Source organism: Curcuma longa, chromosome 4 (genome assembly GCF_044706935.1).
Source record: "Curcuma longa cultivar G26 ecotype Majalengka, Jawa Barat chromosome 4, ITB_CL_G26_1.1, whole genome shotgun sequence".
Lineage (NCBI taxonomy): Eukaryota > Viridiplantae > Streptophyta > Magnoliopsida > Zingiberales > Zingiberaceae > Curcuma > Curcuma longa.
Genome location: NC_133864.1, coordinates 22,615,118 through 22,667,270, shown reverse-complemented (window position 1 = coordinate 22,667,270; position 52,153 = coordinate 22,615,118). Strand labels below are relative to the sequence as shown.

At 37.5% G+C, this 52,153-nt stretch overlaps 2 protein-coding genes across 2 annotated transcripts; both read right to left on the bottom strand.

The window, feature by feature from the left end:
* Window positions 1-25,304: 25,304 nt before the first annotated feature.
* LOC141826036 (uncharacterized) lies at window positions 25,305-25,976 on the bottom strand. Its single transcript, XM_074713291.1, has one exon. It carries the CDS (start codon window positions 25,974-25,976, stop codon window positions 25,305-25,307), a length of 672 nt encoding a protein of 223 aa, XP_074569392.1.
* A 1,661-nt stretch (window positions 25,977-27,637) lies between these two features.
* On the bottom strand, window positions 27,638-41,792 carry LOC141826082 (uncharacterized). The gene is made up of 4 exons (XM_074713337.1): window positions 40,460-41,792; window positions 31,519-31,730; window positions 29,265-29,488; window positions 27,638-28,480 (listed from the first exon to the last, which is right to left on the bottom strand). The coding sequence occupies exons 1-4, from the start codon at window positions 41,790-41,792 to the stop codon at window positions 27,691-27,693; spliced, it is 2,559 nt and encodes an 852-aa protein (XP_074569438.1). The 3' UTR covers window positions 27,638-27,690.
* Between the last annotated feature and the right edge of the window lie 10,361 nt (window positions 41,793-52,153).

Below are 52,153 nucleotides of genomic sequence, written 5' to 3'. Positions count from 1 at the left end.
CCCTCAGCCCAAACTAATTTGATCCAATCTTGATCCTGCGATCATCATATTTTTGTCATCTCCTAGCACCTGGAACCCTTCCGGGCTCCTAGATGGCTGACATGACGATAGCTGGTGAGGTGTATTTGATTAATATCTAATCATGACTTATCCATCCATAGGCGCTTGGATTGCTTCTGGGCGCCTGGAGTGTGAGGTGTTTTGGCTAATCCCCATTTGCCACCTCATTTGCTTCATCGATCTGAATTAAATTATCCGAGAGCCCAAACCCAATAGAGGTGCCTAGACCATCCGAGCACTTGGATTCAATAATAGGGGTGTCGGGTGTCTGGTTTTCCTCCAACCCCATTTTCCTGCATCAAAGAGTTAGTACAATATAAATACATTGCAGGAAGTTATGTTAAGATAGTTTTACAACCGTCTGGTCTTAACTTTTGAGTTTCTAGTGAAATCCTAGGTCAGACCGACCCCTACTATTCCCTTATATAGGAACGCGTCTTCACCTACTCCTCTCAGGAGATTTTACCTGTTTGCTAAACATCTAGTCCTCTAGGCCTATTTGGACTTTCTACTAAGCATCTAAGCCTTTGACCCCTAGTCTCTGGTCTGACTCGATCTTATTCCTCCAGACCCCAACGAATTCCTCCATCAGGTGTCCTTGATCTACCAAGACTTCTGCTCAGTTCTTTGGGCTAGGACTTCCTTACCAAGCCTCCAACTAGGACTTTCCTTGCCTAGCCTCCAGCTAGGATTTTTTCTTACCTAGCCTCTTGCTAGTACTTGTCTTGTCTGTACTCTAATTAGGACTTTCTTTACCTAGCCTCCAACTAGAACTTGTCTATTGTGCTACCTGTACACTTAGATCAGTTGATTAGTTCACAAATAATACTTAACTTTAGACCTTTGCCAACATCAAAATATAGATTCAATTTTGGTGCTCCCTGCACCAACTGGTAAGAGTTTTTATGTTCATGAATGCAATCCAACCTACCTATTCTGACATCCAATAGATATTATCCTTAAGTCCTAAGGCATTCAGAACATGATCATCCATATATCCAGTATTAACTCTTCTACATAGCTTGTAAGAAATCCTACGTGATAAATAATAAAATTCAAAGAGGAAATAGGATCCCAATGAGCGATCCATGCGAAAGAAAACTCGTATGAAGTTTGATTTATCTATCTAATAGATCTATACCTTTAAAGCGTGTCCTTCGCTTACTCGCTTGTCCTCGGGTCACCGAATCTCTTTCACGTTTAAGCATCTGTGCCTCTATGCATATCCACACGAACACAATCTCAAGCTTCGAAGAAGAATCACCTTTGTGGTGCTAGCCACATAAAGAGATTCGGCCAAAACAAGGAGGAGGAAGAAAAGGGGTATTTGGCCAAGAGAAGATAGCTCAAAATGCCTTATGCACCTTTGAAAATCTTTTTATATTCATCTCATCTCTTTAGCTTCCCCATATTAAAACTAATTAAAACTCAAATAGTGTACATGTTTCTCATGTTAGCTCTTCATCTTTTCTTCATCCAATGAAGAGAAAAACCCTTAGTCTTCCTCTATTATTAATACATTAAATATTTTAATAAATCAATATCTCATTCAAATTTAGTTGAGTCTAATCTAAATGAGTCTAACTCAAATTATACTCAATCCCATAATCCAATTGGATTCACTTGAGTCTAACTCAATTAATCTAATTCGGATCATGTTTTAGTCAAACTAAAATCAATCAATCTCCGAAGCATCATGTCTTTTGTGTGTGACCCAATAGTGTTGGGATCGATGCGTTCGCTAGAGGGGGTGAATAGCGATTTTTGAGTTTTCCTGCGAAATTGTTAGCGAAAGCAAAAATAAAAGCAAAGAAAAAGAACAGTCGCTAACCCGTTCAATTTACTTGATATCCACCTCTACGATGTGACTAATCCAAGGATCCACACACACAAACGACCGTTTCCACTATGAAAAACCTCCTTTTTGAAGCACGCTTCAAAGGTGGAGAAAACCCTCACAAACTGATCTCTTCCTTTCACAAGATTGATTAGTGAAGTATGGAGAAAGATGAAAGCTTTTATAATCTCAGAAATTTTTCAGAAAGATGATAAAAAGAACTGTTAATTTCTTCGGCGTCGTTTGCTATTTTTATATTTTTTTCGTACATCAGTCGACTACTCCAAGGGCCAGTCGACTGATGGGTTTCAACGACTCTTTAATCTGTATTTAATCAGTCAGCTGTCACTCCAACGGTCATCTAGCAGTCGACTGCACCATGAGCAGTCGACTGCTCCACTTGACTCTCTCTGATGAACTCTGTGTGTGCTTCTGATCAACCACCAGTCGACTGCACCAACAGTGCCAGTCGACTGATCAAGCTGAAACTCTCCTTTCAGCTTCTTTTTCAGCCCTTAGCCTTGACGCAAACCTTCAAACGTCTTCCACAAGCCTCGTGCCCTTCCTTGCACTAGCTTGAGACGACTTTCTCTTCTTTCAGCTTCTTTCGTTAGCCTAAACCTTCAAAAGTCTTCCACAAGCCTCGTGCCCTTCCTTGCACTAGCTTGAGAAGTTTCCCTCAGCTTCGTCATGACTTCTTCCTTTGCCAAGAGGTCACGCCTCCGGGACTTCATCCTTTGTCAAGTCTTCTAACCTGGACTTTCCTGTGGACTCAAACCACACAAGTTAAATCACCAACATTGCCTAACTTAAACTCATTTTAGTCAAACATTAAAATTCAAATCACTTGGGGCAAGATTGCAACAATAAATAAGTTCTTATAACATTGGTAATGTGTCTAAACCGCTTTAGATACATAAACAATGAGCGACATCTAATAATGCATCATTGCTACCCAAGTGACGAGAAAGTCGAGATCCAATCTAACCTTTTCGTGACTACTATAACGTATGATCATGTCCTTCTATCCTTGATATCTAGATTGATCAATGAGACATAAACCATGTCATCCTCGATATCAATCTTTGTATTTCTTGATCCCCGAATAGACTCACTCAAGCAAATGAGCTCAATATCTCATATTTACTCTTTGAGCATGATCATGTATTTAGTAGTCCTACTCGATCAAAGGGGCCCATAAATATCACTCCCGTCATATGGGAGGAATAGATCCCATCTACATCACTCACATCACTCTACATAATTCGTTGCATACCCAGTGATCGCCTTTATAGTACATCCTATTATGGGTGACGTTTAACGATACCAAAGTACACAATTCCTTATGTAGGGAACCGTAGTGACTTCAAGTCTAATGATTATTCATACTAATAGTCATATGAGAAAGTTTATGACACTCATATAACGATCTATAAAACTTTCTCATGACAAGTCAATTCAGTATATATTCTCTAATATATACCCATGTGTCAACGTGATATTACATATCCATGACTTGTGAGATTAAGTCATCAATTGACCTACATGCTAGTCTCAATGCATTAATATTATCTTTGAATATTAATACTTAACTAGGAATAGTTAAGAGTAGTGTTCTCTACATCATCTCACTTTCAATTCAACTAGTCTCAATAATGTATTCTTCATAATGCAAGTTCCTAAGGCTCTTGATTCCATGTTCTACCACATCACATACTTCACATCGTCTCTGCCGCTTCTGCTAATCCAATTTTCCTTTGCCCTTATCTGCAGTATAAGGAAAATGAAACTATAAGCATAAAGCTTAGCAAGTATCATCCTACTTACAAAATAATACATATTTTAAAATCATGCTTTTGAAAACACATGTAAGAAATCATATAATCTAGACAGATATCATGGCATACTCATCATAATAAGCAAATGAACTAAATTCATAAACTGCTAACTGATTTCACATGGCACTATAGAAATCTAACTGAACTAAGCATGATCTTAAAAATTGATTTCACTTAAAATTAATAATGAACTTTTGAAACTTATACATATAGTAAGTGAAAATACTACTCATACTGCTGTGGGCCCGGCATTGTGCTAACTATATGCGCATCCCTAAATAGATCCGAGGTAGCTAATCCCGAAACAATTAGGGTACTACTAGGCGATCTAGGGCCTAGGAGCGATCTAGGAGCCCACCCATGGACGAACTAGAGTCCAAGCACATGTCATAAAAAGTAAAATACTTTCTTACTAATTCTTTTCTTTAACCTTGCATCTACTAGGCGATCTAGAGCCTAGGGGCGATCTAGGAGCCCACCCAATGGATGAACTAGGGTCCATAATCACTGAGGCAAGGTACTCTACTTTCATAAACATGTTAAACATGATAAAACTTATACTAGAGATTCTTAACATTTTCTCAAGCACCTTACGTGCCAAAAACTCTCTTCTTTCTTTAAGGACACACCCTAGGCACTTGACAGTGCGTCTAAACCCCAAACTAGAGGGGAAGCATGTCTAAGCCCATCTAGTGGTGTCCTTAAAACCTGTAAGAGAAGTTAATTACAACATACATGCATAAACTTGTGATTAACTAAAACTAGGGATCTTATGCATACGAACGGAGCTACTTATACTGCAGGTGAGGGGTACTTACATCCTGCGCTAAGTTTCCTTGCGATTCTTCAGTTAGGGTTTCGGAGAAGAAGATCTTCTCGACGATCTTCCTTCGTCTACGCGTTCTTCTTGTACTTACTAAGGAGAGAAAACTCTAGGTTGAGGACTCCGGTTCCCCTCTCTTGGCCGACCACCACAAGGAAGAAGAGGGAAGGAGAAAACTCGGAGAGGGAAGCCGCCCAAAGAAAAAAGGAAGATAAAAATAGGTTTCTCTCTCTAACTTTCCCTTTTATACTAAATCATCTCTTCATGTCTAACTTGACGTCTAACTCGTATAATTACAATTGTTTTCCGCTCTATGATAGGAAACCCCTACTGGGGCCATGGCTAGCACAACACACTTAGGACTTATAATTGTTTAGAGGTTCTAGGTTCAAACCTTATCCATGACATTTTTTTTCTACTTTTGCTAATCCAAAAATTTCAGAAAAATATTCTAAAATTCTAGAAAAATCATAGAATATTTCTAAAATTATTTTTAAGAATTTTCGAGCGTTACAACCCACTTACACCCTATGAGTTTGATCCCCTCAGGTGGATCAACCAAAGTTCATACTTGGTTAGTATATATGGATTCCATTTCGGACCTCATGGCCTCTAGCCATTTCTCAGAATTTAGGCTTATCACAGTTTCCTGGTAGGATGTAGGCTAGTTCAAATCAATAAGCATAATATCATTATGGCCAGACAAGAAAAATGAATGTCTCTCAGGCTAGCAACATATCCTATCAGATCTGAAGAGGTTGGTCTACTTGAAGAAGTTATTGCTCTACAACTTCTTATGCAACAAACTCATGATCCACAACACTTTGTGGTGCCTGTTTAATTTCCATTGAGGCCTCAGTGCTATTTTCTGTATCTAGAACTTCTTCAAGATGAATTTTACTCCTATTGGTTCTTTTAAAAATAAACTTTTTTTTAGAAAAATATCATTTCTAGCGACAAATATTTTACCTTATGTGAGATTATAGAAGTAATATCCCTTTGTTTCCTTGGTATATCCTATAAAATAGTACTTATCTAATTTGGGGCTTAGTTTGTTTGAGACTTGATATCGAACGTAAGTCTCACTATCTCAAATCTTCAAAAAAGACATATTGAGACTCTTCCCAGTCCATATCATATATGGTGTCTTTATGATGGCTTTTGATGGAACTCGATTAAGTGTGAAAATAGTCATCTCTAGAGCGAATTACCAGAAGAAAGTAGGAAGATCTGTCTGACTCATCATATATCGTACAATATCCAATATAGTATGATTCCTCCTCTCAGATACATCATTCCACTATGATGTTTCAGGTGGAGTGAGTTGGGATATGATCCCACACTCAGTTAGATGGTCACTAAACTCTTGGCTAAGGTATTCACCACCTCGATCTGATCGAAGTATCTTAATACTCTTGTCCAGTTGATTTTGTACTTCAGTCTTGAATTTTTTAAACTTTTCAAAGGATTCCGACTTGTGTTTCATGAGATACTGTAACGCCCGAAAAATCTCAAAAAAATAAAATTTTAGAAATATTCTATGATTTTTCTGAAATTTTAGAATATTTTTCTGGAATTTTTAGATTAGCGGAAGTAGCAAAAACAAATAAGAGCGTAAAATGTCCTAGGCAAGATTTGAACCCGTGACCTATTAGAATCTACAACCCTTAAAGGGTTTCCAATAACCAAGGGGCCCCAACAGGGGTGTGCTACAAGATAATGGGAGGAATTTTATTTATAGGCGAGTTAGGTTTACAAATCACTTAAAATAAATAGGAAGTAAAAATGTCCAAGGCGGGATTTCTCAAAAATAATTTTAGAAATATTCTATAATTTTTCTGGAATTTTTGGATTAGCGAAAGTAGCAAAAATAAATAGGAAAAAAGTGTCCGAGGCGGGATTTGAACCCACGACCTATAGGAATTTACAACTCTTAAGATAATTCCAATGACCAAGGGGGCCCAGCAGTTTGTTTCAAAAAAAAAGAATTGAATTTTATTTATCAGCGAGTTAGGTCTAAGAATCACTTAATATAAATAAGAGGCTTAAGAGAGGATTTTGATTATTTCAAAAATCCTTTCCACACCTCTCGCTCAGAACGCCGTCGCCCCTCTTTTCTCCTCCCTCTTGGTGCTCCAAACCTAAAAAACGAGGATTCCGTCCCCTAGGATCACAAGGAAGGTTTCCGAAGAACTTCTTCTACAAGGACGCTCCTCTCTACGAGAAGAACGCGTAGACATAGAAAGATCGCCGAGAAGATCTTCTTCTCTAATGGAAGAATTGTAAGAAAATTAGCGCAGGAGGTAAGTACCTCACTACAAAAAAATAGGTATTTTGCGATAAATTTTTGGGACGAATAAATTTCATCGCAAATCAGCAACGAAATTTGGGATAAATCCATATTTCATCGCTAATCTGCAATAAATTTTGCGACGAAACAAATATTAGTCGCTAATTTAGCAACTCAATAAATTCGTTGCTGAGTTCGTTGTAAAAAAATAAATCGTCGCTAAATTTGTCACAAATTGGCGACGAACAAGATTTTCGTCGCCAATTTGGCGATGAAAACCCAAATTCGTCACCAAATTGGAGACGAATTTAGCAACGATTTATTTTTTGTCGCAAAAAACCTTACAGTTTTAATTATCCCATACTAACTTGGCGACGAATAGGCAAATTCGTCGTCAATTTGGCGACGAATATTCTGTTCGTCGCCATTTGGCGACGAACTGTGTTTTGTCGCAAAAAACCCTACAGCCGAATAATTTTTCCCTTATTCCACGCTAAGTTGGCGACGAACATCGTATTCGTCGCCAATTGGCGACAAATATGTAAATTCGTCGCCAATTGGCGACGAACTGTGTTTTGTTGCAAAAACCCTACAGCCGAACAATTTTTCCCTAATTCCACGTTAAATTGGCGACGAATATGCCGTTCGTCGCCAATTCGGCGATGAATTCTACGACGAATATGTTTTCGTCGTAAAAAACTTAATTAAACCCTAGATTCGAACTTTCGTTCAATTCAAAAATCTTCATTAGTTATTTACCAGAAATAAAAACTAATCAGTTAAATTATATTCGGCCATTCAGATCGTCGAGCAACCACAGTCGCAAAAGAAGAAAAACCCACATAAGTGGGGAAATTTAAAAATTAAAAAAAAATCAAATGGTCGAATTAAACAAGCACGTGAAAGGGGATGGGCCCTTGGATGGGACAAATTAAGAGCAATAATTTAATTCTCTATGATATGTCTCCACTGATATGTTGGATACATTATTAGTTTCCAGCCACTTGTTCACCGATAGATTCCCCTTCAAACGAGGCTCCTTGATTATCGAGAGAAGTGCAACAGCAGCAGAGGATAGAGACATGCCCACTACGAATGCACTCAAATTTGCATCTGCGAATTTCATCCCCTTGCTTATAGAGAAAAGCACAGATGAGACTACTAACTATTTACACGGTTCGTTGTCCTTTAAAATCTCACCATGGAAATATGACCTCCATGGGGATTGATGGATCGACTGATTCCCTTGAACCCAAAGGAATGTTCCACTCTCCTCTCCTCCACACAAGAAAGTACAGTAGGAAGAAGAAGGGAAAAGAAAAATGCGAAAGCTGCTACTTGATATGCTTGAAATCAACGCCGACTGCCTTCCTCGGAGCTGGACTTGGCGAGGATCGACCACATCACCTGCACGTCATGGTACGAGCAGGCCATCACCTCGCCATGCAGCGCCGTCGTATGCCTCTCATGCAGGCCATCGCAATACTGACTGACGCCTGGCTGAGGCTTCTTCTCGTCTCGCGGCGGATTGATCAGTGTGCAAGCCTTCCTGAAGGGGGTGGTGATGGTGCGCACCCAGGAGCCCATCGAAGCTGATCGATGCCTCTTCTTCGACTGAAATCTTGAATGATGCTGATGCTGACTTCTTCTGTGGGATATTTATAGAGCAGGCGAGAGGGAGGACTGGATAGATTCAGCAAGGAAGCTCACATGGATCATGTTATCTCTTTTAGTCAGAAATTAAACCCTGCAGTAAAAAGGGTGCCTAATGCATGCACCTGCATGCTCTGAGTTCTTTCCACGACTGAACTGTAACAGGGCTCTAAGCTTGGGAAGCTGCAATGGCATAAACTAATGTTTGGTCAGTTTTTGAAGTACTGGGATGTCATTGATTTCAGACCACAAATCATTGATAATAGTTTATCATTGCGGTTGTAAGGGCACATGTTGCTTGCATGTGAATGGCCACCGTCCCCACCTTGTGGAAATAAGTGCACATAGAGAAAATATCCTTGACTTTTCTAATTTGATATGGATTTGAATGTTACAAATATTGATAGAAAAGAAGGCTTCCTGCCTTGTGTAGGGTACACTAGGTTGGTTATGGTGGGCATGGCATTTACTGGTAAGAGTTGATCGGAAAGGGTGCATGTGAGGGGGATAATAAATAGGTTTTATCAGGCATGAGAAAAATATGGTTCGGTGGACCTACTTAGTGGTCAAGGGAAACCTCAGGAACAATATAGAAGTGTGAAAAGGCTCATAAATAAATTTATTCTCTTCAATAAAAAAATGAAATTCATCATTTTGACAATTTTATACAATTAATTTTACGACCATCTATAAAGAGATAAATCAAAAAACTATAGTTAACCACTACGCTGAGGGCATTGTCTCAGTTTCATCAAAATTCGACTTTTATCCACTTCAGTAAGTCTGCGCCACAGTAACCAACTCAACCATATCCCAAGGATAATAATTTTATTCTCAACATATATATTTGTGTCCTATTGGTATGTACGTACTACAATATAGATTTCTAGAGGACAAGTCTATCATCAAATATTGAAGAACTTAATAAAAAAAGATATATTGAATAAAAATTAATTATTAGATTAGAATTTTTTTATAATATATCAATTGACAGTTTCTTTATTAATCTGTTAATTGATCAAACACCTTAACATCTCTATAAATTATATTTTTTATGGATAAATTATTAATCAAGAAGTTTTATTTCTTTACATCTTTTTTCTTCTTTAGTTCGGTTACCCTTCTCTAACATGGTATTAGAGCTACTATTTTTCTAATTATTTTTTTTCATCGTTCCATAGTAGTTTTTCTTCTATCATTGCTACAAGTGCACATATTATTTCTTCTCTTCCCTTATCGTCATTTTTCTTCTTATTCTCTTTTTTCTTTTATTTTTTCCTTTTACTTTTATTTTCAATGTCGAATACTCGTAATAGATGTCAAATTTGTCTCATAATTGGGCATATTGGTACTCAATGTCCTAAACGATTTGACACAAATTTTGTCGGTGGTTCACTACAAGAAAAATAGTCATAGACATCAGTTTTCCACCGGTGTCTATGAGAAAATCAACCGCTGTCTATGAAGGCGCTGTAAAAGGTCTGATATTTTAGACATCGATTTGTAATTGGTGTAGTATCAATTAACAACATCGGTTTTCGAATCGGTTATTTACTGATGTAGTATCACTCAACGACATCGATTTTGAAACGGTGTAAAACCGATGTAATATCTGTTTAACACCAATTTTAGCAATGGTTTTCGACCGATGTAATATCATTTAACGACAACACTTCCAAACCTATGTCATTGATGCTAAAACTATTGTAATAACACTTAACGACAACGCTTCCAAACCGATGTCATTGAATCTGAAACTGTTGTAATAACACTTATTTTTTTATGTTGTTTGTAAATTATGATCGAGCAAGAGTGACATCAATCTAATTCCCAATAGTACAAAATTATCATAATATTATAAATTCACCCAACAAATCATAAATAGAAAAGCACCGATGTATTTAATCACCTCAATATTTATAAATAACCAAAAGTAACCAACACAATTATTCTTCTTGCAACATATTACACATTCCATGAAAAAAGCTAATAGAGATACACATCAAGTCAATATCCACAAATTACATTCCCGTTGAAAAAATATACGAATGAGTTAGTTGTCAAATTAAATATGCAAAATGGAAGATATTGTATTATTACCATTGATGGAAGTGATTCCTTGTCGCCAACTCAAAAATTTTCAATTATATCTTTCATATATCGCATGATATAAAAACCACATTGCTCCGCATCCAGTTGTCGAGGAGCCTATGTTAGAAAAGAAATATTTAAATAACTCCTTCGAGGATAGTGAAACAGTTGCTAATCACAAGGACATACCTTGACAACTTCCCATGTTAGTTGTTTTTTCCCTTTCCTTCCCGCCTCCGCATTATACAATTTCAAGGCCCTTCATGCATATAAGAGTTTATTGTATTGCCACATCAAAATAAAATCATGTTTCAACAAAGGTAAGAAAATAACCTAAAAAACTTACATGTTGACCACATATTTCCAATCTTGATCATGAATGCAGTGTCTAAGCTAGAGGATCCAACAAATAAACAATCTCCTTTTCAACATTGAAGATAGTCAAAATCCAGTGAAAACTACTCAAAAAGATATAATTAGTGCATGCAATCAGACAAGTTCTCAAAACATGCAAGTGAGAGTGATATATAATGTTATTCTTACTCACCCAATATTGCATCGCACAACCACCAATTGGCCAGTTGAGGTACCAATTAGCCTACTGGTTAAGTAAGAAGTCCTTTTATTCAACTGTTCTTGGATGAAATCTTTATTCTGATTTCTTGATGGCACATACTCCACAGGCACTGGATCCACCAATCTGAAATCCTGCAGCAACATCTTTTCCTGCATCTTTCTATATAGATGTCTACAATTGGAAATTAACCCAAAAAATTAGGAAATCTAAATTAATGAAACACATAAATAAAGTCCAATATAATCGAAAGCATACCACATATACACAACTATGCAAGTGTCTATAATTGGCATCAATTCACAAAAAGGAATTATGTCATCGCAGTTAACATGGACTGTACGCCCCATGCCAAATACACCAGGGTCTAATTCCAAAATCACATGGATGATCCCTCAACTTTCACCTGGAACGTCAACTATGCATTGAAGAAGGTAACGGCAGAGCACGGAAATAATGGAGCTGGAATATCATCACGATCGTCAGATAGAGAAACCATGGGTATGCCTCAGCTTCCACCTGTAGCACCATTGCTTATTCAGGTGGATTAATTCGAGAAATAAAAGAAAGAAATGCTATCATTTATGAACTAAGGGTATGCCTAATAAAATTCCCTTGCAATGCAATTTAATGACCATCAAACAAGGTATATTGATGAGTGTATTTTGACAGCTATTGCGATGAGATTCATCTAAGTATTGTTTCAAATTAGGAGTACCTATATATAAGCCTCTGATGATCTGATGTGGCTTCATCAACTGAAGGAATTTCGCCATTAATTCTAGGAACATACTGAAAAGGCCAGGCTTCAATAAATATGAACGTTCATAACAAGTAAAAGACGAAAATGACAAGTCTTTTCCATGTAACAAGTGCTTGATTTCTTTGATGGAAAAATAACAAAATCTTAACAAATAACGAACAAAATCAATGAGTGGCAATCACTAGTGGTTTACTAGTGTCTTCATTCACAATCAACCGAGGATAGTGCACTGACTCAAATTTCAAATGCCATAGTGGCTAAACGATTGTAACTAAATATTAAGCAAATGCTATCTGAAGATCTTCGATTGAAAACTCATGTCAAACATTATTTTCACTGAAATTATGTTCAAGCATCATCTTAGTTGTTAATCGCTGTTTGTGTTTATTATTTAATAGACTACAAATTGAAAATTGATTTCTGCAATTGCATTTGTGAAATCACACCCTTGAATTCAGCAAGGATAAAAACAAACAATCATATGGTGCAGACTAGTGATTGTTATTCTAGGATTGATGCTTCTACAAATTTACTTAATAAATTATGTAACTTACAGGAATTGAGATCATTTGGTTCAACCTTTTACCAACTTCACCATCAATCTCCAAGTATTCATCAATTAATTCTAATGTCCATCGCTCCTCTTCATTAGAGTTCTCTCCAGGACTAGATCAATGAGTGGCACAGTAAACTTGATTTGTTCTTAGACGTGCTCGGCAGATGCTAAAGCCATCATCAATTCTCAGTTTCACTCAATTAAAAAACCTCAAACACACAAGTAGACACATCATCTTACCTCGGCTGCCGCTGCAAAGAATAGGCGCTGCGATTGACGGCCAGGCGGGTGGGCGGGTAGCGAACTCTGAAGGAGACCTCGGCAGCTGGGCGAGCACGGAGGAGTGACGGCCGACCGAGCGAGCACTGTTTGTCGGTCGGTGAGCGCGGAATCTCACGAAACCGCGTCGGCGAGCGAGCTGGGCGAGAGATCTAGGGCACTGATGAGTTGGGCGACAAGCGAGCTGGGCGGCGAGAGAGCTGTGTTGGTGCAAGATGCACTAAGATCTTGCCTAGAGTTTCGATGTTTGACAATACACCTAGGTCTGGTCAGTTTGACCAAGGGTTGATCCAAACAGGACTTGATGTTTGGATGTGTGGAAGTGAGTGAGAAAGATCTAGTCGGTTAGACTAGACAATGACTTGATGTTTGGATGTGTGGAAGTGAGTGAGAAAGATCTAGTCGGTTAGACTAGACAATGGAAGTCCTGGTGAGTGAAGCTGGGCAAGAGAAAGTCCTAGTTGTAGGCTAGGCAAAGGGAAAGTCCTGGTTTGGAGGATCAGGCAGAAGTCTTGGCAGAGTCAACGTGCACCAGGCAAGATCCGGACTTGGGTAGTTGCGGATGAAATGGACTTGGTCAGGAGGACCAAGTTGCAGAGAAGAATGGACTGATCAGGAGGATCAGTTGCGTTCAAGTCCTGGGGGGCAACGACAGAGCCGAGCACAAGTCCAACAAGTCTGGGTGACTTGGTTGGCACAAATTCTCCAGAATGGAGTGGGTTAGACTAACCCAGGATTTCGGGAGAAATCCGAAGTTAGACTCACAAGGTAAAGTTAGGTTTGCTTCTTTGTATACATGCTATGCTAACTTTTGTGCAGGAAGAAAAACAAATCAAAACAGGCCGAAAATTCAGATATTCGGGTCTGGAGTCGACTCAGATAGGTTCTGGAGTCGACTCCAGCCCAATCAGCACAGAACCGGAAGTCAGCGCGTCAAAAGTCGCCGCCAGCGAAGCTGGAGTCGACTCAGACGGCGATCTGAGTCGACCCAGGTCAAGGTTTTATCGTCTTCGCCGCCACCGCGACTGGAGTCGACTCAGAGCCAAGCCGGAGTCGACTCAGGAAGGATAAGCAGCGAAGCCGATAGAGTTTTATCCGCCACATCAGCTGGAGTCGACTCAGATAGGGTCTGGAGTCGACTCAGGCGGCCTATAAAAGCAGCCTTCGAGCAGCAGCCAAAATGCAACGATTCTAACATCCGTCATCCTACGAAAGCTGCCACCGAACGCGAACGAGACCAGGCACGTGCTACCGGGGAAGATCCAGGAGGAGTACGCGGTGCTCGGACTTCCGGATCGGCGGCAAACTGTTTGGTCTTTAATTTCTTACTTAGTCTTTCAATTATCAGTTATTTGTATTGCATGTTTGAACTGTAAGACGGGTTGCTCCGCCTCCGAACACGGTTCGGAAAGGAGACCACTAGTGGACGGACGCCTTCCGACTTAGGCCTTGGACGTACTAACCCTGGGGGGTTAGGAACCAAGTAAATCCCGCGTGTTCCCCTGCTTTGTTATTTAATATTTCCGCTGCTAAGTTTTTACAGTTAATCGAACGATTTCCGAAAAAGCGAAACGCGCTATTCACCCCCCCCTCTAGCGCGTACACGATCCTATGAAATAAACATTGGTTTCATGGCCAAGGCTTAATCACGTCACCACCACACACATCTCCACAGCCCTGTCCTGCTGCCTCCCATCTGCTCAGTACCTGTTAACTGGATCTGCAATATAAGGAAAGCATCTATAAGCATAAAGCTTAGTAAGTTCCTTTCCTACTCACAAAATCCATCGTTACATAACATCATAACATTAAAGCATAAAAGCATATTTCCTAAACATGCATCTTCAATCATTGGTTATTCACATCATATCATAAACATGAAATTCATTTCCTTTTTGAAAATATCTTAAACATAATAATCATCATCATCTTTGGGGATCCCTGGCTTGTACCCATTCATTTCTTTTGCGCGCATACATACCAAGTAGTACGAGGTAGCTAATCCCGACTACACGGTTACTAGGTCTTCTCAGATGTCCTTCAACCTAGGGGCAACTTTTGGAGCCCATCCCTGGAATCCCTTTCGGGTTCCGGTACAAGCCATTCATTCAAAGTAAAATACTTTTTATACTTTTTTTTTTTTTCATCATAACATGAATGTTCCATAACATCTTTCTTTCATTCATAGTGAACATTCACATCATACATTACATGAATTCGACATAAGGGATTATGAAACATCATATGTCTAATCATATTTTAAACCTTAACTTAGGTTTGGTTGTACTTCCTTCATAGGGGTTAGCTTCATTAAGCTTCATTCATCATAATTGACCAAACCAGAGGACTTATATCCCTGTAATCAATCACATGATCGATTGCTAGGCTTTAAATCGATCCACGGGTCCATTCTGTTCAAATTTATCGTCACAGTAGCCTCTGTAATCGATCAACCGATCGATTACAGAGGGTTAATCGATCAGGGGATCGATTCCCTCCTTATGGTGTCACAGTAGGCTTGGTAATCGATCAACCGATCGATTACAGCCTCGTAATCGATCAGATGATCGATTACCGACCCTTAATCGATCGGTGGATCGATCAAAAATCGCAGATTCCGTTCCTCTTTAAAGCGTGTAATCGATCAACCGATCGATTACACTCTCTGGTAATCGACCAACAGGTCGATTACCAGTGTTTCTGTTCTCGGTTAAGTTCTGTCTAACGAACAATTAAAACAATACAAACCCTATCTTAATTCTTTTGTTCTTGACGAATCCTAACATGAAAATTTCTAGGTTTTTACCACTTGGAATACATGGCATACATGAATGACACGAATTACATGACGGCTTTTGTTCTTAATGCCTGTTACAACCTAAATTAACCCTATACTGTAAAACTGGAAAACTGCATATCGAAATGACAACTAGTTAACCTACAATCATGCTGTAAACTTTAAATTATCATGCTCATCATTCAAACATTCCGAAGCAACTATTATATTGCAGGGAGGGGATACTTACCTAGTTCTCGAGTTCCTACGGTTTATACCAATCGACAAGGCCTCTCCTTTCTTCCTTCCTTGCAACGGGGACCTTCGGCACCTTCGGACAGGGCAGAGAACAGATCGGCGGCCAAAGGAGAAGAGAGCAGTGACGAAGGAAAAAAAAACTATTCTGTGCGAGGGGAAGGGTTTATAAAGAGGAGCGGGCGGTTATGATCGAGGCCACAACTCCCACGTCCTAGACCCACTACTGCCTCTCCGTTTGGTTTAATGAGAAATCCATAAATCCTCAGATTTAACAAGCATTGCCCTCATTCTTTTAACAAGAATCGCTTACTATCTCATATGGTTAGCTTGGCTTGCTACATATTGGAGGTCCAAGGGTCAATCCTTGGCCCCTCCACATTTCTTTTCTTTTTCTTTATTTTTATAGCAAAGCCCTTAAGCGTTAACCCATTAAAGCAACATTCTTAAAACATAATTATTCATTTCTTTTTATTATCATCAATCTATCATATACATAACTATTTATCTCGACTCCAGCGGACCTGGAGTCGACTCAGATCGACGAATTTTGCCGATCTGACGGTTTAATCATTTTTAATGTTAGTTTAATTTAGTTAATCGATTAGTTAATTAATTAATTTTAAAAAAATTATTTTAATTAATTTTTAAAGTTATTTAATTTTAAAAAATTATTTTAATTAATTTTAAAGTTATTTAATTTTAAAAAATTGTTTTAATTAATTTTAAAGTTATTTTAATTTTGAAAATTATTTTAATTAATTTTAAAGTTATTTTAATTTTGAAAAATTTTTTATTAATTTTAAAGTTATTTTAATTTTGAAAATTATTTTAATTAATTTTAAAGTTATTTAATTTTAAAAATTGTTTTAATTAATTTTAAAGTTAGTTAATTTTGAAAAATGTTTTAATTAATTTTAAAGTTATTTTAATTTTGAAAAATGTTTTAATTAATTTTAAAGTTATTTTAATTTTGAAAAATTGGTTTATTAATTTTTAAAGTTATTTTAATTTTGAAAATTATTTTAATTAATTTTAAAGTTATTTTAATTTTGAAAATTGTTTGTTGGGTTAATTTCAAAATATTTATTACCTATTCATCTCACTCGGTCTAAGTGGTCAATCAGTTAACCTATGAGTTGAGTGTGAGATGATTTCAATTTTATCTTTGTTTATTGTGAGAAGGTATCTATACTTGATCAACTTTGAGTTAGATTCAGGTTTAACCTTCAATCAATTAAGTACACATTTCAAGAACTGATTTCCAGGCCGTGGCGAGGCACAGAGGCCTTCTTGGTTATCGGAACAACGACCACTTTCTAAGACAAAATCAATTCAAGAAATTATGGACTTAACCAATTTATTGATAAACCTTGGTCTAACTAGTCTAGGATGTGGCGAGGTAGCTTCGGTCAGTTCGGTTCGACTCCGTGAATCAAGTCAGGTACTCCTTACCCTTCTTGACCACTTAATCTAGCCTCCCTGACATACTATCATCTCGCCCCACCCTGGTACTAGGTTGGCAAAGTTGATCAGGTAGTTGGTCCTTAACCTAACCTAATTTCTAATGCAGAAAAATAAATCTAAGTTATACAGGAAATCAAGCAATGTGATTTGGTTCCCCCGGGATCGTGCCCCTTGATTGGTCGAACCAAGTGGACCTGATCCTTGGGAATCAAAAATTGGTTCGGTCCGACTGGGTTAACCAGTCGGGACTTCGTAACCCACGCTCGGACTCGTGATCGATTTCTAAAAGGTACATTGTTATTTAATTTTAAATTTTTATTATTTAATTTATTAAAATTATTCAATGTTTGATAATTAAAAGGTACATTGTTATAATTAATTTTATTATTTAATTTCAAATTTTTATTATTTATTTTGTAAGAATTATTCAATGTATCATAATTAAAAGGTACATTGTTATAATTAATTTTATTATTTAATTTCAAATTTTTATTATTTATTTTATTTGGGTTATTTAATATTTCATAATTAAATGGTACATTATTATAATTAATTTTATTATTTAATTTTGAATTTTTATTATTTATTTTGTTTGGATTATTTAATATTTCATAATTAAATGGTACAGAATTATAATTAATTTTATTATTTAATTTTAAATTTTTTTTAATTTTAGGATTTATCTTATTAGAATTTGAATTTTTCTTATTAGCAAGATTATCTTGAATTTTTAATTTTGAATTATCAATAATAGAATTGGTTACAATTGAATTAGTTAAATTATTATTTAATTCAGATTTATTAATTACTTTATCTAAATTAGATGAATTTTCCTTATTTTTAGATCTAAGTTTGAATTTTTTAATTTATTGAATTTAGAATTATTCAAATTTAAATTATTTGAATCTTCAACCGAATTGTTCTGAGTCGGTGGCTCAGGGTTGACTTTCTCCTTGAGAAGTACTAACTCCTCTTGGAGCGATTCAACCAAGGCATCGGACTTAGCTAGTTTCTTACTTAAGCTAAGAATTATCGAAAATAACCTTTCTTGACTTACAGTGGAGTTCGGACCTTCGGAAATGGATACGGATCTATGGCTTTCGTCGTCCGAGTCGTAGTCGCTTTGGTTTGGTTCGTTCTGAGCCGGAAGAGCGAGGAAACTCGTCGTTGGTTCTTCGTCTTCTTTTGTCTCGGAGTCCGATGATTCTTATTGTTTTATCGGACTGTAAGACGGGTTTCTCCGCCTCCGAACGACGTTCGGAAAGGAGACCACTAGTGGACGGGCGCCTCCCGAATTAGGCCTTGGACGTACTAACCCTGGGGGGTTAGGAACCAAGTAAAAATCCACGTGTCCCCTGTGTATGTTTTCTAATATTCCGCTGCTGAGTTTTTGATAGAAACGAACGATTTTGAAAAAGCGACACGCGCTATTCACCCCCCCCCCTCTAGCGCGTACAAGATCCTACAATTGGTATCAGAGCCGGTGCGCTCTTGATTGGACTAACCGCCAAGGGAGCAAGACGGCAAAGATGGAGGGGGAGAAAGGTATGTTTTTAAAAGTTCATTTTAAATATCATATAATATGTTTTAAGTGCAGGGAGAGAGGGCACTACAAAAATAAGTGTCCTACTCGTAAGACTCGGACGGCACCACCGGCGGCAAAGGAGCAACCGATGCCAGGAGCCCGGAGAAACAAGGACCACATCAAATGCTTCAAGTGCCAGAAACACGGCCACTACAAGAACCGGTGCCCGGAGAGGAAGACGACGAAAAAGTCAGAATTAGGGGAAGCGATTCCGGTAAGTCAGTTAAATTATGAAAATACCCCTAGGTTGCATGCCCATGCTAGATCTACTTTTTCTGCAAATTTAGATAATTTTTCTGTAAATTTAGAAAATTTAGAAAAAGTTAATTTGAACAAATCAAATTTAGATAAATTTAAAAATTTAGATAAGTTAAAAAATTCTAATTTAGAAAATTTAGATAATTTGACAAATTCAAATTTGAACCATTCAAATTTGAAAAAGTCAAACTTGGATAAATTAGAAAATTTAAATTTAGATAAAAATTTGACTAATTCAAATTTGAACAATTCAAATTTGAAAAATTCAAACCTAGATAAGATAGATTTATCTAATTCAAATTTGAAAAAGTCAAATTTGGAAAAATTAGAAAATTTAAATAATTTGACTAAATCAAATTTGAATAATTCAAATTTGAAAAAGTCAGATCTAGAAATATTAGATAATAATTTAAATAATTCAAATTGGAAATTCTAAATTAAATAAATTAAAAAATTCAAATGTAGATCCTAAAAATAAGGAAAATTCATCTAATCTTAATAAATTAATTAAAAATTCTGAATTAAATAATAATTTAACTAATTCAAATCTAACCAATTCAAATATTAAAAATTCAAATGCAATTAATCTAAATTTACCTCAAATAAATAAAAACTTAGACCAAGTCTTTAACTCATTCAACCAAGATAAGGATTTAGTTAATGATTCAACTTTAAATAATTTAATAATTTTGAAAATTAATTCAATCAAACAAGATAAAATTAATAATCATCAAGATAAATTGAACAATTCAATTTTACCAAATAATTCAAAATTAAAAATTCAAGATAATTCTAATAATAAGAAAAATACAAACTTCAATAAGATAACTTCTAAAATAAATAATAACAAAATTAATTATAATTGTGTATCTTTTAATTATGAACATTGAATAACTCCACTGTAAGTCAAGAAAGGTTATTTTCAATAATAATTAGCTTAAGTAAGAAACTAGCTAAGTCCGATGACTTGGCTGAATCGCTCCAAGAGAAGTTAGGACTTCTCAAGGAGAAAGTCAACAAAAAAATTAAATTAAATTAAATTAAATTAAAATTAAAATTAAAAATTAAATTAAAATTAAATTAAAATTAAATTAAAATTAAATTAAATTAAAATTAAAAAAATTAAATTAAATTAAATTAAAATTAAATTAAATTAAATTAAATTAAATTAAATTAAAATTAAATTAAATTAAAATTAAATTAAAAAATTAAAAATTAAAATTAAAATTAAATTAAATTAAAAAAAATTAAATTAAATTAAATTAAATTAAAATTAAAAAATTAAATTAAAATTAAATTAAAATTAAAAAAAAATTTAAAAAAAAGCTAAATGAACCTAATTAATAATAAATTACCTTTAATTATAAAACTAAATTAAAATATTACCAAATGAAACAATAAAAATAAAACTCAAAGTGTGTCAAAGTGGGTTGACACATTCGCGGGTCCACACGAAATGTATCAAATCAAGAATTTGATACATTCTTAGAAATTAAAAATTATTGCGTGAATTGCTTGACTCATGCATACTTGCCATGACATGCATCTGCTTTATTTTAAATGCATATAACATGTCATGTCATCATGTTTACTTAACGCTTAATCTAGAACGGTTAGTTAAGGACACATGAATGGTTGATACTTGCCAACATAGTACCAGGGTGGGGCGAGATGATAGTACGTTAGGGAAGCTTGGTCTGGGTAGTCAAGTGGGGTAAGGAGTACCTTGCTTGGTCTGCTTAGTCAAGTGGAACTGACCGAAGCTACCTCGCCACATCCTAGACTAGTTAGACCAAGGTTTCTCAAGAAATTGGTTAAGGTCATAATTTCTTGAATCAGTTTTGTCTTAGAACGTGGTCGTTGTTCCGATACCCAAGAAGGCCACTGTGCCTCGCCACTGCCTGGAAACTGATTTTTGAAATGTGGACTTAATTGATTGACGGTTAAACCTGAATCTAACTCAAGGTCAAACATTTCATTAGAACTTAACTTAAAATTAATAAAGATAAAATTGACAACTCATCTCACATAACCCATAAGGTTACCCATGTATGCCATGTATTGCAACACTTAGTATGGGTGAGATGATAAGGACAATTAAAGTACAATGTTTTGAAAAATATTTTCAAAAATTATTATAAATATTTTTATAAAAACTATTTTTGAAAATTTGATATTTACATGAGATTCATGCTTGCTGAGTGTATCTATACTATAATCTTTCAAAACATTATATATTTGAAAATTGGTTGACCAACACTTAGACACAAACCTCTAGGTCAACACTAAGTCAAAACCCTAAGACACATAGGCAGAAAATCCTTGTGGTCAACAAGGATGTCCTAAGAGAGTGTCTAGTTCAGGGGGAGGTCATTCTTGAAAGATCTTATTTTTAAGACCTCTTAAAACTAAATATGAAAAAAAACTTTAAAAATTATTTTTGAAAAATCTTATTTTGAAAAATACTTTATAAATTGTTCTTTTAACTTGGAACAACCCCTAAGACACATAGGGAGATTGCTTGTAGTCAACAAGGAGCCCTAAGGGAGTGTCAGATTTAGGGGGAGTCCAAACTTAAAAGTTCAATTAAAAATTATATTTTAAAAATCTTAAGTTATTTGCTCTGGCTGATTTAAATTAACCTCTAAGACACTTAGGGAGTTTGCCTTGTGGTTAACAAGGAGCCCTATGGAAGTGTCAGATTTAGGGGGAGGTCCAAATCGAAAGAGTAAAATTAATTTAAAATTATTTTTCCTAAAATTATTTTTAAAATTATTATACATTATCTTTTTATTTTGGGTCAAACCCTAAGACACACAGGGAAGTTGCTTTGTGGTTAACAAAGAACCCTGAGGACGTGTCTGGTTCAGGGGGAGACTCTGAATTAAAAGGATAATAACTAGTTTTTCAAAAACCTACCTATTTTGAAAACACTCTTACAAAATTATTTGAAAATATCTTGAAAAATAATATTTCAAAAATTATTATTATACATTATTCTTTTGATTTAGGATCAAACCCTAAGACACACGGGGGAGTTTGCTTTGTGGTTAACAAAGGGCCCTGAGGACGTGTCTAGTTAAGGGGGAGATTCTAATTTAAAAAGGATAATAAATAGTTTTTCAAAAACTATCTATTTTAAAAATACTTTTAATGAAAATTATTTCAAAATTATTTCAAAAATTATTATCCATTATTCTTTTAATTTGAGTCAAACCCTTAGACACACAGGGAGATTGCTTTGTGGTCAACAAAGAGCCCTGAGGATGTGTCAGGTTAAGGGGGAGATTCTGACTAAAAGAATAATAACTAGTTTTTCAAAAATACCTATTTTGCAAAATACTTTTGAAAACTAATTTGAAAAATACCTTCAAAATCTATTTTGAAAATCAAAAATTATTTTAAAAAATTTATGTTTGCATAAAAAACTATTTTTTGAAAAATTAATTTAAAAACTTATAAAAATATTTATTTTAAAATAATTTTTTAAAATCTACTATGGTCTTTCAAGAATTGTCAAGACTTAGTTGTGACCATAGGGATACCATTATTGTTGGTGCAAGAGAGAATGGACTTATAAATGTTAAATCTTTTTGATGTGTGAAAAGGGGGAGAAGGGACCTTAAGTTAATAATATAGATTTCTCCCAGATAATTAAACCCTGACCTATATTAACTTAAGAAATTGTCAAACATCAAAAAGGGGGAGATTGTTGGTGCAAGATGCACTAAGATCTTGCCTAGAGTTTCGATGTTTGACAATACACCTAAGTCTGGTCAGTTTGACCAAGGGTTGACCCAAACAGGATCTGATGTTTGGATGTGTGGAAGTGAGTGAAGTCTAGTCAGATGACTAGCGAGAAGACCTAGTCGGTTAGACTAGGCAGTGGAAGTCCTAATCTGGAAGATTGGGCAAGGGAAGTCCTGGTGAGTGAAGCTGGGCAAGGGAAAGTCCTAGTTGTAGGCTAGGCAAAGGGAAGTCCTGGTTTGGAGGATCAGGCGGAAGTCTTGGCAGAGTCGAAGCACTAGGTGAAGTCTGGGCTGGTCTGGAGGACCGAGTCGCAGCAGAAGTCTGGGCTGGTCTGGGTGACCGAGTCGCAGCAGAAGTCTGGGCTGGTCTGGGTGACCGAGTCGCAGCAGAAGTCTGGGTTGGTTAGAGAGAACCGAACCGCAGCACAAATCCTAGGGGCTGAGGACAGAGCCGAGCAAAAGTCCAACAAGTCTGGAGGACTTGGTTGGCATAAATTCTCCTGAGTGGAGTGGGTAAGGGCGCGTTCCCGGAGTGGAACAGGAGGCGTCAGACTAACCTAGGATTTCGGTAGAAATCCGAAGTTAGACCCACAAGGTAAGGCTTAGGATTGTTTGTATACTTGCATGTTTGTCTTGCAGGAACCAGGAGATGGAAGCAAGATGGAGAAAACATAAGTGAAGCAAACAAAGTAAAGCCAAACCAACCAGTCCAGAGGATCCAGTCGACTGGGACTGGAACTGGAACCCAGTCGACTGAAGGGCCAGTCGACTGAAGGGTAAACAGTCGACTGTGGATAAACGAGCGGAAAGAAGTTCTATCTGCCACGTCGGCTGGAGTCGACTCAGATGGGGAGTTGAGTCGACTCAGGACCAGTATAAAAGAAGGTGAACGTGCACAATCAAATTCATTCATTCCAAAAAGTTCCCCTCTCAACCAGTGGTGCTATTTCTGAACGCGAACGGGGCCAACACTTGCAACCGGGGAAGATCCAGGAGGAGTGCGCGGCGCTCAGGACTTCCAGATCGGCGACCAAGAGTTTGATTCTTTTTATTGTCTTACTTTCTGTTTGTTATTTTATTATTATTATTTTATCGGACTGTAAGACGGGTTTCTCCGCCTCCGAACGACGTTCGGAAAGGAGACCACTAGTGGACGGGCGCCTCCCGAATTAGGCCTTGGACGTACTAACCCTGGGGGGTTAGGAACCAAGTAAAAATCCATGAGTCCCCTGCATATTATTTCTAATATCCGCTGCTGAGTATTTTGATAGAAAAACGAACGATTTCAAAAAAGCGACGACGCGCTATTCACCCCCCCTCTAGCGCGTACACGATCCTACAAATACTCACATTTAGATGACCTATCATCATGATTCATGTATCTTGTTTACTCATTTAGTGAATGATGAGATATATATGTGCCAAGTAGGAGAATGTTAGAAAGATTTTATTTTAATTATAAATTTTACCTTATTAAGTGACACATATTTATCAAGATTTTAATTATGTAATAAAAAGAGTTTTGATCATAGATTTTATCTTATTAGTAACACATATTTGTTAATATTTTAATTATGCATGATCTTTTATCTTAATTAAGTGATCATATATTATAAAATTTAAATGTGCATAATTAATCAAAATTTTACCTTAATATGCATATTATATCTTTTATTGAGTGCATGATTATTAATCCCAGTGAAGCCGAGACAATATCCATATCATATCTTTTATTGAGTGCATGATTATTTTTTTGTCATATTTGTCATCATCTTTAGATTGACTTAATGATGGTAATGAGTCTCTTATAAATAGTGGCCTTTAGGATCCCTAAACATATACACATTCAAGAATAATAATACCATCTGTAAAAGAGATTTAGAGTGTTTAGAAGATTTTAAAGCATTAAATAACAACAAAGTGGTGTTCAAGGTGTTCCTTAAAATATCAATGGTTGGAGGTATAACCTTGATGGTGATATACCGAGCATTGATAGGATGCTCATCAAGATCCAAACACATGTGTTTCAATTTGTGAGCACCTAAGATGTACATGCTTTCATGAACTAGTAACATTTATCTTATCCAAAATAAATAAATAAATAAAGTGAGAAAGAAGAGCAAGAAATGAGCTAGATTCAGTTGTTCCTACTCCCTCCCTTGAACAGCAATTAAATGATGTCACCTATTAATTCCATGATTAATTATATAATTAACTATTAATCTTTTCCCTAAACTTTTAGATTAATTAAGAGATTACACAAGGCCCATTGGCATCGCCAAAAACAAACCTGAATATAACATATCAAAGTATTTTTACAGGGATTTGTATCTTCCAAATCTTGTAAAAAGAAAAGCAAAAAAAAAATATTCATCAAATAGAATAAGATGATCCAAACCAGAAGTTTGCATAAACCAACTGGATACCACAAAATCGATGTAGAGCAAACACTAAGTGAAGCTGTAAATGGAGGAACGACTGTAGAAAGAGCTGGTGAGATCTCCATTGGCGGCTCTCTTCTTCCTGGAGAAGATTTCACCTACCAGTGGCACAATGGGCTTCTTCTTCTTCCGCAGCTTAATCTGTCTCCTCCTGCCAAACTGGTCTTCCATCTCGGCAATGCTTAAGGCTTCGCGCAAACTCGGTAAATACTCGAACCTTTCTTCTAAATTTGCTGCTCTGAGCTCTTGCCACTGGTCTACTGACAGAGCACTCTCTGTGGCTTCTAATTTGGAGCTTCTGTTTTGTAGTTGGCAACTGAGATTGGCAATTGCTTTGCTTGTTTCAGACTCCCTCTCCTTCATATGAATCAGCTCCCGCTTTATCTCCTCGACTTCGGCCTCCAATTTTCGCAGAAAGCCAAAGGCAGTCGTCTCCGAAGAACGGCAGGAATTCGGGGAGGAGGAAACACTGGAGTGGATTGGCTTTGAATGAATTGGTCTGGGAATGGAGTCCACTTTGGGCCTAATGTTGGCCTTATGAGAAGAAGCATTGCCGGTGAGAAAGTGTTGTTGTTGTTTGCCGAAGACAGCAACGGCCTCCTTGACCGATCGGAAGGGGCGAGCGGTGTCCACCTCCCCTTGCACCTTTGGAAGAGAGGATGCATGGCCATGGCCTTCCATTGTGTCTGCCATGAAATGAAGGTAGTTGTAGGAAGGCAGTGCACGCATGTGGTAGATATATACACAAGAAGCTTCTTACAAGAGTGATGATGATAATGTGCTTGATTGCTTTGCTTCTACTTCATTGTTGTAGCTGTAACATGCTGCCTCCATTGCAAGGGAAAGGTGATCTTTCCAACCTCCATGAGAATGAAGAGAAGCTTGTGGAGAAAGGACCTCTTTAGTGGGGTCCTGTTGTTGAAGAGCATGAGTAAGATAAAAATGTCTTTGAAATCAAACTGTGTTGCACTCTGAATTTATCCTATAGCTAAATCAGAAGAGAAGATCGTCAACTTCCTAATCTGATTAGTCAGTCTACTTTGATATGATTAGTCCAACGAAACCTAAATACCTGAATTATATTAAAAAAAACATGAGCCAAGATCAATCAAGGTTCATTTTCTTGCCGGATTAGATAACAAACTTGAAGTAGATGATCTTCCCAAATAACAAAATTTTAAGTAGATGATCTTCTAAAGAGCTATAGTTCATGTTTTGTAAAAAAAAAAAATTGTTCCAGACCCGAACAATACGATTTTAGTATCTTTTTATATATTTTTTAAAATATAATGTATATTAATTATTATTATTTTTGGTTAAGATTTGATTTCTATAAATACTCATTATTGATTTTATATTAAACATCACTCAATAATAAATTTTATGTTAATTAATAATACTAATAGTTAATTTAGATGATTATACATAATAAGAATTTAATAATTATATAATTTTTAAACTATTTAAATAGTAAATTATATGTATAAATGGTATAACAATTAACTATAATAATTTTTAAAATTATTTAAGCAATAAATTATAAATAATTAATAATTAACTAATAGATGTATACATGAATTATATATAACAATTATATTAATATGACATTCTTACATTATTAATAACTGTTTCAATTTTCCTTGGTTTCAGTCCTTTTAGTTAAGACTTGTAGATATGATTGAGTTGGAAGAGAGAGTTTCTTGTATAAACACTTCCAACTGAGTTCATGGTCAGAAGTACTCAACTTTATGTTATATTCAAAAGCAGGATCCGATCGAGTGTTCCCTTCCTTATGTCAAGTCTTTTTTCCTGTGTTTTATTCGCTATAAGGACAAAGGGGACTTCAAACTAACTCATAAGCAAGAGATAGATAACAGGATAACAAAGTAGACAGATAAATAACAAATGAAGGAGGGATTGGAGATGGAACAAAATGGTAAGGAGGTAGCCAAATTATCCAGTTGCAGCTTAAGCTGCAAATGCACAAGTCAAAAGTGTTACCATAAGGCGTTCATACAACGCGGCTACATGATACAGATTCATTTGATCCAGCAGGATCAATCACTCAAATAATTTTTTTAAAAAAATATTACAAATGCATTAACATCTGCAACATCGAATGCAAAATATTTGGAAAGAAAAATATTCTATGCTATTGGAAATGTTTTTCAATAGAGAATTAATCTTTACCAAGAGACAAGGAACTTCGATGTATAATGACACACAACCTGAACTGCCCGGCTATTTATGGTTGTCCATTATGTCTTCAGATACCATACAGCTTGAATATTCATTCTATTGAATAGCAGTTCGATCAGTCTCTTCTCAGGGTAGCAAGGCCAATATTGGAAGCTCACCTTCAGTAAAACCCATCCAAGGCAATGGATTAATACAACTAATTCAGGTTTTGCTTGTCCAATGTCTCTTCACCTTCAGTTGGAATTCTAAGATTATCATACTCTCTCAATATATCTGAGGTGAAGCTCCCAAGTGCCATGAATAATGGAGTCAAACCACTTTGCAAAGTTCTGGAAGAAACCTTTTTAATTTGATTTGAAATCTCCTTATGCTTAAGAATTTTCTCATCCAATCTCTTTCTCACAAAGTCCAATTTGGCTGTTCCATAATTGTGGTGCTGCAGACCATCTTCACTTACCGATTCAATCTCCAAATGCCCACTCATGCCTTTCTCCATGAAATTGACTATCTTTTTATCATAAAGTTGTGACATATACTCTGCCTCTAGTCTTTGCCGTTCTTCCTCTCTTTGAGTCAGCGAAAGAGAGTGAAGAATCCTCATAAAAGTATCCATAGCTTCAATGACTTGTTTTCCTGAAATATGTGTGTTTGCATGGTACCAATCATTGGAGAGGACAAATACAGATGGAGCTCCAATCTTACCAGGAGAGAAAGGAGCAACTCCGTCAGGTGTCTGCTCAACTTCATGAGGCAACCAGCTAATTAACCACCTATTCAAGGCCTCGACATATGATTTCTGAACAAAAATCCAGTCAATGAAGCATCGATACCAGTTTATCAGCTCCAGCTGCAATTCCTTAGTTGCTTTGGCGACTGATTCTCTTTGGTTTCCGATACTTGCCACCAGTTTGTGGACTTTGCTATTAACTATAGCCTTCAACTGTTTCTGATGGCAATCCAGAACACTCTGCCACATTCTTCTAAGTCTAAGTGAAATTTAAAAACAATTGTCAGTGTGCGTTAGGTAATGATAGTAGAACCATAAATGTTCCTCATTGAACAAATCTCAGAGAGGCCCTACAATAAATCAAATTTGGATAAAGCACCATTATGAAGTCTTTCTCATAAAGAGTGTCAACTAAATCAGTGACAGGGAAAAAATGTTTGTCGTCAGCTGGGATTAAAACACAGACCACAGATCTAGAGGGTCCTTTTTTTTTTACAAATTGAAGTCTGAAGAATAGATGGATTAAAGCCTACTTCTAAGGTTGCATCTGCAGAAGTGACAAATTTCAGCAGTATCAATTAAAGTTCACTTTAGATGCTGGTTACACTTGAAGTCGATCCATCTATCATCTCTAGGATTTCTACTGTAACTTGTGGTCAATGCACGGACAAGATCTGTGAAATTGACTGTTTACCTCAAATAGTTAAAACTAGCATGGCGTGATGGTAACAAAATTTTGATCAAGATATGTTGAATAAAACCTCTGGAAACTGTCCTAAGGTGACATGTGCTGATTAAGAAATCAGGAAAGCTGTTACTCTTTCTCTTTTAATTTGAAGGGAACATTTTCTGATGTCGAATCATCTACCAGCTTAGAATGGTAGTTTACAGAAATCCAATATTGTCAATATAAAGGCAAGTAGACTTTCTAAAAAGCCACGGGTACCTTGTGAAGATGCATCAATTAATTCAATGGAACTAAATTGCCAATTAATAATAAGAAATGAGTAACAAAAAGAATCAAAGCAAAACTGGAGACATACCCTTGTACTAATTCAGCAAGTAGGGGTTGCAGTTCTTCATCTCTGATCTTGTGCATCCTGTTTGAAATGGATTTGATAGATCTAACAACGACACTGATTTCTGTTTGCAGTTTTCTGACTGAAATTTGTGTTATTTCAATCTTAGAGGAGTCTGCCCCACTATCACTCAAAGCTTTCAGTTGTCTGTATCTCTTTTGATAGATGATTCGAAGTTTTTCTTCGTCCTAGAACAATCACCAAGGAAATTTAATAGAGATGCCTATAAAGAGGATGGTGAAGCAGTCCATAAAGAGGGATGGTGAAGCAACAAGAAAAACAAGAGCTAATTAACCATTAGCTGAACTTTAAATTAACTATTTGCTGATGTAGAAGAAGATTAACTAAAAACCAGCAACTACTGGGTTCAATAGTCACCCATCATTCAGACTAGTCAGGCAACTGCTGAAGGTCTCATACCATGTTTTGGGGGCAGCATATCAAGGTTAATGATTTAGTGAAATGATTGAAATGCATTATAACCAACCATACAAATGTACAAGCATTTTCTATGCACAACCTAAATACAAAGACATTAGAAATCAATTACTCAAATAACTTACTGAAAGTTCTAATATTTGGGGGAAAATGAACACAGCTCTTACATCTGAGAAACAAATTCATCTCAAGGTCATAAACAGAAGATAGTTTGCCAAATGTGCTAAATGAGTAAAAAGGAGAGTCTATAGACTTTCCCAAAGGTAATAAAGAATCAATAAAGTCTGGAGTAAACATACACCAGCACCCATAGATCTTTAACATGAATGTTTTATTTTTATAATAAAGGTGCATTAGAAGAGTTACAAATACCAATAGCAACAACGTGATATATGTAAAAACTCCTAAGACCACATAATTATTGCATTGGAATCATTTTCAAACAGGATGCACAAGAGATACCAATAAATCAAAATCACCACATGAAACAAATCTGCACCAGCCTACTGAGGAGCTCACCTTATTCATATGGTTATATACTGATTAGAGACCACTTTATCAAGTTGTATTATCTAGTGAAAAAGTGACCTCTTGTTGCTATCACTCGATGTTATAAATTCAATTTGTTGTACATTACGCCTTTCTTTTTCCCTTGCATATATAAGCAAACATATTTCAGTTCAATGGTAAGTGATTTAGTCACATTGCTTTCCCTGTTTCAGTTTTGATGGTTAGCTGAATAGTCAAACTGCTTTCCCTTTAAATTCTTTGGCTCTGCCTTTTTTTTTTTTTTTTTTTTGCCTATTGACCAACATACATGGTAAACTAGCACAAGCCAAAAGGGACATGAAAACATCACTACATTCATAAATACTAATGCCTTGCATCTTCTATTGGTATTTCTTATCATCACTCACTTATCTTAATTGTTTAAAAAGTGGGTGATAGTATCTTTTGCTTGTAAGCAGACATGTTATGAAGGTATTTAATGATAGCATTTACAATTGAAGTTGATTTCTCACTTCTGACAATTTTAGATCTTCTCAAAATGTATCCCCAACATGCACAATAAGTTAAAAGAAGGAAAATTTTTACCTCTAGTAGCTCTTTTGCAAATTCACCCTAAAATTTTAAAATCATCAAAATATCCCCAAAGTTCTCGAGCTCTTATTGCTTACCCCTAACAAAACCATCAATGTTGGTTCCAAGTCTGAATGAAAAGGTTAAGGTTTATGTTAGTACTAGATAGTGAGTATTAAATTTATATAAAGCTACGAATATGAATCTTAATTTTCATAAGCTACCTTGTCATCTACTAGTGATATAGCCTTGTATTCATGAGGTTGACCCCAATTAGTTAGGAATAAACACAACTCAGTGATCATCATCACTCACTTTGTATAATGGCAGAAAAATTTCAACTCTAATGCAATAATGTCTGTCAAGTGTAATAACCATATTAAACACAGGAAGGGGTTTAAATGATAAGACTGAAAATTCTATGAGGGCATTTTGATGGTTTTAAAACTCAAAGAGCACTTCAAAAAAAGAGATAAATTCAGTGAAATGAAATTTTTACTTAAAAAAATCTAGTCCTGAAAGTATCACGATATTCTACCCACAACAAACTTCCTATTTTCTTGCAAATTAGTGAAGTTAATTTGTTTATTCTCCCAAATGATATTGGATTGCTCGACACAAAATTGATGACTCTATTGAGTTGAACTAATTTGCCACTCCCTTTTGGAATCTTTCCTCAAAATACGCTTTCCTGTCATACCTTTATTTCCTTATAGAGTTTTTCCTCCAAGAGATATAGCTTCTCAAGAGTAGATGAAAGGTTCCCTGACTTTGTAATAACATCAACAGTATGACTGTTTTCCCCTGCTTTTCCATTAACTGTACTTGTATTTGCTTCTGGCAGTGGGTTAAAATAAAGCGAAGATGTCAAAAATGAAACAGCTATCGGATCCAAAATTCTGGATGAAATATCTGCAAAAAAGCATTTTCTAGATTATGCAGATTGACAGAGAATTATGCTCCCTGCTATAATAGTTGTACATGGACAGAGCTATAAGAGTAATCCAATTTTGTAAGTATGAAGTGCATAACAAAGTAAGCATAGCAGAGGGATAACAAAAATTATAAAGAATAGTGAAAAAAAGAGTCATTTAATGAAGAACACTAAGATCGTTAATAATTAAGAAATTAACTCTTAGAAATATAAACCAACCCAACCAAAAGAAACAAAGAAGTCTTTACGTAGAGGTACTAAATATACTACCCAACAATTGATTATTGAAACTGGTAATACTCCCTTGAACTATTTCGAGAAATGCTTCCTCTTGTCATTATCTAACACTACAACTTGTAACTCAGTTAAAAGGGTATAGCATAACCAGGAATGTGAAAAACAGAATGTTTTCTCTAAATCCATACCTTTAGATCAGGTTCTGGAAATACCTATAAGGAGGCACTTGGTGGAACTTCTTTTGTTATACCATTAAGAGTAGCTTATCCATTTGTTCCTTTAGATTTCTATTAGTTTTATTATACTGCACATAACCCAATTATGCCTTTTAAAATTAGGTTTTAAATCATAAAGTTTCAAATGCTTCAAAAATTTAAATTTTATGTTTATGAATGTTGCAAATTTTTATTGTAAAGTAATCAAAACTAAAGCAGGGATATTTTATTAGGATAAGTTAGTTTAGGATTAGTCATCTAATTAGCATGTAATTAGACAATAGGTTACATTTTAGAAGTATGTCTTTTTTTCTTTCTATAAAAAGGATTCTCAAACCTCTGAAACCCTCATGTAAAATAATTCTTTGATACTAATCTTATGAGTTTACTTCTTTTTGTTGGAGATTAATTTCTCTGTGAAAACGATAACCCATACTTCATCAATTGGTATCAATGTCATATTCCTTCCATACTCCTATAAACCTCGTTCACCTATGTGTACCCCCCTACATGCCTTCAGCAACACTTCAACCATTGTCTCGTGACTAATTCCCTTTCCATAAAATCCTCTATCTTCCATCATCAAGTGGTATAGAAGAAGAAAAAGAGTAGAAAAAGAAGGCCCAGGAACTAATTCACCATAGTATGGCTGACTGGTGATTACTAGCAATTCCAACTCCATGCAGGCGAGTTGCAGCCTACAATCCCTTCACCATTCAACCATAGAACCAATTGTGACTTTCAATTGTAGGCGAGTGTATCTACTTACGGATACACTATGCTCTTATTCCCTTTCAATTGTGACCCTGTCGCTTGTGTGCTTCTGTGAGATCTCAGCTCTTACAATGACGACTTTCTCTTCCTCCAATCTACCCCATTGCCTCCAATAGAAGACGACGCAAGAAGGAAGCCTTCTTCTTTTGATCCACCTCAATGTTGTCCTTACTTGAGTCATGCAACCCACCACAAGCACCAAACAGATCAGCCACATCCAGGCAGACACACAAGATCTTTGAGCAATAATAGCTTGTTTCCCCATGACGAATCAAGCCACAAGGAAGCCCTATAAAAAGACGAAATCCTTTTGGTGGACATAGCCATGAAGAACTCTAGAACCCCTTTATAGTCCGAGCATTGGCTCCCTGTGTGAATTCAACACATACACCAGCATCCTCCCCAACACTCATCGCATCCTCCCCAACACTTGTCAGATCTACCAATCATCACTTATTTATGCACCTTCTCCTGCTCCAAGCCATCTGCAGACCGCTCACCACTTATCCCTCACACTACCTCAAACCAAAAGGCAAAACATTGCAAAGCTCTCCCTCTCATTGTCATGCTTCCCCTTTTGTCGCATCATCATGCCTAGGTTTTCCGGCCCAGTGTCATAAAAAAGAAAGTGAATAGAGTAGTCATGATTGGTTACCCAACTAGTTCCTATGAGGAAGAAAGTAGAGAACAATTACTTCCTTGTAGCCGAGGGCCTTTGCTTGTTTTAAAAAGAGGAGAATGGTTAAAAGGTGGTCATGCTCCTTTGGAATTCAATCTAAATTTTGGATATGGTCCAAGCCCTTTTGCAAGAAAGGAAGCTTAAGATTTGTTACAAAGATGATTTTATTTTTGGGCAAAAATCAAAAGGCACCCCTTACTTTAGTTTTCATCAAAAGGAGACTCCTTTTTCAAAAGACATCAAAAGAGCATCCTAACATATTTCTCATCCAAAAATTCCCTTCTTTCAATAATATTGTAGCACATAATTATTAAAGGCGCTCGCCTAGGTGCGCCTAGGCACAAGGTGCAACCAGGCGAGCCTCTTGTGCTTGTGTGCCTTAAGTATGCACCTTATGAGAGGATGAAGAAATTAGTCTTGAGGAAACCGATGAAGATTCAACTATACAAATCTGAAATATCTGGTGATGATGATAATGATATGATTGAGGAAAATGATGAAGATTTTGATGATTTAGATATTTAAAATCTTTTTTTTAATTTAAATATATGCATAACGTATTTATTTGCTAGTGAATTTTATATTTACATTATTGTTTAATATTTTATGGACTATAGTTTTGTTAGTGAAATATTTTGGTAGAAATTTTCTATATATATTTGAATTGTAAAAATTTATACCCAAAGCACCTTATTTCGATAAGGCATGCGCCTCACCTTGCGCGTGCGCCTCATGCCCCATAGCACCTATGCGTTTTTGGGCACCTCACTCCTTAAATAACTATGTTATAGCAACTACGACCATAGCTGCTAGAGGATAGAGTAAAACTGCTCTTAGTCAGAATTATAACACATGGAACACTCTTATATCAAAATACTTGGTCATAGATGCTACAACAATGTTAAATCAAATTTAATCAAGCTTGAGAAATTTTAATCAAGCTTGAGTAATTTTGACCAAGTTGATAAAGAGTATTTTGATAAAGCAATGCTACATCTATTATAATTTTGACCAAGTTAGAACAATTTTATTATGATCATAGCTATTACAACAGGCTCCATATTGTAGCAACTATGTCCATAATAGCTATAAATTGTAACACTTATGATGATAGCTACTGCAATAGTGTCGAAGCGATTTTGACCGAGTTGGAACCATTTTGATCAAGTTTGAATAATTTTGACTAAGTTGATAAATGATATAAAATATAAAAGTGCTCTATGTAGTAATTTTGACTAACTTGAACCGATTTATGACCATAGCTGCTACAAAATGTTGGAATAAGGGTATTTTCGAGGTGGAAAATATGATGTGTCATTCTTTTGATATTTTTTAACAAAGGGGTGTCCTCTTGACAAAAACGATAATAAAGGATGCCCTTTTGATTTTTTCCTTTTATTTAAGTAGATTCTTGTTTTGAGAGGGAAGGATAAGTCTACACAACTAAGGTGGTGAATAGACGATTTGCCCTAATAAAGGAAAGATAGCAACTCAATGTCACCCTAAGAATATACAAATCAACCACAAGGAGAGAAGACTAGACATATACAAAACCTACAAAGAGTATTTGCTTAAAAAAAAGAGAAGAACTTGCAGAGATCATATAGAATGTATGTTTAGGCAAAGGACCCTCAAGGGGCTATTTATAGATGGTTTCCAATGATTAAAATTTGAATTAGATCTTATCCACAACCTTTTCAAGATTTGACAATTGAATCAAACCTAATTTGCAACCTTTGGCAGGCTAAGGAAAATTGTATAATCAAACAAAGCATCTTTTGATTGATTAATGATTAACTATCACACACACAATCATTTAGGTAATGTTATCCATCTATTTAATCAACCAATAGTGCTTGGTGAACCAAATCAATCTATTTAGTTGACTTATGGTGATAGTAACCAATGATACTTTTTTTGGCTTTCTGAGTATCTCACTTCTGCTTTGGCTTATATTTATACATTGAAGTATAACAATTCACTTAAACATGTACCTCAACCATCAAAATCCCCTAAGGAACTAAGAATCTCTTGAAAGATAAAAAATGTGCAAAAAAGGTTGAACCCCATCTCAACTAATAAGCTCCCCCTAACCCCCTACCCCTCAAGGTATCCAACAACTTTATCTCACCTTTTGAGTCTCACCTTTTGAGCTGAGGATTACTTTATTGCCCCCTCAATCTAAGTATTTGTGAACCACCATGCCCTCAAGACAAGGAAGATCCTCCTAATTAAGGCATCTAATGACTAGATCATGCCTCTCAAATCAAGGCATCCAATGACCCTTTGGGTTAAGCAAACTAAGAGTACATTGCGTATTTGGATTAAGCAAACTAAAAGTCTCATGTACACAAACATAAACAATATGCATGAACAACAAATAACTATCATGTATACAACAAATAACCATTATGCATGAACAAGATATCATATAGAAGATCAATACTCTCACAAGTACAAATATTCAATATTCTCCCCTTTATATTTTTATTTTGTCAAATACCCTCAAATTAAAAGGATAACTTGTACATAAAATTCTCTCGCCCTTTGGCAAGCATAAAATAAACTTTATTATTAGCATCATCAAATAATTTTTAGACAAAAACTCAATTGTTGATTTTTTTTTTATAAAGAGATTTTTAATCAAGATATTGTGACTAAGTGCACACATCAACACGCTAGTTTTCCTCATGATTGACCATAGAATGCATTATATTTGTGAACTTAAGTACCATCTTTTCATTCCACTCTCATTCTTTTGTTCCTTAACACATAGACAAGGTATTTCCTATGCTCTTTAATGGAACATGAGTTCCCTCACCTAAAATTATCATGTAGATGATCTATATGAAGTTTTTCTAGGTTTAAACAAAGTACCAATAAAGCAAAAACTTTTGTTTCAACTAAACTCTTCTAAGTATACTAGATTCATGCTTAGATAAAGGTTTAGTAAAGATATCTACAAGATTAGCTTTTGAATTAACATGATTTAAAACCTATCTCCTTGACTTAGATGTCTAATGAGATGATGGTTTATTTTAATATGTTTAATCCTAAAATGAAGATTGAGGTTTAGTTAAACTAATAATGCTTTTATTATCACATAAAACTAAATATTCTTATAATCAAAATTGAAAACTTGAAATGTGCACATATTTATGTTTTAAAAAAAAGTCAAAGAGACATGACTAAAATCATCAATTATGAAGGATATTTTTGTTGTCCCCCACCCACTCAATGGAAACGAATCGATGAGAGTCAAGCAAATTTAGATATATTAGTTGTAAGGGTTTAGAGGTATTTAGGTACTCATTACTTTAAACGAGAGTTTTATCTATTACCTTTTTAATATGCATCGCATAGTTTATCTTTGACAAATGTGATCTTAGGTAGTCCTCTCACCAATTTGTCTTTAGATAAACTTATCCTTCGATGCATAGCTAGGCTTCTTCCCAAGGATTTGTGCTTGATTGTTGGGAACTTAGTTGAGTCTCTAGTCATATGTTTTGAGCATTGATATACCATTCTTCGCTAGCAAACTCACACTTCGTGCATATCTAATAAGAAATGAAAGAATTTGGTACCCAAAGTTGATTGGATCTAATAGGATTAAGCAAATATTAAGCAGGATTATAAGCTTTAGTTATGACTATAGTTTTAGTTTTCGTGCTTTTAGTTGCATTTTTTGTACATGAATGGTCCATATTGTCCATTTTTATCATTTCTAGTTTATATGTGTTGTATAGCCTAGATCTTTTTTGTTTGAATTTGTATCCTAAACCCTAGAAATCACCCTTTGGCTTCCAAGCAACATATTCAAATGTTTGGATCCAATCATGAAATTTTCTAATGTTGTGGATAAGTTATTGTGATTTGAAGTCCTCAATTTCCTTCTCAAGTTTTTCAACTTGAAATAGATCATGAATTTTGCCTTCAAAAGTTTAGAAGGTAGAGTGGGTGGAAACAATGCAATTTACTGCAATAAAATTAAATCATCTAGTCTCACTTTAGCTAAGGATCTAGTGAGATGACTAATTACCGCAAGTAGGTCATTGTAGGTTAGGTTCCTTACCTATATTTTGAGTTACTCTGCCTCATTTGGAGCCTCCTTTTCATTTTCCTTTTGCTCCTTGTTGTAGGTAGTCATCAATGCTCTATGCTTGTAGAGGTTTGGAGAAGTATCTTCTTCTTATGAATCTTTGTCATTGTAGGTTATTGTGAGCGCTTTCTTCTTCTCTATTTACTCAGTGAGCAATTGAAATGCTTTCTTCTTTGATGCTCTTAGTTTTTCTTCTTTTATTACAAATGCTATCCCTTTTGGTCTCTTTATGATCGGTATACTTACCTTTGTGGAGTTGACAACAACAACAACAACCACTACCAACCCTTTATCACACTGAGTGAGGTCGACTATATGGATCCTCTTATCCTATTTAGCTCGATCTCCTATTGTATTATCATCTATGTTTAAATGAACTTTATCTTATTACTGTTGCTAATCAAGTTTTCTTTGGTATCTCTTCTTCGATTAATGTAGGTATTTGTCATGGTCTCACATCACCTAACGAGGGCATTTATTGGTCATCTAAGTACATGTTCGTACCATCTTAAACACGTCTCAGAATTTTTTCTCAATAGGCACAATCCCAACTTTTTCTCTAATATTTTTATTTTTTATCCTATCTATCCTCATATGTTCACACATTCATCTTAACATACTCATCTCTATTATTCTCATCTTCTACTCATGTACTCGATTTATACCCAATATTCAGCTCCATATAATATAATAGGTCTAATTGTTATTTTGTAAAACTTCCTTTTAAGCTTTAGAGGTACTTTATTATCATAAAAAACAACAAACGTCATGGTTTAAAATCTCGTACTATGACAAGTGACGATAGATTACCGAACCTCGATAGTTCTCAGTACCAAGACTTGTGTCATTATATCAATTATGTCGATAAGTATTATTTTATGTCAACGCTCGACACCTTATACTAAAATTGAGATACTGTTATTTTTTTAGTTTGCCTCCATATAAGATAATGTCAAAATCATAGCACTCCAGATGAAAAACAAATATTAAATTTAACTATATAGTTGGTTACCTTTTTCTTCATCTTTTTCCTGCTTCCACTTCCAATTTACTACCGACACCATAAATTGGAACATTACCATGATGCCAAAATAGTATTAGTTTCAATCATAGACTGAAACACTGGCACAACTCAAGAACTTGAACCTGACACCCTCTTCTATTTCAACTATCTTTCTTGTATCATGTAAATCATCTCTTTCAATATCTTTATCCTTTTACAAAAACAATGTTAAATATTGAAAACTAACAGTTATAGTTGACTCGTCATTTCCTATCTTAACAATTATGCTACATTGTCTTCCTTAGATTTTTTGACATAGAGCAGACATCCACTATTGATGTTCATTGAGTGCTTTTAGGAAAGCCATTGAGAGCAAATCAAACTTAATCTCTGTTGGATATTAGTTCTCCAATAGCTACCAATCCAATTATGATTTCTTTATACCACTCGTGCATTTATGCAATTGTTTCATTGTTCCTTTTGAATGTTGTCATTTGTGTTCTTAGCGGATCTTGTTTTGTGAGCTTAGATTCTAAAAACCCTTCATGCAATTCAACAAGTTTAGTTCATAATTTTTAGCATCTTTATAGTTACTACCTTGCTGAATTCTTCTTTAGGTAGACCGCGTTGGAGGGTTTACATCGCTCTTCCATCTGTCGTAGACTTCTTTCTTTGATCATGAGTCCATTTATTCTTATTCATCTTGTTTCCACTCGCATCTAGGGTTCACTAAAACCCTTGCTCAAGTGCAATCATTATCTCGAAGTAACGTGAGAAGAAAATGTGCATCTTTATTTTCCAATGATTGACGTCAATTCCATCAAAGAAGGGTGGTTGTGAGATGGAGATATTCTTATAGTTGATGATCATTCTTCTCAAGGATATTAATTGGATACTAAGTACTCACTTTGATAAAAATTGTAGGGTTAAAAAGACCAAATAGAGAGGGGTGAATAGATGGTTTACTAAATTCTCACAAAATCACTTATTTGAGATAAACATTAGTGCAAATGAATCAAGCCTACTCACGAGCTTTTTGAGTCGGCTCAAAGAATATTTGCTTCGAATTTGAAATTATTGAATTTGAGTCGAACTCAAACATATATAATAATTTTTTCAAGCCAAATTCGAACCTATAATATGCTCAAATTAAGATTCAAAGAACTCAAACTGAATTCAAATTTAAGACAAAATTCGAGCTATAATTCAATTCTACTTGAATTAAGATTCGAACAACTCGAACTGAACTCGAGCTCATATTTCATTTCGAATCAAGCTCAAGCCAAAATTATTTATATTTTTGAACTTTGAATCAAATTTGAATATCCCATATATTTTTCAAGGTCGAACTGGAATATCAACATTTTCATACTATTCAACTTGATTCGCTTCATCGCACCGTTATTCGAGGGTATAAAAAATTTTGCAATAGGAAATAAAAATTTGTGATAAAAAATATTAATGTGCTTGCGCTGAGAAGTCTTAATGTAATTGCGCCAATAGAATTAAAGTAATTGCATCAAGTTAATTGCTACAATAAAAGTTAAAAGCAACGAGAATAACCAAGACAAAAAAAAATGTTAACACACTCTTTTAACATGGTTAGGAAACTCCTACTCCACCGCCCACATCACTCTAGTGCAAATATATGAGGATGTATAGAAGAATACTTTAACCAACCAAAGCAATGGAAGACTAACCTTGAAACCTTCCACTTTGTGAATGGTAAGGCAACTTATCCACCTCAAGCATCCTAGCTACCTCCTCACCACAATCAGCAGCTGAATTGAAATGCTCCCTTAACTCCCTTACAACATCTCTTGAATCCCTTGTAGCATGAAGGAAAAATGGCAGCCCAGTACTTGCAGAAGATGATGATTTCCCACCACTTAGCACACTTTCCTTTGTTGCATAGGACTTTTTATCAATTACCTCCATCCTCTTTTTTGGGTCTTTCACTTCACCATTTTTCTGGTTACCATATGCCCCACTATTCATTCGCCCTTTTTCTGCTAACCAGATAGTATCCATCTTCTCATCCTTTGTTTCTGCATTCTTTGTAGGCACAGCTTCCATATTCCCAATGCTAGATTCTTTGCCTCCCATCTCTCCACCACTAGATTGTTTGCCTCCAAAATCTTTGTTATCAATGTTCTCCTTCATTACATTTGCATTCTCCTTCATCACTCTCTTCTTTGGTTCAGCATCCAATTCAAATTCAAGATCAGGGATTCCTTCTTGCTTCCTTACTTCACTTAAATCAGGACTACTCGTGATGAAACCCCTGTGAAGATTAGCCTGCGAATAATGAGGCAAGAAATGTTCATAACTAGCAAAAGGATCGAAAAACTCCCAGGAAGAGGCTTTGGCAGGAGAGGGCGGAGGGGGGGTTGCAGGAGCCACCATGGAACCGGAAGGACCAAACTTTTCGTCTATAGCTGGAGTCCCAGGAACCACCGGAACGCCATAAGGAGGATAAACATAGTCATATTCATGGCTATTGTTGGGAGACTTTGACCAGAGTGTGGGCAATGGTTCCTGGTAGATTGGTTGAGGCATTTCGATGGACGACTTCAGAAATGAGGAATGAGGGCTTGAAAAGGAGATATGCCGATGCAGCGTAGCTGATGCATCCTTTCCGTCGGGTACGCTTATCCGGTCGCGATCCCCCTCAGAATCAGGAATCGACGACAATGGCAAGTGGGATCCGTCCACCGAAAGGGCGTGAGGGAGCGACGTCGGGCAGGAGGAAACGGAAGACGCAGGAACGGTACGGCGCAAACCGGAAGATTTGATTTTCCCTTGCACCGTGAGGAGTGGAGACCCCGGCGGCAAGGAGGAGGATGCCACCGTGAGCTCCTCCTGCACGAAGCGATGGAGCGCTTCCCCTACGGAGGCGAGGGCGTCGAAGTAGGCAGCGTGGGCGGCGGCTAAAGCGTACTGCCGGTCCACAACGGCGGCAATCAAATCCCTCCGCTTCCGGCACAGAGACACCAGATTCGACTCGTCCACCTTTGAGCTCTTGCATCCCATCTCGCCGCCTCATCCGGGTCTCCTCCAGAGGCGTCGCAGCTCCCAATCGCAGTTCGAGAAAACCTAACCGCCGACCGCTGCTTCGTTTCTCACGGTCGCCTCATTCCGAGCTCTGCTACACTCTCACGTCGTATCGGCTTCGTTTCCCCTGGGAAGACGATGCGTAACCGTTTGACTTTGGAGGAGGGAGGGAGGGAGGGAAGACTCCGATGAGACGGGCAGAAGTTGACATTATATTTTCGGTTATTTCCGACTTTGCCCCTCGGTTTTCCCCCTTTTTTTTCATTTGACTTTTGAAAATCTATCTTTTGCCCACCTCTCATACATTTAGAAGAAAATAGAAAAAAAAGGCTCCTAATTATTTATATAGTATTATCTAAACAATATTTTATTTATAATTTGATATTTAAAATATTTTTTTAATACTACTTTTGAAATAATCTCGATCAAAACTACTTCCATGCTTTAAAATAGTAAATCTTTAAGAAGCAATTTTAGTTAAGATTGCTTAAAGTTGCTCCAAAATGATATATTTGATTGAAATTATTTTAATGAAAATTATTCAAAAATAGAACATAAAATAATATATTAGATATCAAATTAAATACTGAGAAATGCTTCTTTTACCATATCAATAATAAAAGATATCAGCAACAATTACATACTTCAGCAGATTAATTAAATATTTACGATTCGTATTTAGTTCATTAATATTCGTGAATAATATTTTTGAATTATATTTATCAATGAAATTTTTATCAATATGCTAAATAAATAAAGAAACTTTCAAAATGAATAAATAAATTTATACTATCAAATTTAATAACAAACTAAATCTCAAATAAACTTGAATTGAAAATTTGATATCAATGAGCCAAATTCAAGTCAAACTTGAACCAAATTTAAGTTCATAAAAAAATAAATCACACTTGAACAATCATTTTAACGACTTAATTTATTTAAGGTTCAATTTGATTAGACTCGATTACCTTATCAAATCTACGACTCACCATGTGTTGTTTAGAACTCATCACAATCACATCTACAACTCTCCATGTCAAGTATATAGGAGGATGAAGAAGTCACTACCTCCATTTTTATGTGGATGACATCAAAGGATCTGCATAATTAGACACTTCCTCCCTATGATTATAAAACTATTATGCAAATTTTCTCTATGTATTGTTTATCAGTCTTGTTATTGGAAGTTCTCAAGTGTCTTTGAACAATGTATTCATACTTTCAAAATAATTTGTGGTCAACATTACATACCTTCTACTAGAAAAATATGCATTTGTCTATTTTATACGTTCAACATTTTGCAGTCATCTATAAGAGTCTACATGTTTCTTTAACATCATTTGTATGATTTGATCGTACTCGAAAATTATATTTGCTCTAACTACAACCCAAAATAATCATAATACAAGTATATCCCGAGTGTTTGCTACTATATTACAAGACAGGTGACAGCAACATAATCTATGGTGAGCAGTAGGATAAACTTTACTCATTACAGATAATATTCCATGATGTCTCTCAAATATTATTGTCATAGTTGATAGATCAACTGCAAGAAATATCTTAGGTGATTTAGAAACCACTCCCAAGATGATTCACATTCAACCTCAGCAATTGCAAAGTCAATTGACATAAGATTTGCATTACCATATATTGTTATGATCATCAATAAAATACCTGGATATTTCTCACTCAAGTATGTTGTATTAATTTTCATTAGTTTATAAAAGTATGTTCAAAAAACTCTATCACTTACACCAAAGGCCCAGAAACAACGATGGAATTTTTATCAATACTTATGTTCCGGCCAATTCGCCGTGGATGATTCGTACGCCAGATCAGAACTGCGCTCCCCGGAAAGAATCGCCAGGAGAGGGGACCTGAAAATCACTAAGAAAAGGAGGGTTAGAATGGCGCCGGGGGGACCCCGGCAAGCCACTCCGACGCTCAAGTTAGAGCCGAAATAGAAGAAATATATACGCGTATGAAATTGAAAGAGAAATAGAAAAAGAGAGAGAGCCCTTTTTCCCTCATACCTGCAGGGTTTATATAGTATCAGGCGGAGCGTTATTTATGGAGATCGGCGCATGTGATTGGTTGTTGACGTAATAAGGATAATCTTTGAAGGTTTTCGAATATCAATGATTCAGATTTGCCGATCTTCATCTAACGGTCAGGTGCCTTAATATGTACGTTTTTAGGGGGGCCAAGTTTGGAGACTTGGTCGTCGTCCTTATCCCTTTGGCTGGGTGATAACGAGCCGGATCAGAAGCCTCCCCTCCAAGTCTAGTCGAAGGAGGCGTAGTCCGACTGACTGGACTATGTATACTGATCTAATCGTCTCGCTTACCATATTGGTGATGAGCTGTTGGGATGAGGTGTCTAACTTGAGGTGGCTGAAAGATTTGGATGAGTGGAGGAGTTGATAGAGCGGCAGAGATGCCGAGTTGCAGAGTGGTCGAGTGAGGTTGAAGCCGAGTAAGGCAAGCGACCGAATGTGGTCGAGGCCGAGTGAAGTAAGCGGCCGAATGAGGTCAAGGCCGAGTAAGGTAAGCGGCCGAATGAGGTCAAGGCCGAGTGAGGTGAGCGGTCGAATGAGGTCGAGGCCGAACGAGGTAAGCGGCCGAATGAGGTCAAGGAGGAGTAAGGTAAGCGGCCGAATGAGGTCAAGGCCGAGTGAGGTGAGCGGCCGAATGAGGTTGAGGCCGAGTGAAGTAAGCGGCCGAATGAGGTCAAGGCCGAGTAAGGCAAGCGGCCAAATGAGGTCGAGACCGAGTAAGGCAAGCGGCCAAATGAGGTCGAGGCCGAGTAAGGCCAGCGGCCGAATGAGGTCGAGGCCGAGTGAGATGAGCGGCCTAAGAAGAGGGGCCGAGTGAGGTGAGCAGCCGAATGAGGTCGAGGTCGAACGAGGTAAGCGGCCGAATGAGGTCGAGGCCGAGTAAGGTAAGCGGCCGAATGAGGTTGAAGCCGAGTGAGGTAAGCGACCGAATGAGGTCGAGGCCGAGTAAGGTAAGCGGCCGAATGAGGTCGAGGCCGAGCAAGGTTGAGGCCGAGCGAGGTCAAGGCCGAGCAAAGTTGAGGCTGAGCGAGGTCAAGGCCGAGTAAGGTAGGCGGCCGAATGAGGTCGAGGCCGAGCGAGGTCAAGGCCAAGCAAGGTTGAGGCCGAGCGAGGTCAAGGCCGAGTAAGGTAGGCGGCCGAATGAGGTCGAGGCCGAGTGAGGTAAGCGACCGAATGAGATCGAGGCCGAGTGAGGTAAGCGGCCGAATGAGGTCGAGGCCGAGCAAGGTTGAGGCCGAGCGAGGTCAAGGCCGAGCAAGGTTGAGGCCGAGCGAGGTCACGGCCGAGCGAGGTCAAGGCCGAGCAAGGTTGAGGTCGAGCGAGGTCAAGGCCGAGTAAGGTAGGCGGCCGAATGGGGTCGAGGCCGAGTGAGGTAAGCGGCCGAGTGAGATCGAGGCCGAGTGAGGTAAGCGGCCGAATGAGATCGAGGCCGAGTGAGGTAAGCGGCCGAGTGAGATCGAGGCCGAGTGAGGTAAGCGGCCGAATGAGGTCGAGGCCGAGCAAGGTTGAGGCCGAGCGAGGTCAAGGCCGAGCAAGGTTGAGGCTGAGCGAGGTCAAGGCCGAGTAAGGTAGGCGGCCGAATGAGGTCGAGGCCGAGTGAGGTAAGCGGCCGAGTGAGATCGAGGTCGAGTGAGGTAAGCGACCGAATGAGGTCGAGGCCGAGTGAGGTGAGCGATCGAATGAGGTCGAGGCCGAGTGAAGTAAGCGGCCGAATGAAGTCGAGGCCGAGTGAGATGAGCGGCCTAATGAGGTCAAGGCCGAGTAAGGTAGGCGGCCGAATGAGGTCGAGGCCGTGTTAGAGGGAGCTCGGAGTGCCTGTGGTAAGGCTGAGGGAGCGGATCCTTTCCTCCATTGAGTGTAGCATCTCAGGATGGAATTGAGCATGCCTAGGGAGTTGGTCCCTACCTCCATTGAGTGCGGAATCTCAGGATGGAGTTGAGCATGGAGCTTGGGGTGCCTGTAGAAAGGCTAAGGGAATGGATCCCGACCTCCATTGAGTGCGGAATCTCAAGATGGAGTTGAGCATGCCTAGGGAGCTAGTCCCTACCTCCATTGAGTGCGGAATCTCAAGATGGAGTTGAGCATGGAGCTCGGGGTGCCTGTAGAAAGGCTAAGGGAACGGATCCCGACCTCCATTGAGTGCGGAATCTCAAGATGGAGTTGAGCATGCCTAGGGAGCTGGTCCCTACCCCCATTGAGTGCGGAATCTCAGGATGGAGTTGAGCATGGAGCTCGGGGTGCCTGTAGAAAGACTAAGGAAACGGATCCCGACCTCTATTGAGTGCGGAATCTCAAGATGGAGTTGAGCATGCCTAGGGAGCGGGTCCCGACCTCCATTGAGTGCGGAATCTCAGGATGGAGCTAAGCATAGAGCTCGAGGTACCTGTAGAAAGGCTGAGGGAGCGGATCCCTACCTCCATTGAGTGCGGAATCTCAAGATGGAGTTGAGCATGCTGAGGGAGCGGGTCCCGACCTCCATTGAGTGCGAAATCTCAGGATGGAGCTAAGTATAGAGCTGAGGTGCCTGTAGAAAGGCTGAGGGAGCGGATCCCTACCTCCATTGAGTGCGGAATCTCAAGATGGAGTTGAGCATGCTGAGGGAGCGGGTCCCGACCTCCATTGAGTGCGGAATCTCAGGATGAAGCTAAGCATAGACCTCGAGGTGCCTGTAGAAAGGCTGAGGGAGCGGATCCCTTCCTCCATTGAGTGCGGAATCTCAAGATGGAGTTGAGAATGGAGCTCGGGGTGCCTGTAGAAAGGCTAAGGGAATGGATCCCGACCTCCATTGAGTGCGGAATCTCAAGATGGAGTTGAGCATGCCTAGGGAGCTGGTCCCTACCTCCATTGAGTGCGGAATCTCAGGATGGAGTTAAGCATGGAGCTCGGAGTCTTCAGCTCTGAAACCAAACGAGCTTGGAGACAGCCTTTTATTGAAGAAACTGAAAGGCATCAGGGATACTTGTAATTAGCAAATAGCGATAAAAAATGCATATCCAATGCGAAAATATCAGAAAGGAACAGATACTGCCCTTTTAGATGTAGTAAGGCCGCAGGTGGGTGGTGCGCCAGGGCCTTGGCTAGCGGAGCTCGGGATGGGATCATCGGTTCTGGAACCAAGCGAGTTCGGAGGCAGCCTTTTATTGAGGAAACTGAGATGCATCGGAGATACTTGTAATTAGCAAATAGCGATAAAAATGCATATCCAATGCGAAAATATCAGAAAGGAACAGATACTGCCCTTTTAGATGTAGTAAGGCCGCAGATGGGTGGCGCACCAGGGCCTTGGCCAGCGGAGCTCGGGATGGGATCATTGGTTCTGGAACCAAGCTAGTTCGAAGGCAGCCTTTTATTGAGAGAACTGAGATGCATCAGGGATACTTGTAATTAGCAAATAGCGATAAAAAATGCATATCCAATGCGAAAATATCAGAAAGGAACAAATACTGCCCTTTTAGATGTAGTAAGGCCGCAGATGGGTGGCGCGCCAGGGCCTTGTCAGCATTTTATGTTGGAGGTCGGCCAGATAGTACGATCCTCCTGCTATTCGACCGGTAACTTGGTAGGACCCTTCCCATTTGGGTTCGAGCCCACCCAATCCTTCCATAGATGAGTAGATCTCTTTTCTGTTACCCACTCCTTCCATGGATGAGCTAACAAAATATAATCATGATAGATATGTTTATACCGACTATAGATATGAAAATTATTTTATCCACCAAATATATCGACTATTGAGTGATTGTCGTAAAAAAATAAATAAGGTCACGAAAAATGAATGACTTATCTTGTCTAATGCGCATTCCATGAGATTATAAATTGATCCTCATCCGTCAAATTGAGTTTCTTGGAAGTAGAATGGACCTTGCAACATCAAGTGTCGCTATCTTCCTCACGGATTTGCAAAGGGTGAGTGGTCCTTTGCTTCTATTTCTTGAATCGTGCGTTGCATTCCTCTTGCGAGCCCTGTAACAAAATTTTTGTGGAGCTGCATCTTGACGCCGAGAGCCTAGAGTCGTCCGAGAAGAGGGCTCAGCCGCCGAAACCGTAGAGAGTGCAGCCCTGGCGCTTAGGGCATAGACGACGTCCATGGTGGTGACAGTCTTGCGGCAGGCGTGCTCGGTGTAGGTGACACGCCGGGCGAGACGGTGATCGAACTTTCCCTGCGGCAATAGAAGATGACAACGAAAAACTTCCTGCATCCATAGTATTAATTAGTGTGCTTCTGTTGCATTAATTAGGGAATCTAAGAGAAAACGAGGAAGAAGAAATCCTAAGTACTCTGCCAACCAGATGAAAAGGTAATTAGACAACGAGTGAAAATCCAAGAAAAATAATAATGCATGCAAATTGAAACGAGAAGCTTTTCATTTTTAGAGAGCGAAGAATTTGACGATCTCCTCCTCCTCTCTTTCTTCCCACAGAAAAGAGATGTGGAAGACCTGCAATGACATGTAATCGGCTGGCAAGAACTCCTGTCTTAGCTAATGCTCTTCCATGTTTATCCAGGAGAACAAAGCAAGGAACATATTTGATGTCATAATGTAGGAGCTCAGGGAGCACATCTCGTTCTCCGCGTCGGCGAGGAATTCCTTGAGATGTCCTAGCTGTTCAACAGGAAATAAGTGCTGGCCAACAAAGCGGTCCAGCTTGAATCACGACATAATAGCTTCCGATTCAACACCATTCCTGATTTTCCAAAATTGAATTGATAAAAAGTAAGTAATAATTATAATGCATATTAGTAAATCAATGAAAGGATTGTAAAGGGGGGGGGTCGAGGAAGAAGTTCTGGTTTTCATGATTCATGAAGAGGCCTGGGTTTGATCTTGAAATTTTGTTGCAACCAACGCTTGAACATTGGCCAACAAGCTAGAGAGAAGGGCATTTCAGGGCATGGCATTCCTGTAGGCCATTTCGTCGAACACCTATTGATCATGTCAAGGGTGCCTCATTTGAAGAAGAGGTTGGTGGACTGGCAGCGAAGGAAGATGGCAAAAACTGCTTTTTGCGTTGCGGAAACCTCAGAAGTCCATGCCACGGATCCGTGCGAAACAAAAATTTTTAAAAACTTGTTTCTATCCTAGATCTATTCTAGATCTACATTAAAAAGAAGTTACCCTTGATGTGTATCCCTTCGCTTATCTCGCTCGTCTAAAACGATGCCGGATCTCGAGAACGTCAAGCGCCGCTCCTCTATTGGTATCCACACGGACAAGGAGTGGAGAACCGAAAGCTTAGAGTGTGCTAGCACTCCTTCTTAGTTTCGGTAAGGCTTGGAGAGGAGAGGAGAAGAGAAAAACTCTAAGGAAAGGAGGGGGAGAGAATGAGAGATAGAATGAAAATCAACCACACAACTCCCTTAGAGTGGTCGGCCACATTAAGGAGCAATTAACCCATTAAATGCCATCAATTGCCATGAGTTACAAACCTCCTTTGTAACCCCCATGAGGTGGCAACCCTTGATGATGTGGAGCATCATCATTGGTCACCACTTATGCCACCTCAACTCAAAGTCAATTAGTCAAGTCAAGCATTGACCATGAGGTGGCATAAGTCAAGTCAACATGGACTATAACATGGCAAAAGTTAAGTCAAACTTGATGATGATGTGGCACAAAGTCAAGTCAAACTTGACTATAAAGTCCTCCTTCTCAAATCAAGTCAAACTTGATTTCTAATCTCCCAAAGTTGATCAAATCAACTCAACTAGTCTAGTTTGGATTACACTTAACCCAACTTGATTCATCACATGAATCTAATCCTCTTGGTTCATCATATGAACCTTATCTCCACCTAATTGTCCTTTGTGTGTGACCTTATAGGTTCTTGTAATGTTGGCAATGCCCCTAAACTCATTTAGGTGCATAAGTAGTGAGCGGTATCTAGCAACACATCACTACTACCCAAGTTACAAGAATGTTAAGATCCAACATCACCATTGTGACTCTTCACAATATGTGACAAATGTCCTTCTATCCTTGATATCATGATTGATCAAACCGAGGCACAGACCGTGTCATCCTCTAATCAATCTATGTCTTGAACTCTAAGTAGACTCACTACAATCAAACGAGCTCAACATCACATGTTGACTCATTTGGGCATGGCCATGCACTTTAGTGGTCTAACTCTATCAAGAACTATGATATCACTCTCGTTATATGGGAGGGATAGATCTCATCTACATCACTCACATCCCACTACATAATTTGTTACACACCCAGTAATCGTCTTTATAGTCCACCCAATTACGGGTGACGTTTGACGAAGCCAAAGTATGCAACTCCTTATGTTGAGAACCATGGTGACTTCAGGTCCAAGGACTAATAGTCATACTAATAGTCACATGAGAAAGTATATGACACTCATATAACGATCCATGATACTTTCTTATGGCGGGTCATTCAGTATACATTCTCCAATGCATACTCATGTGTCAACTTGATATCTCATATCCATGACTTGTGAGATCAAGTCATCGTATTGACCTACATGCTAGTCTCGTCGCATTAACATTGTCGATCCTTGAATGTTAATACTTGACTAGGAATCATTTAGAATAGTGTTCTCTATATCATCTCACTATCGATTCAACCAATCGATTGATATAGATATGAACAATCTACTCAAGGATATTATTATACTTAGTTATATGGCACGAATATCAAGTAAGTATAATAACCACAATAAAATACCTTTATAAAATATAGAAATATGATACATGGAGTCCATACAACAATCATCAAATGATTGGCTCTAAGGCTCTCACTAACATACTTTTCTCTCTTTCTTATGAGTTGTAGTATGCTTAATTCTATATCTTCGGCTTGTATCTTCATCTCATGGAGTAGTTTTTTTAATTTTAAGATTAGAGAGTAACTTGATATAGAGTTGACACTTGTGTTTTATTAATTTTATCTTTTATCGCATGATGTGTTTGATACGTGATTTGATTTTAATATACTTATATGTTATCAGTGCTAGCATGCATTAATATATCACAAGGAAAAGGGGAAGAACCGAGAGGTGAATCTAATTCTCCGATCTATAAATTTTGAACTTAAGAGTTTGAACACGAAAGTAATCCAAAACCTCTCGAGGGTATCATTGGATATCACATAGCGTAAAGGGCCAGCATCACGAAGTAAGGGATAGAAGTCTAGGTGATCGTGTGGAATTGTTATATGAGCCTCTCTGAGAAATCGACCACTCTAGTATGACTACCACGAAAGTAGAGATCGTGATTGGATAAATACACCGGTATATATTATCTGAGAGGAGTTATTGGTTACCTTGGAATAGACCACCTTCAAACATATTGAACACTAAAGTAAAAGGGGGAATTACAATTAATGTGTCAACCATCATCCTGGTGAAATCAAAGTCCTAGAATTGCCTTTAAATCCAATTTTCTCACTTTGCTTTTTTAATTTGTTTTCTTTCACACTCAATTTCGATTCATTTGGATAACCTACTTTGCATTTGGACTAGTATTCGACTTCACAAACTCTAAGGATGATATTTTATTACTTGACGATAATCGTGCATTTGTGAAAATCACACATCATGTATGCATTTAATTAGTTTGTTGGTTAGTCTTTTGTATATAATTTGCTCTAACATTATTGTTACAATTCACGCGTAATAAACAAAGCTAGCATCAAGGCAAGCTAGCTCGTGCGGGGCGTGACAACTTTCTTTTTCAAAATGCCCTAACGAGGTTGAAGCCTAAGTGACTTCAACTCCAAAGGTTGAAGGCATTACAAGTTAGCACAGAACAAAATCTAACAGAAAAGTGTAATAGTTTAACCAACTATTTTGGTCTTGACTTTGGATTTCCAGTGAAATCCTGAGTTAGACCGACGCCTACTGTTTCCCTTACCTGGAACGCGCCTTCACCCACTCTCACTCAAGAGAATTTACTTGTTGTCAACCAAGTCCTCCAGACCTGTTAGACTTCTGCTGAGTCTCGATCCTCGACCTCTAGGATTTCCACCGCTAGACATCTGGTCCACCTGACCTGCCTAGTCTTCCACCTGGTGCACTTGATCTACCAAGTCTTCCTGCCTAGTCCTCCTAACCAGGACTTTCTTGCCTAATCCTCCAGACCAGGTCTTCCCACCTAACCCTCCAGGTTAGGTCTGCCTAGCCTCCAGCTAGGACTTCCACTGCCTAATCTCCACTAGGACTTCCACTGCCTAGTCTCCACTAGAATTTTCCTATGCTACCTGCACACTTTGATCAGCCCATCAGTAAATATCACATACTTAACTTGAACCTT

Bases quoted from the DNA above. Each gene is read 5' to 3' on its own strand.
- LOC141826082 (XM_074713337.1), bottom strand. From the start codon at position 41,792: ATGGGATGCAAGAGCTCAAAGGTGGACGAGTCGAATCTGGTGTCTCTG. The intron at 29,489-31,518 runs GTATGACAGGAA...TGATTGTTCTAG, and splicing joins AACTCTATAAGGAAATAAAG to GACGAAGAAAAACTTCGAAT. The intron at 28,481-29,264 runs GTATGTCTCCAG...AATTTCACTTAG, and splicing joins CTTGCTGAATTAGTACAAGG to ACTTAGAAGAATGTGGCAGA.
- LOC141826036 (XM_074713291.1), bottom strand. From the start codon at position 25,976: ATGGAAGGCCATGGCCATGCATCCTCTCTTCCAAAGGTGCAAGGGGAG.